The following is a 72,089-nucleotide window of genomic DNA, read 5'->3' on the forward strand; positions in this document are numbered from 1 at the left end:
ACCATATTTTCCGGTGTGTGTGTTTGTGTCACAAGGGCGGATCCGACTTTCTCCAATAGGGGACGATGCCCGAAATTATCTTCACCTTTATTTTCCCCAATCAGTCTTATAGAACATAAACGTGAAATAATCTCATATACCTTATAAAAAGTGTGAGCCCGAAGCGCGAGCGATTTTTGTTTTACTTTCATGTATTTTGTCCTGAAAATTTAATATTCTGGGCAATGTTATGTGTGATCCTGAACAAGATTCGTATGTAGCTAGATGGTTACTGCGAACGCCATAAGCGCCAGCAGAATTTTTTATTAACTGTTCTAGCATTGTAGAAAAGGGACCTGTTAAGGACTGCTTACAGTTACCCACAAAGACGGTATATATTTCAATAATGCGAACGTCAATCGCGAGCAAATCTTTTTGACATTCCGACCTAAAAATTTTCATTCTATGCACCTCTAGTATTAATAATATGGGATACGTATGTAAACAAATGATGCGAGCGCGAGAGGAAGAAACTTGAGATTTTAGACTTAAAAGCAATACACTCTATTCATATTTTGTAAATCATTAATAGGATAAAGTTAATAGGTATGCGATAGTTAAGCGTGAGCAGACAATTATTGATATTCTGATGTGAAACTGGATAATTTCAGTACATTTTGAATAAAGAACATGCGTGCTAGCGCGCATGTTTTAGGTTTAGACCTAGAATCTGGGCATTCTGAATACATTTGTTTAATGGAACATTACCTGATTACGGATTACACGTAGACAATATGAACTTGGCAAATCAAACAATGTGACCATGCAGCGTGAGCTAAAAATGCTGATATATAGACCATAAAACGGACATTTTACAAAGCACTTAAACATGTAAATGAAAAAAAAAATATGAAAGCTCAATGTTCGAGCCAAAATATGTTTTGTACATTGATGTCAAAACTTGCTCCATATCAGCCTATTGAGCAAGATATGTACATTATCTCATCGAACAGGCTATTCTGCCGCGAAGCGCAAGGAAAAATTTTATAGGGTAACATGAAAGATTTTTGTTTTGCAAGTCTTCCCCTAACATTATTTAATTCACTCGTCTTCCTCCTCTTATTTCCTCTTCTTCTTTTCTTCTGTCTTCTTCTTTTTTTTTGTTCTGTCAAATTTTCACATTTTTTCAGGGGGGCACCTGGGTGGGGGGGGGGGGGGCACCTGGGTGGGGGGGGCACACCAAATCTCAGGGGGGGGGGTACGTGCCCACAGCCCCCCCCCCCGTACTACGGTGCCCACTTAAAATGGCAGAGGTAAAGATCATGACATGCTAGATCAGCAAGGAAAAGATAGTGCCTTTCCAGTTAATCTCAGTGATAATTATTGACCTTGAATGGACTCCTATCGACAAAATGAGTATTATGATCTCATAAGATATTATTTTGATTTTTAAAAAATCTTTTAAGGTCAATACTTCGTTGATATCGTTGATATGATTAAACTCAAACACGTTCATGCCAAAATGATTTCAAGTAGTGAGTGATGAAAGGATTTATCTTGGCCAGTTCGTATAGTAGAACAACACTTCGTCACATACATACCAAACGAATTGTAATGTTAACACCAATGTGCGCTACCATTAACACACTGAAATAGACGAGTTCGGGAATTCTTTGAACCACTTGCATAACTTGGATAACAGAAAAATAAAAGTTCTGTGATAAAAGTAATTTTTCATATTTAAAAATCATAATGGATCCGAAAAGATATTGATATGATACGTATATAGTGTAATGTAAATGATATTACTAGTGTTCATATTTCCAGACTAATACCTCATTGCAGCTAGTCCAAGTGGATATCAGGTTCCTTAACTAGTTTCTATGGCAACGGTTACCGCATGAATTTTGAAATGTGTAGCGAATCAGGGATTTAAATTTATAGTTGTTTCTTAGGTACCATTCTATCGACCTGTTTTGAAGGGGAAATTCAACCTAATAAATGGTTTACTGTTAAAATAGCAGGAAAATATATTGATGAAGGTTTGCAGAAAACCCGTCAAAGATTAAGAAAGTTATTAGAAGCTTGAGTTTTTTTTTATCTGTGACGTGACATATATTCTAGTAAGTACCCCATATTCTATGCACCAAAATGTCTATTTTTCAATCTTTTTTAATCAGTGGTTCATGATTGCTAATAAAAAAAAACCTTTCAGGAGCGGATGTGAAATTATTTGTATGTCAATAAACTTAAGGTTCAATTAAAACCATTTTATTTTTTTAATGACATTTCTTCGATATTTTTATTACACCATATATGGGAAAACTGCTCGCAAATAAGATAGATAAGATAAGAATAATTTCATTTATACACGGTTAAAAAGCCCAAACAGTTTACAGACTGATTTCCATTGGGGCCGTGTGGAACATACAATTGACAAACTAAACATTTTAAGATCAGTGTTTAATGAACAATATATATGGAACAGAAGCATCAATGAAATATTACAAGGCAATCAATGAAACGTGAAGAGGAGGGGAGGAGAGTAAAAAAAGGAAGAAGAAGAAGGGAAAAGTGAGAGGGAGAAGAAAAAGACAACAGAGAAAACAACAGAAGAAGAAAAGAAGAAGAAAAAGAATAATAATGGTAGTAAGAAAAAGAAGAAAATTATATACCGTTCTCAAAAACATCAATAACTTACAACATGAAACATCTATCGGTAAATTGGAACAAAGCGGTGCATATATGGTAATAGTAAATGTGTACATGGTAAAGTAAAATGTCAAAATGAATACATGTTTCTATAATGGACAGCCGAGGACAAGAAAATGAATACAAGTCATGATTTATCAATGATAAAAGCTATACATATAGAAAATGAGTGGAAAATATATGATAAATATTAAACATGCACTGAAAATGATTATAAAGCATTAAAAACTTGGTTAATACTGATTCCATATCAAAGCAAAACATATGAAATGATTGAAAAATAATACTGGGGACAGAAAATAGAAATTGTCTGTTGATGTTTGATACGCTGCGCGAGCAGCGTATCCGGCATAGAGATCACTGGCGCTAGTGCACCGTGCATGAACGAATCGAGGAGCTCGCTCAAAGAGACATCGACGCATTTTCTACACCACAGACGAGTGGAGGCGAGAAAATAAGAGAACTAAATGAGATCAAACATACAAATTGGGACTATTTATCATACAAAAACTCAGATAGATTGTTACTGAATAGAAATCTTGAATTATAAACCTACCAATAGTTGTCAACAAGCCTTTGTTGATCCAGATTGGCATTGCCATTGGCATCATCTTCCTCCTCGTCAGCTCCGTCATTGGCTGCAGGCTCAAATTGATATGGATTAATTATTCCATCATTTCCATTTCTACCATCATCAGACTCGAAGCTAGATCTTTTGGAGAGAGAAGTAGACCACTCCGGTGCTGACTCTTCATCCGAAGGGGAGGAATTCGCCATTACTATTAGTAAAGGTCAATCTCAAGTTCTGTAGAGTTAGCTCAGCTCTTTCAAAGTGCACGCAAACATACAGTAAATAAAGCCGAACGCGAGCCGCTAGCGAAAGCCGACTTCTGTAAGTGACGTAATTATGATTGACAGCTCTATTCGAGCTCACGCTTGCTCAAAGGGCTCTTACAAGAGAACAGATATTTAGAGCAATGTCTGTGATAATAATGCTAATAAAGAATACCCTAAGGTAATGCTTTCTAGTAGAAATTATGTTTTTTTTTGGTCCTTTCTACCCCCCCCCCAAAAAAAAAAATGTTAAAAAGTTCCTCTGAAACAACGAATTTTCCAGTTTATCCCAGGGCAGGCCAAGGATAAAAAAGGAAGTTATAGACAGACTTAAAAAAATAGAGAGGATTTTTGTTTCTTGTGTGGGAAAAAAAGAGGAAGGTAGATCTATGTGGAAGTGATTGATTTAAGGCCTAAGTTAAAAAGCCCTAGGCCCTAAAGAAATGAAAAATTGCTTTTTTTCTGTTTCTGACTTTCTAAAAAAAAGTTGTGGCCGTTGTTGAATCCATTAGTGGATGGTTTTTCGCCATCAAAAGCGATAACTTAAAAATCATTTCAAATGTAAGCAAAAATAATCTTTTAAGGTCATTTTCAAATTCAATGTTTCATGCATACTAAGAACCCACGTAATTACTTACTTCATGGTGATTTTTAACAGCACTGCTCCAGCAGTGGCCTGCGCCTGCCGTGTTGTTGATACAACCTTGCATTACCGACACAAAAAGTCAAGTGTGGGACTGGGATTAAAATTGTGCGGCAGAAAATTTGTTGAAGGTGAAATTTCGAACGGCGATAATTATAGATTTTCACATTTATCAAAATATTTTTTTATCTGGCATAGGGTTAAAATGACTAAATTCATTAAAAACTTACACAATGGAGAAAGAATCCTCTGAAAAATGAATATTTTCTTCTTACTCTCTTCCCGAGTCAGGATTATTGCAAGCCATCAGTCACTCTGCTTCAATGGTTACTCTTATGCTGCAGACCCTGTTTGCAGCTGCAAATTAATAATTCCACCCCCGAAAAAATTAACAAGCAAAAAAAATTTTTTTATATTCACTTCCAATTTTTTTCTTATAATTTTGCCTCTCAAGAAGGGGGGGGGGGGGGGGCACGGGCTTACTGTGCACGATCCACCAGTGCTTTCTACCTTAATTTGTGACTCGAATTGAAAAAAAAGTGGAGAAGAAGGGGATTTTCCCCTAATCAGCCTCGTACATGACTATTCAAATAATTCGCTGGAAAGTCAAGCTGACTTTCCAGCGAATGTGCTTTTATGAAATGCAAAGTTGCTAGCATAGCAAGTTGCTAGTATAGCAGGTAAAATTTGCTATTCTACCAGAGTTGCTATGATAGCAACTCTTTATGAAAAAAGCCCCTGTTTTGAAATTGTTTCGTTTGTGCCGCTTGAATGTTTGTGGGCAATGAGTTCCACATACTGGCGCCTCTGTACCTAAACGTGCGCTTTGCAGATTCAGACTTTATTTGCATTATTTCAAAATTGAGATTCCCACTTCTTGTGTTATGTGATCTTTCTTTAAGGGAAAATCTATTGATTAGATATGAAGGGGCTAAGTTGTTGAGTATGTTAAACATCATTATTGCAACACTTTCATTCATTTTCTTTTCAAGTGTATCCCAATTTAGTTCATTTAGATTATCGTTTCCGGATGAATCCCAGGCGGTATTATTAAAAACGCGAGGTGCCCGATTTTGAATCTTTTGGAGGCTATCTTTTAAACATTTGCCGCAATTTCCCCATACTATATCACAATATGACAAATGAGATGAAATCAGGGCGTTATAGACTAGAATCATTGTATCCTTGTGAACCATACTTCGTAAATGACGTCCTCGTTAACGTAATAATTTTAGTAGCTTTTTAAATCTTGCCATTTCTACCTCTGCCATTTTTACCTCTGCCATTTTTACCTACGCCATTTTTAAATTACCTTTGCCATTTTTACCTCTGCCATTTTTAAATTACCTTTGCCATCTTTACCTTTGCCATTTTTACCTCTGTCATTTTTACCTCTGCCATTTTTACCTCTGCCATTTTTACACCGAGCCCTAGCTACGACACTGATTAACATATGAGACAAAAGTGTTGCAACCTTTTGGGGTTTATATCTATTTATAATTTGGAGAGTATTTTGCGGTTCCTCATAATTCATATGTACATTCTTAATTGTCATTTTTTACAATAATGATAATAGTTATCATAATTGAAAATAATGATGATAATATTAGTAATAATAATAATGATAACAATAATAATAATAATGTACCACTAATAATAATAATGATAAAATAATAACTGGATTTATATAGCGCCTTTTGAATGACGATACAAGGCGCTGCTATTATTACCCCGGCTTCAGCTCGAGCTACCATCACCGGCGCCGTGTGCGTGCAACGAATCAATCACCTCACTTGGGTCGACTACAGCACAGTGTGGATAAATTACTTGCTGAAGGAAAACACGCAACGGAAATGATTCGAACCCACGACCCTTTGTTTGAAAGGCGAGAGTTAGAACCACTATAACACCACGCGCCCATGATTAACACACTTCCAACACGCACTGGCCAAGTTATGTGGGTTATGCAATAGTAATTAAAATATAATTCAACAATACAGTCTAACTTTTCCATTATGGTAAAAGAATAAACGTATATTTTTTCATAAACAGACATTTTGTCTAGTTTTGAATGATGTGATCAATTTAATGTCACAAACTATGATAAGTCATTTACATTGAATCGTTGAGAACATAAGTATATTGGCAAACAGATATTCAATAAATCTTTGCATATAGAAATCATAAAATGGCATATATGCATAAGAGAAGGAGTATAATCATCTTTGATTGATAGTCCCCAGTTTATGAGAGGAGATCGATCTGAAAATAGGCATTTAAATTATGTTACCAAAAGTCTTGGAAAGTTTATCGATTGCTTGATCAAACCTTAATCGGGTAAAGGTGGAGTTCGAAAACAAAACATTTTTGGTGATTTTTTTACCTGACTGCTAAGAAAACATGAATGCTTGTAAGCAAGCAACCAGAGGACCGACGGCTTAAGGTCCTCTCCGAAGGACCTGATACTGAGGATTAATGCCTTACCAAAGGCCACTAGCGCACCAAGTGGGAATCGAACCCGGGACACCGGAATACGAATCCCCCGCTCTACCAACTGAGCTATCGCACCTCCTCATAGATCGACAATCCACGACGACTACGAAGATTAGACGATTATGACGAGGAATAAGTATGCCAATGATCGTCGACGACGAAGAACGATTATGGAACGATGACGAACGCGACTAACGTCATCGGCGAAGACACGTGTCGTTGAAGAACGAAGAACCAGAGTTGAGTTGAAGCTCTAACTAGGAAGAATTACGGTCGAGTCCGACGAACAGTAGCTTCGGCTGACTGAAGTGAGTCATTCCCCTCGAATGACATTGTGACTCATGACCTGGACATAGAGGGTATGTGCTACCCTGACCTACGTTGACTCTAAATTGACCCTGGGCTGACCCTAGGTTGACAGCCGTCTAAAATAGAAATAGGCCAAATACTTAACAGCAAAAGCCCTAACAATATTCTATTCACAAGATATCAGCTTATCGAAATTAGCTTTCATATTTATTATCAAAGTAAATAAATAACAAGCTTCTATTAACGTGAGCTTTCTGATAGTCAAGAAATTCATAACAGTTGAGAAATCTAATATAATTAACTTTCTCTCTGAATCATAGATCAATTATATAATTGACTTTCACAGACTTGAAAAATACATTTCCTGCACTGGAGGTATCACATGTAATATTCATATTTATAAATGGCACAGAATCGTATGACTTTAAATAACAAAATACAACTTTATTCATTTTAGTAAGGATGATTATATTCACTTTGAAGAATGGAGTAAGATGTCATTTGGTGACAAAATGAGCAGAATATATATATATATATATATATATATATATATATATATATATATATATATATATATATATATATATAAACAAACAAAGTTATAATAACACATTCGCATACATATACACACACGCACACACGCCCTACACGCTCTAACACAACTCTCATAACCTAATACCACGAACAACGACATATACCAGGACGCACATAATACTACCAACCATACTGGTTACCCGGATGGGGTGGGGGTGTAGTCAAATATTACCGAGTTTGCACGTGCATCGGCTTTTGGTTCAGAACCAAAAGCCGATGCAGAATCCACTTTTGGTTTATCTTGCACCGCGTTTTTCACGCTGTCACAGCTCGTGGTGCAGAATCGACTAGCCTTGCAAAAACCTGAAATGATCCGCGCACCAAAAAATTACGTCATAATAAAGACGACGCTAGATCCTTGCGCTTACAAGTACGTCATAATGGTAAGGTAAATGAAATGTGTGCTAATTGGCGATGCAGAATCCGCTTTCAGTTAACACGTAAAAAAGTCGATTCTGCATCGGCTTGCGGCGGTTCTGAACCTACTACTTTGGTGGTGCAGAATTGCCGATTCTGCACCGAAAGCCGATGCAAGTAATCGCGTTTACTCGCAACAAAAAATCCGATTCTGCATCGGCTCGCGTTACTGAACCGCGAGCCAGTAATGACAGTATTTACAGTAATATGCAGCGTGTAAGCACGGTAATTATTGCTGTACACATGCGTGACCAAAAACGCGTTTACGGACGTTCTACAGTTATGTTTGTGCGCATCATGATCTGCGCATATTTTACATTCCTCGCGCTTACACAACAATTGATGAACTGGTGATTAATCAGTAGGTATTGTGAGCTGATTTTTCTCCTTATCTGCACTAACTGAAGATCCAATGTGTTATTTTATGAAGCCAATAATATGGAATTATTCAATGGACCATTTTTTATTCCTCTACAATCTAAAAATAGTTTCTCTGTAGTGCTGCAAAGTATGATGAATATGACCCCGAGTTTGAATAAATGAAAAAGTGGTTCGGAATTTTTCTTCACATAAATACAAAGCTTTAGTGGCACGTTTTCGGGTGATTTAAGAAGCAAATTTGCTCTAATACGAGTGCTGATAGAAAACAAGCACATGAACCCATATTTTGTTTAATGTTTGCACCTCTTAGGTATACCCTGCTCTACAACTTTGCGAAGTTTGGTGAAATTGACATGGGTTTTTAATTGAGAGCAGCATTTCTTTTACTTCTCAAGTTTGAGGTTGAGTATCTTTCTCGCAATTTAAAGAACTGAGGATGTTGTTGGACTTCAATGAGCAGACAATTGACAGCAATATAAATAGATTATACATCTTACGGACACAATTATCAATCATATTGCAAAATTTAAAGAAATTGTCATGAATTTTTACTGAGTAAAGGAGCTATCAACTCACTGTTGTGATCTCGATAGGTCTAAAAATGGCAAATTCTTTTGGATGCGTTATTCTTAAGAAGTCAACCATTTTGGGTTAACTTTGAAGCTCTATAGCAAAATATCAAGTACTTGGACCCATGTTAATGTTTGCATATTTGGAATATTCAGGTGCTAAAGTATATATGTGCAAAGTATTATGAAATGACATGCATTTTCAATGTTTGGGAGCAAGTTTACGGAACCATTCGCATTTCAGACGGTATTAACATACTTTTGCTTGTTTTCGGCGTATTTTGGACTGTTTCAAGCCAACTCGCAATCCTCTGGACACTGATAATTTGAAAATCGAGCACATGGACCCCATAGTTTGAATATCCTAACTTTTTCAGAATATATTCCTCTACAAATGTAGAGAGTATGATGAAAAAAACATGGATTTTCAAAGTTTGGGAGCAGAACTACGGAACCATTCGAATTTTAGACGGTATTATTAGTCGTTTGCACGTTTTCGGCGCATTTTAGGTGGATTTCAATATTTTCAAACCAACTCGAACACTTTGGACACTGACAGTTTAAAGACGAGCACATGGACCCCATATTTTCAATAGCGTTATGCCTTTAGAATATATTCCTCTACAAATACAAAGAGTATGACGAAAATAACATGGATTGCGAATGTTTGGGAGCAAAATATGGAACCATTTGCATTTTAAATGGTATGAAGAGACTTTTGCATGTTTTCGGCACTTTTCTAGGCGATTTTCAAGCCAACTTGCAACAATTGGGACATCAATAGTTTAAAAATCAGGACATATGGACCCCATATCTTTAATATTTTTATTAAAAATAATATTTTATATCTAATGTCGTTAGGGTGCATTCTTCTACAAATTAGGAGAGTATGGTGAAAATGACATGGATTTTGAATGTTTGGAGCAAAACTACGGAACCATTTGCATTTTTAACGGTATTACTTTTGCACGTTTTGGGCGCATCTTCGGCGATTTTCATGCCAACTCGCATCACTTTGGACACTCATAGTAAAAAGAAACGAGCAAATGGACCCCATATTTTTAACTTCCCTGCACCTTCGATATGCATTCCTCTACAATTTAGCCGAATGTGATGAAAATGACATGGATTTAAAAAAAATGCAGCTTACAAAATACTTTTTTTTAATTTTTGAGTAGATTTACGTCTTTGAAGATTTGTTTTTCCGAGTTTTTGCACCATTCTTGCCAAATGAGAGCACTGCAGACTCCAAATAGATATAGTTTTACCAATTAAAAAAACTTTCTCTTTGGTATATATCTTGAAAATTTGATGAAGTTTTATCCACTGAGTAAAGATGATTTAACCCCATTTGGTGAATTCGTGAGGTCCACATGTAAGAGAGGCATAGTTTTCTTGATAGCGCAAGATTGCATACCATTTTTAAATACGGCGAATTTGAAGACCCGTAGAAAAAAAAAATTCTCAAACTAAGACGAAACATGTGTATAAGTGTCTGTATTTGTCCTCAAAAACCCTGAAACAGACCACAATATAGGATGAAAAACTCTAATTTAGATACAAGTAGCAATTGATTAGCTTGATTTTGAGAACCGTCTAGTAGATGGGTTCCAGCTTATGACCAGTTTTCTCCAATTCAAAAAAGTCCGTTGGCTATGTTGACTGCCTTCTGCTGTGTGTATCTCCTATTATTAGCTGCACTGTACATTCAGTGTATACCTTGTACACACTATACAATGTAGGTCATGCTGTGTTCATCTAGAGTTAATGTGTTGTGTTGCACAGATTCGCTCTATACACATAGTCATTGAAACCAACTCCCAATTATTTTCAAACTTTGGTTTACATCTCCAAGGTTTTAAAATTGATCCTGCAGATATAATACTTTGAAACTTTTGGGATGGTATTTTTACACTATAAGTCTAATGTTTAGCCCATTTTCAAGAACCAAAATGAGAATTTTTGAAATCAGAACAAAGTGAAACGATCACTTTAACTGTGGAAGGTCCTTAAAGGGGTGTTTTTTTAAGTTTTGCACGAGGACCGTGCGTACTCTTGCTAAGGGTATAAAAAACACAGATTCCCCCCCCCAAAAAAAAAAAAACTGGTGAGTTTTGAAAGACTGGTCAATGGTCAATCACAGGGTCAATCGTAATTAGGGTATTTTTTTTTCAAAAGCACTTTCTTTTTAAGACTAGCCAAATGTGTTTAGGGTACGTTTTTCCAAACTTTTTCCCCGGGGTCATAGTTTGGGGAGAACTTGTTTAGGGGCCAAAATGTGTAAATAAAGCCCACGAAAAACTTGTTCAGGGGGTTATTTTGCACACAGAGAAAAATTTGGCCACGTGTGTGTACAGTAATACATTTGAATGACTCTATATTTTCATGCAATGTGACTTTTGATATGCGACACCTTTTAGATGGGTCAGCAGCCAGCTTTTTCCATCAGGATGCAGACGAGATTTCTAAAATTTCTGAGTAGCATAAAATCTAGACTTCCGATAGGCTAAATAAGGTTTTCAAAACAACAGACGCGGGTAATTTGAAGAGATTACCACATGGTGAGCGTGACCTTGCAAAGGCCCAGTGTGGGGAATATTGTAATTTGCGTGGGTGTGTGGTTATGGGCAACCTCTTCACTCGAAATAAGGGTCTGAATTTGCAGCCTACTCATGCCTTATGTACTGAAGGCTCTCTTGCTGTATTGGAACAGCAAGTTTTGTATGTGGTAGTCTTTGCGTTGAGGCACACTTGTTGATCAAAGTTTCAATCAGGGTCTGTGCCTGCAGACTAGTGTGTGGTCTCTATGGCCAATCAGAGCACAGTATTTTTGTTTTTGAGCTGCTAAATGAACTTGGCCAATGCAGAGCTGGCTGCTGACACATCATATCTCTTGTTATAAGAATTGTATCATATTAAAGCTTAGATCCTCAGCTTCACCATGATATAAAAATCATTTGTGCCTAAACAGAAATTAAGTGTAAAACAACAGTTTTTCTTGCATTAAAACAATTATTTTGTTTCATGTTTTAGATCAAAAGTTTTCCCTATATTACAATATTTCCTTTAAAAAAATCCAAACACATGACCTAAAAGAGTTGTTTTTCCTTTTTATAAAGATACCTAAAACATGAAATTTAGCCAGTATTTAGAGCAGCAATGGCAGAACGTTCGTAATAGGTCCATGGGCAGAACAAATACAATGAAAAATAGGCGTTTTGGTCCGCACCAAGCTAATTAACAATGCAAAAACGCTCTTGTCATGAATATCACTTGGATGAATGAAGCTACTTTGGCTTGGCTTGCCGACTGACTGATTGTGAATAAACATCACTTATAGTCGAACTTGGCAGTCCAATGGATATTTTTTTAGTAGCACGATGCGGACAAAAGGTTAACATTCTTTCACACCGAACTGCCTTGTATACGGAATTATAATAAGAATATTGAAAACTAGATATTATTTTCGTATATTAAAATCAACCGGTGAGTGAACATGCCGGGTTCTTTAACCTTATCCAACCAGTTTGAAGACAGAGATATAATCAAACGATTTGGCGTGAAATATGAACGATCAGAAAGATTTAAAGGGTGGATGTTAGAACAACTAGACAAGTATCACTGTCACCGTATCTTAGAGGCCGCTTGCGGCGCAGGGTGAGTACAAGGAGTTTTATTCCAATCTTGTGTAATTTAATGATTGTCTGCTTTTAATTAATATTCAATCCGTTGATCGAAGCAATATATCTAATACCTGTAAAAAACTTGGTCACATACATACCCAGGTTAAGTAATTTGAGTATAAAGTAAAATGTTGATACGTGTTTTTGGTCTCTGCATAGTTCAAATTGTCACATGAATTTCTGTGAAAATTCGTGCGGGAACCGGGATATTAAGGGCATACCATGCACGGTTAAGTTTATGTCCATGTCATTTTTCATTAAAAGTTTGCACAGTCTTATTTTAGCATCTAAATATTCCAATTATACAAAAGTTACGTGGCATAAAAAATTTTCAATTTCAATTCAATTCATTTCAATTATTTTATTTTCCACTTTCCATTTCATATTTACAATTATGATACAATTGACATAGTAACATTATAATCACATTTGAAGTACATACAAAAAATAAATAACATCTTAAATTACAATAGACAATTATCAAATCGAGATATAAGTAATTGAAAGGGAGGGAGGGCAAAGCAGAGCTTGTAAAATTTAGACCCCCTTAATGCTGTAATTACGTGTTTATATTAACTGAATTGCTCTTTTTGTAAGAAAAATCAAAACAAACAAAAACATGACAATATTTACATTATGTAATATATACATTATAGTACAAATCATATGCATCATATTTTAAATATATATATATATATATGAATCATTCATTGTGTATAAAAAATATAAAAGGTTTCCTACGTAACACTGAATGAAGACTTAATTTGTAAATGATGAATTATATATTTAGTAATAATTCGGGAGAAATTATATAAGTCTTATTTTGAACATTTGTATAGAATTGCATTGTTTAATATCAATTGTAACGGAATTCCATAGTTTAGGACCCATAAAAATAATAAAAATAAACGTTTTCTTAGCAAATGATGTTCTGTTCAGTGGTAAATGAAAAGAATTTGCTTAGCAAGTGAAGTGACTATGAATCGAACTACTTTTGAAAAAAACAGATGCAAAGGTAGTTGTTTAGTATTTAGCTTGAACATAAACTGTCCAAGCTGAAAGTGTACAGTTCTTTAATTTTCAGAATTTAATTTTTCAAGAATGGATTATTTGTATATGCCCGTAAAACTGCATTATTTATTACATAAATAGGTCTTGTTTGCAATATGAATAGTCTATCGATCAGCCAATTTGTTGCATTACCCCAAGCGATAAGTCCATAATTTAAGTAAGGGGGGATTAATGTAGAATACAATGATAGCATAATAGTGTGTGGTAAGAATTGTTTTAATTTACCAAGGATGCCAGAAATTCGAACAATGATTTTGCGGACATTTTCAACATGCGGTTTCCAAGAAAGCTTGTCATCTATAATTTGTCCAAGGAATCGAGTTGATTGGTCCCTTTGGATGACAGTTCCATAAAAAAATTACATCAATAGGTAAAGCTTCAAATTTCGTACTAAACAGCATGTAACTAGTTTTATCAAGGTTTAGTTATAGTTTGTTTGCTTTCATCCAATTTGCAACGTTTCTAAGTTCTTTATTTAACATTTGCGTCAATTGTTTTGGATCATGATGTGAGAAAAATATATTTGAATCATCAGCAAAAAGAACGAATTGAAGTAACCTAGACGGCTTTTCAATGTCATTTATATAAATTATAAACAAAAGTGGACCAAGAATACTGCCCTGCGGAACTCCGCAAAGGACAGGCTTGTGTTCAGAGAAATTGTCATTAAAGAGAAATGCCAGTAGTTGCAGTAAACACTGATTTCATGAGAAAGTCTGTAAAACCAGGCTTAATTGTCAGAATATCATCGAGGATCTAGATCTGGTACAGTTACATAAACTGAACTTTGTGAAATCTTGAAATCTACGCTGAAAAACGTTCACACTGAAGATCACCAACACAGATAGGCACACGTGGGACAGTGTATTATTATTGCTGGAATAAAGACCCGACGGAAGTGACCGAATCCGCGCTTATATTGCTTATTTCTCAGCAATTACACAATTTCTCCCAGAATCCTTTGGCACATATTTTTTATTCATACAAACAGACACGTGGGTGGTCATTATATTAGATTCTGTAAAAAGTCATTTTGAGGTCGTTACCAAAACTGGAATTTATCTTTAAGTGAAACGAACTGGGAGCGCCCTTTAAGATAATTCCTAAATCATATCAATGGTTTTCCCCGAATGCCGCAATGACAAAAGTTTGAAAAGAAGGATGATCAACAGTATCAAATGCTTTAGAAAAATCTATGAACAAACCAATCGTATTAGAAGACTGGTCACTTTCTTTGGCAACACTTTGAACTAAAGAAAGTATTGCATGAGTAGTACTACTCTTTTCTCGGAAGCCATATTGAGTATTAGAAAGAATATTGTGCTTATAAAAGAAATTTATTGTACGAATGTGGACCAACTTCTCAAGGATTTTGGACAAAGTTGTTAGCATGGAAAAGGGTCTATAATTATTTGTTAGCTCTCTATCACCTGTTTTGAAAACCGGAATTGTTTTCGATTTTTCATTGATTCTGGAATATGTCCAGAAGATAAAGACATGTTGAATATATGAACGAGAGGATGAACAATATAATTCATAGTTTTTTGAAGAAGAGTGTTATCGATTCCATCAAATCCTGCACTCTCATTCAATTTCAGCCCATATATGATTTTGATTATTTCTTGTGGGTAGGTAGGCGAGAAAAATAAAGAACTTTCGTTTCTATCAGTCAGATAGTTATGAAAAGAGTAATCTGTTGATGGTTTATGGCAAGCGAGGTTAAAGCCTTCATTGGAAAAATAATTGTTAAAAAATATTTGCCATTTGAACTGTATTCTCAATTATAGCATTATCATACCTAAGCTTAGTAATCCTAGGATGCTTTGATCCATTGTGAAGGGTAGAATTGATTATCTTCCATGTTCGTCTTAGATCATTTTTACAGCGATGGTCATGATAATGTACCTTTTTTTCTGTGCGGATGACACTTGTAAGTCATTCTTATAACTGGTATACTGAATCCTTGTTTGATCAGTACATTTAGACACATGTTTATAGTACAACCTATTTTTTCGACTTATTGATCGCAGAATCGAATACGTAATCCAATGAAGTCTTGGCGACTTCTTATAATTTTTAGACTTATGTGTAGAAAAAGGAATATTTCGATTTACGTAAGACATGAATATGTCTATAAATTTATCATACGAATGATTCACATCTTCGTTATTAAATACATTATGCCGAGTTTCTTCCCCAAGGCTTAACTTCAAACGATAAATGTTTTCGTCACTAAGCACGCGCCTTTTTGTAAAATCACTGGTTGAAATTTATCAGTGTAATGCATAAATATCGGAAAAAGATCAGATATATTTGACAGAACGGTTCCAGTATTAAACTCTGAATGTATATTTGAAAAGAAGTTGTCAATGAGAGTTGTTGAAGTTCTGATTATTCTATTGGGTTTAGAAATGAGTGGCAGGAAGGAAGCAGAGAGGAATCTCCCCCAGGGAGCACGACGAGACCCTCCAAACCTCCACATCGCGCTAATCCCACAACCGACCACGACAAAACAAGCCCCAGACCGCCCCACCCATTCCACTCCCTCCGATAGGACCCTCTCCCTCCCCGTGTTTTGGCTTCCTGTAAGTGAGCGGCAGCCGACACTCCCACTGAGGCTCTTCCTTGGTTTTGTATATGACAAAGAAAGAGGCAATGGCGAGTTTGGAAAGCTCTCTGGCATCTGCTGAAAATTTTGGGAGAGATTGGCCTTTTGCAAAATGATCACAGTTCTTTTAACTTTGCAAAATTGCCATTCGAAACAAAGCCAATTTCAACTGGAAGAAAAACAACTTTGACCATTGGTGCGTATTTGTTACTTTTGTAGTTGTGTGCTTTTATCGATTTCACTTGAACCGGAACAGACAATTTGAAAAATAGCATTTGGTTTCGTTGCTTAGAAACAATACAGAGATCAGGAATTAGGTCGGTTTGTGTGAACTCGACGGGAATAGTTGATCTGCCGCGTGAACCAACGGGAGTGTCGGAGCCAAGATCACAATAAATTGCAGTATTATCATGACCAAATCCCCTCTCTATTCCGCTTGACACAATTGAGCAAAAATAATTAAGCAAATTGTTGTGACGCCAGGTGTATCTACCTTGGTCTATTGAAACCTGACAATGGTTTAAAACATGGTGAAGAGTTTCACGATTGTTACATTTCTAACATTTTCATTTGATCTTTTCCCTCATCTACTCAGGTTGACATTTGTATTGAGAGTGTCACAAGAGGCATTGAATAAGAATTTTGCAACTCGTTCTGGTAGATTGTAAGCAAAACTCTTCCAGTTTGTTTGTTTCCCTCCAAAACAATGAGTTCGAGTAGTTTTCCCTGAACTGCTAGGTATCTAACGTGGAAATGCCAATATATATATCTTTTAATCCCAAGAAATTGAATGTAAAAAGGGAAAAAAAGGGAATGAAAAGTGAAATAGCTAAAAACAGTTTTAAACAATCAGAGCGATGTAGCCATTGTACTACATAGATAAATAAAATGACATATGATGATAAACAAAATACATAGACAAATGTAGATCGGAAAAGAGAAAAAAAATATTGCGAAATAAATAGCAAAGGAATATTTTCTTATAAGATATATTTTTTCAGATCAAAATAATATTGAAATATTGATACTGTGGCGTGTGATACGTCGAAACAAAACCAAAGAATCAGACCGAGTCTAGACTATAGTGTTGATGAGACTGACTGGTTCAATCTGCAATTGAATAACAGAATAACAATACTTGCATAAGCTGAAATGACAACATGTCATGACACATATAAACAATGTATACAGATTTCCAAACAACAACCAAAAATTACCTTCACAAGTAAATACTGTAAACATGTATAGATTAATGCCCCCTAAATTTATCTTTTTTGTAAAACAATTTTCTTAATAAAAGAAATCAACTACTACATTAAATGCGTATCTGTTTACTTCTTTATGTTTACATGGCTTATTACAATGAAGACATCACGTGCCCGAAGGCGCCAAATTCAAGCTACATACACAACTACGTATACCGCCACGTACGCTTTCTATTACATAATGCATGCATGTACACGTATACGGCGTTTTCGTGAGAACAAATTGACTGAGCCTACATATTATGTAGGCTCAGTCAATTTGACTTTGACATAGTAATTCGTAATAACTTAAACCATGTTTCAGCATGACACTCAGCTTATCTGATAATATAACTAATTAACTTAAAAATAAACAAAATAAGACTTATGTCATTGGGCTCGTATCACAAAATTAGAAAAATTCAACAACTAAACTGACAAGCGACACGCTTTCCATGACTGTACAAAAAACAATGCGACCTCAATCGGTGAATTCAAATCTAAATAAAAATCGATGTACAAGATAAAACAAAACAGTATCAAAGCAAATTAGACATTTCTGAACACTTCATTCTGTACACGACATCCCGGCCCCCTTACACGAGAAGCCTTTCTGAACATTTAACAATTCCTTCTTTTACGAAATCAAAATTACATCTAACTCACTATGTTTATCATGAATTCCTACATTAACAACTTTCTTATTTGCAATTAACAACTACTTGCAACAACTTGTACCTTTGAAATATTCTTTTATCAAAAACCAAAATTCACAACTTCAGTTGATTAAATAGGCCTTAACCTATCTCAAACATATTATTTTTTATAATGAAGAGTACCTTTTAACCAACTGCATTCACTATAGCCAATAATTTTCAGCATTCCCAAGAGCAGATGAAAAGTGCCAAATCCAAAATAGCATAAAGTACACTGCAATGACTGCATACTGTATCAAACATTCTTCTTAACATTACCATGACAACAGCACCAAGTTCAGAGCCTCAACTTGCCTGAAGAAGCATCGTTTTGGGAAACATTTGACACAAAAAGGGAAACTGATCCCTAACTATAATATCCATAAACCAGGAATGACACTGAAAAATGTTTAATCAAAGCGACGTCTTCCTTCTGGCTTTAGAAAAAAGGACATCTGTAGCACTATGAGAAAATTACCACAATATGCTAAACATGATATCATAAAAAATCGCTGTTTTTCAACACGTTCATTTTTTTGTTCTATAATACAGTATATATAAACTCTGACTCGAACTTATCACTAAGAGTTTAACTCTTAACATTCCTTTCGACACAATACAAAACACAAACTGTCCTACGAATGCCTTGACAAGAGCATATAACATTCAACACATTTTTGAAGTTCTGCTTCATAATAAATTTGCATTTCTTTCATTCATAATATCAAATTGACAGCACTGAAGTTTTTGAATCATCATTTGAATAGCACATCATTGTATAATAACTCACGATTGTCTTTTCCCCTTTATATAAAACTAATCTGCATAAACTTTGCCTAGCATGACATATTGATTCATTGTCACGAACGAAAAATAATCTTGAATTTCTATAACAATCCTTTTTATGGTAATTTCTGCTTTCACCACATTCAACTTAAGCATGGTGACCTAGCACAAATACAAATGTACAGTATACATGTTTTCACTGCAGCTTAAATCCTGTTAAATCAGATTTACATTTCACACTGGAAATTATCAATTTTCTAAATTTACATAACCCCTATTTACATTGTCACATCCTTGAATGTCAACTGAGCGAATTTCTTGAAAATGACATGGTAAATTTAACTTCCACAATTTTACAAATGCACGAATATTCTAAGAAATTAGTGAACATTTTTTTTTACCGTCTTCTTACTCAGTATATGCGTTCAAGTCTATTTCTTGTAAATTATTTAGCTTCTTAGATCTTGTCTCAGTTCAGTTTTCAGTTATCAGATATCAGTACTGGTAAGACCACTGTTGACATGCTGATTGCGGCGTTAAAGTCACTAGTTAAATCCAGCTCACAAGATTATTAATCACGTTATAAACTTCCCGTGATGATATAAATCAGTTTGACACTTGATGTAATCACTGTCGACATCATGGTATTAATTTTTTATAGACATATAGTAGTGCTTTTTCACTAAACAGAATCCATATGATTTCCTATTTTGACGATTATTAATGACTTTAAATTGCTCATATCACGATAAGTTCAAAGATAACTGCACAAGATTATTTAAATTGATCTTATCCTCGCAAAGACAATCGTTGATCCATTATCAGAAATTGCATATATTTCACAAGTTTATCTTACATGATAAATAGACCCTGACTCCAAGTACATGTACTACATCAGCATATTCAAGGTTTATATCCATGTCATTATCCCTATAATTTGCACAGCGTTATTTCATCAACAAAAAGTTCGACAAACAGATAAATAACACGAAATAAACCTTTACTACTCAATCCATATCAATAAAAATTTAATTTTTACAATTTAATTTCAAATTAGGCTGTTTCATTACTGTAATCATAAACATAAAAAGTCTCTTCGTATGTAAGATAACAACGCATGTGAACACGAAGCGCGAGTAGAAAATTATCGACTTCATCGAGACGATAATATTTCAAATAAATCGACCTAATACGAGGACGAACCGCGAACCTTTTTTTATAGAGATCATACAGCTGAATATTTCAAACACTGTTATCAACCAATTAACATGATACATATTTTTTTATTTACTTATTTATTCATTTATTTATCTATCTATTCATTCATTTATTTGTTTATTTCCACTCATGGGTAGAACACCCTTTTCGGCTAAAAGCTGTTCTTTTAAGGGGCCCACAAAACACATACATATTAAAAACAATTAAAATACGTATAAATAGTATAAACAAAGCTACATTTAAGCAAAAACACCGCAGGAAGGGGAAGGGAAGGTAACGGGGATATATAATCAATCAGTGATCCAAAACAAAGATTAACCAAGATTTAGAGACTATGAGTGAGTAAGCGTTTAAATGCTTGGATACTCTTCGCAGACTGTACAGAGGTATCAAGTGAGTTCCATAGTTTTGAACTGCGATAAAAAAGTGATCTGTAATTTGTTTTTAGTTTATTAAGTTTTAGTTTACGCCGGATCTCGCATTGCATCTTGATTGATAGAAAGAGACAATTATTATTACTGAGAAAATTAGGGCATAGTTTATGTACGGATCTATACATAACACACAATGAAAGTCGCGAACAACGTACAGTACATTCACTTGATTCAGTGATTTCATCATTTGAAGCAAAAAAAAATGGTCTACAGTGCACAAAAATTGCAGTTTACCCAGATAACTTTAACAGGTATTCGTCCAAACAGAACTGTAGTAGTCAAAGATGCCCTGCACAGAACCAAGGGGGGGGGAGCACTTCCATTCACGAGTGGATACCATGCGCGACCATGGGGTCGCAAAAAGCACCCTAAACACGTAATTTCCATATTTTGAAAATGCACCCCTTAACAATTATTGGCGTGTGAAACCCTACCCTTAACAAATATTGGTAACGAAACGATACTCTTGCCAAATGTTCCCTGAAATGAACCCCTAAACAAGTACCGGAATATTTTATTGTCACGGGTCCTTCGGTCGTCGGTTTTACCTTATTTGGTTTAGTACGACCCCACCTTCTATACACCTCGCGCAAATCGGACTCTAACACGAAGTGTTGGGGCAAAAAGGACATCCTTTATAAAACATTTTAATTTTGTTTTATCCTCCCCGCAAATTCTATCCTAAACACGTAATTTTCCTCGCGAAATAGATACCCTTTTGAAATTATTTTTGTGTTTTTGATTCCCTTATTACGTTACGTAGGTAACGTACCCCATCGTAAAAAAGACATCCTTTCGCACATGGTATCCACTCGTCAATGTAAGTGCCCTCCCCCCCCTGGGCACAGAATAATAGTGCAGTGTTTTGGTAAATGTATGGTCGAAATTTTCCCAAAGATGGATTTCACAACTTTCTCTCTTACATGCTTAACATGATTTACCAGCTGCAAACTCTTGTAAAAAAAATCCCAGATATTTACAACGATTAACTTTATGAACATCTACACCATCATATAAAATTTCAGAGATATCAATCTGAGGTAGCATTTTCTCCATGCGTTGAGCTGACCCATGAACATGGCCTTGCATGTTTAAGGATTACTTTTAGTTTATTATCAGAAAACCAATTGGATATGAATATTAAATCATTATTCAAATTGCGCACAGCTGCTTCCTGTGGACCTTTGGTTGAGGTGAATAAGATTGTATCGTCAGTATTGAGCGCGATATAAAAACAGTTAACATGATTCGGCATACCATTGAAAAAGAGTGTGAACATTAATGGGCCCAATTATGAAGTCTGTAGGACACCACATGACATTTGACTCTTCTCGGATAGATACATGTAAGTAATAATAGAGATGTAAATTGGTATCTTTAATTATTCCAATGATTTATCAAAACCGTACATTTTTTTCAAATAAAATACAATGATCGACTGTATCGAACGCCTTTTATTTATAAGATCGTTACCAATCCAACGATACTACCCTTATCAAATTACATTGAACTTTTCATCTGTGGCTTTTAGGGAGGGGGGCACTTTCAGTAGAATATAAGAGAATTTACCTGGCCGACATGTATGTAGTATTTAATTATTTGTTAGATAATTATTGACAGGTGTATTAAACAACCTTTTCCACATTTTTGGAAAAAATAGGAATAACTAATATAGGTCGGTTATTCGCCATACAGGTTTTGTCTCCTGATATGTATAAAGGCGTGATACTAGCACATTTCCACTGGGAGGGCACATTGCCCACATGGATCGAGTGAAAGATTCAGAATATGCGTCAAAAATTTGACAATGGTTGAAGCAATTGGCCTTAAGAGTTTAGCCGATACATTGTGTGGACCAGAAGCGTAATTTAATTGGAATGATCTTAGCATATTTTCGACCTCAGTAGTTAGTACATCCCTAAAATTAAATACAGTTTCGATATATTCTGGCTCTCAATGAAACCAGGCTTGATGACTCCATTAAAGAGAATGAAGTATACATACCAAATTACAATATTGTTAGGAAGGATAGAAAGAGAAATGGAAGCGGGTTAGCATTTACATGCATGAAAATATTATATTTGAAAAGCTGAGTATATCTAGTTCAGCTGAAAATTTAGAAATTATTTGTGTGTGTGTGTATTTGAGTTTTGTCAGACGTATCAATCAGATATGATTATTTACGTCTGGGACCGACCTTTAACGTCACCATCCGAAAGACGTGACCAGGACTCGAACCTCGAACCTCTGCATCAATTTGTAACTTCCCCACAGCTTGGATTACAGGCGCACGCCACAAATATATGTATAAGAATACAAATATGTATTCTTATTCGCATCAAATATTTCAAACCTGTCATTTTTATAAATTGTTATAGGCCGCCAAATGAAAAAAAATGCACTTCACTCCTATAAAGTTTTATTAATTCATTTAGGTGGAGTCAACGTTCCAATGATACTAATGGGTGATGTATATCATAATGTCATGAAACATCAAGCTAATGGAGATATTCGCAAATAGTCTGATATTAAATATGAAATGTGTCAAGTTATTAGAACGCAATATACTAGAGTTACCCATGAATGTTCTTATTTGATCGATCATGTGTTGACAACTAGTCCAGAAAAGGTTATTCGGAGTCCTCCACAGTGGAATGAGCATGCTGAGTGACCATTCAGTGAGCTAGTTAATCTGGAAAGCTCACACCAATAATGGTCCATTAATTAGCTACGTAACCTTTGAAAAATCACATCAAGTAGATTTCGACAAAATGAAAGCCGAACTTCGAGAACAAGACTGGGCTGAAATCGAAGGAGTTAATGACCCTGACAAAGCCGTTGATAAATGGGAAGGCTTTTTCTGGACATAGTTGATAAATACATGCCGACGAAAAAGAAACGAGTTTGCCAAAAACACTCGCCTTGGTTGAATGAATCTATTTTCTGAGTGGCCATTCAGTGAGCTACTTAATCTGGAAAGCTCACACCAATAATGATCCATTCATTAGCTACGTAACCTTTAAAAAATCACATCAAGTAGATTTTGACAAAATGAAAGCCGAACTTCGAGAATAAGATTGGACTGAAATCGACGGAGTTAATGACCCAGACAAACCGTTGATAAATGGGAAAGGCTTTTTCTGGACATAGTTGATAAACACATGCCGACAAAAAAAGAAACGAGTTTGCCAAAAAACACTCGCCTTGGTTGAATGAATCTATTTTCAAGCTCGTGAAGGAACGTAATAAAATTAAAGTAAAAGTAAAAAAAGACAAAGTGTTCTTTTTTGGGGCATAGACAGTTAAAATATAGAGTGATACTTCTAATAAGACGAGCAAAAAAGAAATATTATATTGATAAATTAAGTTCCTGCAAGGGCAGAACGAAATCTTGGAATGTGCTGAAATCATTGCTACCTAATTCTAAATCAGTTACTAATTTTCCATTTTGTGAAGATAGATGTAAATAATTAGCTAATGATTTTAATGTACATTTTGTAAACGTTGGTATTGAACTAAACAGTGATATTTCTGGAAATCATGAGTGTATGACTTATGAAGAATTGAAAAAATTAGAATTGTGTAATACAGCAAATAGTAATCTTATCGTTCCCATTGTCACTGAATCAGAAGTTTAAAAGGAAATCAATCGTCTTAAGAGCTAGAAATCAATCGGAGTAGATTGGATTGATTCTTTCATATTAAAAGTCCTTGCACTAGAAATTGTTAAACCTGTCACCTATTTAATTAACAAATCGATTAATGAAGGGGTATTTACATCCAGATGGAAGATTGCAAGGCACTTACTAAAGTAACATATGAATGGCTCCATTTAACTGACAAGTGATTATATACAGGAGCTATGTTTGTTGATCTCCGTAAGGTAGTTAGTCGATCATTGAAGAAATTGTCTTCTATAAGTGTTCATAGTCATATACCCAAATGGTTTTACAATTATCTTCATAATCGAAATATATTTACATCCATAAACAATTGTTATTCCGACGAGTTAGCAGTAACTCACGGCGTCCCGCATGGCTCAATTTTGGCCCCCATTTTGTTCTTAATCTACACAAACGATCTGTGCGATGTGTTTCAATTTTGCCACTTGCATTTTTATGCAGATGATACAGTTATATATTATTCACCTAGAAAACCTAGTACAGTTCAATCAGTAAATAATTGAGGATTATTTATTCTTTCAGAATGGATGTCCGAAAACAAGCTATTTATAAATTATGATAAGACTTTATCAATGTTGATTGGAAATAACACAATTCTTAATAATCAAAGTAACTTGAACTTGAAAATAGGTCATTATGTTATAAATCACGTAAATCATATAAAATATTTAGGAATATTGACTCCAAACCAAAATAGGACCTCCACCTAAACGAAATAATCTAGAAAATAGGAAAAAAAGGTTAGCTTTTGGGCAGGTTAAGGCACTCACTAAACGAGTCCTCTCTTAATCAATAATTCTCCCTCATTTTGTTTACACTGATACCGAATGGCAATCATGTCCAAACATCTTTCTGGACCAACTTCAAAAACTCCAAAATAGGGCTGGGCGAATAATTCTAGGAATAAGTCCTTACGCTCACAGATCTATATTCCAAATTCACGAACTTTTAACTTGGGAAACCCTGAAAACTGGGCGTAAACAACACATGTGTATAATGTTGTATAAGATTTTCACGATTTAGCACCGAAATATTTACAAAATATTCTCGTTCACAGAGAAAGTCTTTATTCCTTAAGAAATGTTGGACATCTTCTTATCGTGGATTGAAAATGTATAATGAACTCTCACTTTATCTTCACAGACCCGACACACTCACTTTATTTAAAACTGACCTTCTTAAATGGTTAAAAACCTTCGATCTTTAAACGTTTGGTTGACGGGGGGGGGGTAGGGTATAAAGTATCCTTAAGACTAGGGAAGGTTTAGGACTGTTATTTTGTAATTGTAATTGTGTCTAATTATTAGTTATTATTTTGTTTACCACACGCTTTTGTGTAATACATATATATATGTATTACACAAATATATATATATATATATATATGTTCAATTAATAATATTTTAAATACATGTTTTCATAAATGCATTATTTATATTACCTTGACTTGACCTCTAGGAAGAACAGAGCCATCATATCAATGGCTCTTAATAGAGTGATCCAACCGTATATTTTAGGTGCGTGTTTATATATTTATATTTGATATCATATCTTGTGCAATGTATTTTATTGTGATTTTTATGCGGTAAAACCAAACCAAACCAATCGTACTGTCATAAGTATTTACTAATCCTATGATCACGCATGTATTTTGACAGTAAATCCCGATCGGTTGCAAATAATAAACAGTCGAACATTACATTTAGACTTGGCATCGTGCAATTGAATTTAAAACCACATTTAGATTTACAGCTCTATCAAAAGAAAAAACATCAATATTTTGAGTTTCATATTAATTGAATCCATGGGCTCAAAATCAAATAGGCCGAAATAGATTCAGTATAAGTCGTAGTTTTATTTTAGAGTGTAAATGATTTTTCGACTAACGATGATATTTATCTCAATAATTTTCAAGAACGAATGCCATGTTCTCTACTTTATACTGTTAGTGTGGATTCCTTATTGCTCTTGGAGAAAGGCTTTCATGTCACTAGTTCGGATGACTCCCAGCAAATGGTTAACTATGCAAGACAAGTTAAAGAGGAGAAGCAAATTGAAAACTGGGGTAAGTATAATGGTTGACATTCTTGTCAGGGATACGATAGTAATAACCCAGGAAGAAGCTGTGATATGTATCATGCTATCACAGCCTGATCCATTTGTAGATTTCAGTCCATGTCACTTAATAGAAGAGAGGATGGTCATAAACATAATGGTAATATATACCCATTTATAGAGTGAAGAAACTATTCACTAAACATTATGCTGCGCTTTTTATGTCTCCTAAAATGCGTGTTATTAAGTCGATCCATGTGCTTTGAGTTCGATTTAAAATAGTTTACGGGTGGTGCTAATCCTAACTTCCAGGGGTAAGCTATTCCAGAGCTTTGGAGGATACATAAGCAAATTTTCTATCACCTAGAGTTACTTTAGTTTTAAAGATGGGATCTGTAAAAATTGCGACCATGATTACTGTTGTTTTTTACATCTATGAATTTGTATTGTTACCGGGAACAAAGAAGTGCGTTGTATATACAATTAGCAAGATTGTTAATGCTATCTTCTAGAGATCATCAGCATGAGGCAGCATTTTCGAGTTTTTTTAACGTTGTCTCATACATGTAATGTATGTAAGAAATAGCTTTGAAGTTTAGCGGCTAGTCTTTTTTCAAAAAATCACCTGCTCACCTAAATGTACAATGTGAATTTAATTGGTGGTATCGAAAATCTGTTTATCTGACGGTCAATCGGATCGGGGTAGCCACTAACCCGTCTCTTTGGTCTAGCCACCGGTTAAGGCACCGGCGTTCAAAGCTGGGGCCCAGGTTTGATTCCCGGCAGAGACATTTTTTCGGCGTCAACAATTTTTCCAAAGGATAGATAGCTCTGGGGAACCTTGATTTAAGCTACGCCTACCATTGTTCCCTTCATCCATTTCTTTACACAATATTTTTAAAAAAGAGTTGCAAAAGCTGTTGTACATGTATATAGCTTCACACATTTATATATATATATTGTAATTTTGTATATATTTATATGCAATTAATTTTTCTTATTTATTTATATGTACATATATATATATATATGTACATATAAATAAATACAATTTGGGAGGAAGCTATTAAAACAAGAAGGCTGGAGACGTATTAAACCTGGTCTGGGTTTCATCACGTTTTATTACAAGCTCTCGGCCATTTGGTCTTTTGGCCTGTGAGGGTTTTACCAATTATGTACCTAATAAACAAATGCTAATGATTCCACACTGAAACCTAGTAGAAGAAATTAAGAAATGACCCCTTTCGTGAATACTCAAGACGTTTCAGGTAATCCCGGACGAAATATCCTCGACATTTCACCATAACTCAGGCGGTTTAGCTGCCTTTGCATTTAAACCACATGCACGATTGATAGAGGGTGCAGAGCAAGGGTAAAGTACAGACGAAATTAATCAAATAAAAAAAAAAATAATTGCAATTCTTCGCAACTGTAGCAATAATTTAAACGACATCTTACTTCATGGTAACATCAGGGCAATACCATTCGTCAATTGACACGGACAGGCTTTTCCCGTGTTACCCTTGTCGTGCTCGTTTGGATTTCACCGGTTTTGTCAAACTTTCTAATTGCTATTACTTATGAATAACTATGAATTAGTAGCATTCCACTGTATGATATTTCATTCCATTTTACAGAAATATTAAAGGCTAATTGGTTATCTCTGAGAGACGATCTCCACGGGCTTGGAACATTTGATGCGGTATTGTGTGTTTCAAGTTCCATCATCTGTCTCATTGATGAAACACCAGATCTGGCCCTCTATCGTCAGAGTTTCAAAAATTTCAAATCAATGTTGAAACCCGGAGGGATTCTCCTCATCGACCATAGGAACATGGATGCCGTCATAGACCAAGGCAAACCGGTCAACAAGAACGTTTATTTCAAGGTATTGTTTTGTACATTTTATTTCAAGGCATAGTTTGTATAATTCATCGCCTTTTAATATCTCATTTGTATCTCATTGTCATGTTCTGTGTTTATAGGGGGCCAGTTGGTACCTTATATTATTTAATCTTGAAAAGGTTTCCAGTTGTGTGATGAGAATAGTTGATAAAATCAACTACGAGTCAGAACAAGATTTTGGAAAATGCCGCTGGGTTATTAGTAGCATTCCACGTGGAGCGTTGTGGCCTAGTGGATAAGTCTTCTAGCTTTGAAACAGAAGGTCGTAGGTTCGAATCCAAGCCATGGCGTAATTTCCTTCAGCAAGAAATGAATCCACATTGTGCTGCACTCGACCCAGGTGAGGTAAATGGGTACCCGGCAGGATTACTTCCTTGAATTCATGAGCGCTGAGAGGCAGCTCGAGCTAAAGCCGGGGTAATAATAATAATAACAACGAGCCTCGGAATAGAATATTTCTAGATAGATGGCGCTATATAAATGCCTATTATTATTATTGGTGTTCCTGCTTTTGTAACTATTTGAAGTTACGTCTTGGTTTTGGGATTCAATACATAAAAACATAGATGTATTACCATATTCCAAAGATTTTCACGATTTGTATTTGTGGTTTTAGTAATGTGTTTAGGTGGGAGGAGGTTCTTTATATAAAAAAACCCTGCAAATAATGCTGTAAAAATAATTTTTTGAGATAGTGACCGTCTGCGAAGTTTGGACTCACCGCCATACTATAATTATACGTTGAATCACAGTCAATTTATACTTCATAGCCTAACGTTAAGTCTTCTCATCTCCGCCCGGGTAGTCAGAGACTGGATTCTATTCAAAATGTAGACTCACAATATTCATCAAGGCAAGTCTATCGAGATTAACTCAACCTTTGATTAAAAATGAGCATTAATAACTCGATTTAAAAAGAAATATCTACTGACAAGGATCAACAAATTTTAACAAATTTGTGCCAGCTGGATCTGCGGACATCACTGAATCTCAGCAAAGGTTTATATCAGACATCTTTAGCATTTTTACTAATTTTTTATCACTTAAAGTGGGTTTACATTTTAGTTTTTATTTAATACTTGTTTCTTCACACTTTTCCCAAGCTTGAAAATGATTAACAAAATGAAAATAAAGCTAAACCATTTCATGTAAATCACAGCTCAGTGTAAAGCAAATATTGTCACGTGTGTTTTGGAATGGGATGGGGAGCAATACACTCTTCGAAGTGTTTTGGGCATGGTTACGAGTCAAACTTAAAGGGTAAATATATCTTCGCATCAATTGTATTAGCTAGATTCCATGTGATCTTCATGATTATCTTCATGATGATTTTCAATTTCATGAAATTAACCCTATCTAGGCCGGGGGCTCCGACCCCCCCCCCCCCCCTTCAACAACTACCGCGATATTTCGCTGCGCAAAATCCTTTAACTGCACCGCTCGCTGATTCTTTAATTTCAAGTCTTGCACATCTTTTGAGACCAAATTTGCGACAACTGGGTACGCGGTTCCGAAATTACGCAATGTTATGCAAGTGCATGTCGACCAAAAATTGATCAAAAACATGATTTCATGTACAAAGTCAATGTAAATTGTGTTTTCAACCAAAAATCATAAATGTATGATTATTTTTAGTTCTGCTGGTCCAAATGTATTTATTTTTTGCTGTTTAGGATCTTAGAAGAGTCCCCAATAAATGTCATTGAAAAAACAATGAAAAACAAAGGGTCCAAAAAACAAGGAAATACATAGGAAATTGTAAAAAAAACAATAGAACGCATAATGAATTGATCTGATATCACAATTTGTTCATGTAAACTTGCTAACACCACAAATAGTTTGTATGCCAAAAATTAGAATGTTTTGAGCTTTATTTATGGAGTTAGAGGAAAAAGTATGATTCCGCATACTAATTACGCATAAATTAGCATAATTACTTAATAACGATTCGCATGCAAATATATTGCTAAACAAATTTGTCGATTATATCCTGGAAAACCTGCGTGCCAATTTTCGGCGCGATCGCGCGGTCGACAGCCGAGATCTCAAGGGGGGGGGGAGGGGCCTGGGAGCCCCACACCCTGCCAGATGATTTATAAATTTTGCGTAAATGAGCATGAATAATTTTCTACTCCAATTTCAAAAATTCTGTGTAGAAGTTTGGTGAACCTCATGAAGCTCTACTAGATGGAAGAAAAAAATCAAAATCGGTCAACAAATGAAGAAGAAGCATTTTACGTGAATTTATAAAGATATGCATAAATTGATTTTGCATAAATTAGCATAAAATTGTTCTAGTCACAATTTCAAAATTCTGTGAAGAAGTTTGGTGAACCTCATAAACCTCTACCAGATGGAAGCAAAAAAATCTAAATTGTTCAATTAATAAAGAAGAAGCATTTTTTTGTGAATTTTGAAAAATTATGAGTAGAATTTTTAAATCCCTTACCAGTGCTACATAAAGTAAACAGAATTGATATCGGACTTGAAATGGCGAAGAAGAAGCATTTTGAAATTGTGGACGGACGACAGACGAGGGACGCCACGCCACGGCATCAGCTCATCTTGCCCTTTGGGACGGATGAGCTAAACATTAAAAAGTGACTTTTCTGCAAAGAAGAAATGCTGCTTGTGTCAATGGAGCTCCCAATTTGCGAATTTTCCCACAAAAATGGACAAAGTACGAAATAGGGGTTGGGTGACTTCGGCAGTCCCCTGCCAGCACTTCGTTGTATGTAGATAACATACTATTTGTTCGTACCCTAGTGGTTTTCATGCAGAGAAATGTTTACAGAAAAAATGTAAAAAGTGATGTAAAATAGGAACTCCATAACTTTTGTGTAATTTTTACCTAACAGTAAATTTCACAAATATTATGTAAATCATTATGTAAACTACAAAACCCAATTTATTGTGTAAATATTACCTAATTAAAATGTTTTACAGAAATTATGTAAAAAGTGATGTTAAATAGGAACTCCATAACTTTTATGTAATTTTTACCTAACAGTAAATTTCACAAATATTATGTAAATCATTATGTAAACTACAAAACCCAATTTATTGTGTAAATATTACCTAATTAAAATGTTTTACATAAATTATGTAAAAAGTGATGTTAAATAGGAACTCCATAACTTTTATGTAATATTTACCTAAAAGCAAATTTCACAAATATTATGTAAATCATTATGTAAACTACAAAACCAAATTTATTGTGTAAATATTACCTAACTTGAATGTTTTACAGAAATTATGTAAAAAGTGATGTTAAATAGGAACTTCATAACTTTTATGTAATATTTAATTAAAAGCAAATTTCACAAATATTATGTAAATCATTATGTAAACTACAAAATCCAATGTATTGTGTAAATATTACTTAACTTGAATGTTTTACAGAAATTATGTTAAAAGTAATGTTAAATAGGAACTTCATAACTTTTATGTAATATTTACCTAAAAGTAAATTTCACAATTATTCAAATCATTATGTAAACTACAAAACCCAATTAATTCATTTTCTATTTTCAAAACCAACCTACATACCTGAGGCCTAAAATATTATAGTTTACATTGTAAATTACCATGCAAAAAATCATAACCATTGTGACATAAAATGATACAGGTGTAATAAGTATAGTTAAACTGCCTTTGAAAAAAAATCTAATTGTGTCAAGATATTTCCCAAATAATTTTAGCTAAATTAGTGTATTACTACCTTCCAAATGTAGACGGGAGGGGCAACATTTGACTATGTGAACATGCATAGAAAATTAAAATGCATAAATAAGTCAAATATTTGACAAAGAAACCATGTACATGATTTGGTGTTTATTTTAAGAAATAACATCCCTTGACAATAAAACATCAGATATAAAAGAAATTAAGTTCTTAAAATTAATTAACCAACTTGCATTGAACTTTTTTAAAGGTAAAATAATAAAGCTGCAATATGTTCATTACAACTTCTCTACAAAGAAATCTGGAATTTTCTGTGACATGCCATGACTTACATCTGAAATAAGCATAAATCAAATCTAATCACTATATGAGACATATTTATAAAGAAAATGGGCCTTTGCTCTCTCGGTGTCATATTTCAAGACATACCTCCCCATCACGGGGGGGGGGGGTAGAAGACCAAAAACTCTTTCTTGTAAGCTTTTGTTTACAATAGACACATGTGACCACCAGATAAAGACTTCTCAGATATTTGTGCCACCTATACGGTATTCTGTATTTCTATCAATTATGCAAAATTCTTGTAATGGCTTAGTACACAGTATCCAATGTAAATCTGGGGCTAGTACTTTCTCTTATAATCAATATCACATGATTCAATTGAAAAATTGAATATTTTCATTGAATGGTAAACTTTTACCTCCACATGTTTGTAAACAAATGTATGCCCTATCACATACAACCCCATTTTGTTTTTGTTTTTTATTTTAAATTGGTTGCATGTTCGAAGCAACTTTCAGAAAAAATTATCTTAAAATAAAGTATTGTATTCTAAAATGATTTCATTGTATTGGGGGTATTGCATATTTCAAAATTAAAATATATTCAGAAATGTCCCCTTTATTGAATACCCATACACACTGTTGATATCTTTTGAACCTCTGGTTTCCCTATGTCTTTATAAAATTATTGACAAAAGTGCTTTCACTCTTAACATTGGTATCAATTACATTTTAAGGCTATAGTCTCAATAGACAGAGATGGATTCTTGGCATATCTTACCATTGTAGCCTGAACTGATGGCAATTTTAATCTATATAGGGAGCAATGTGCATGAATTATGTTTATGCTACACATAAAATGCAATCGGGTGTTCTCCCATTTTAATCTAAAAGACTTGACATGACCTCTTGAGAGGGATATCAACATTAAGCATTCTTACAGTTTATAGGAAACACTTTGAAATATTAATAATTGAGTTCACAATTAATACTGGACAGTTTTTAACCTTTTTTTTGGGGGGGGGGGCAAAATGGGTGCGGAAAAATCTACCATTGTATCTTTCTGGCATCTTAATCAAATAAACAAGTCATTACAATAGAATATGACTATCAAATCTATAAAGGTTCCTCCATTGTAATTACTTCACACAGAGCTCTATAAAACTAGAAGGCCATGAACCATTTACTGGCATGTTACACCATATAACACTTATTCAGTTTACACATGGTGATGGTAATAACAGTTCTCAATTACAACTAAGATCAAAAGAATAAAAAAAAATGATATCAATGTAGTTTCCCCCTGTAATGTCTTCAAAGAAACATGCATTCTTGAACAACTTACATGTATGCTCTATAAATGACAATGATCAAAATTGAGTTATAAAAAGAAATAATGAATTTCTTAAGGCTAAACCTTTTAAAAAGCCTGTTGAAAAAAGGTGTACTAGTTCCTCTTGAATATAAACAATAAAACAAAAAATATACAAATAACAACTAAAGGTGTTTCCCTTTCTAAACAGTGATTGTTTAAAAGTCTTACAAAAGCCATGATTTCTTGGCAATAACACTCCAAGTTAACAGTAATTAAAATGCTTTGTAAATGAGCTAAAAAGCAGCTACAAGGTCTGATAGGCTTTCTTGAGAATCATATTCAGTGTCATTAACGATATCAGCATCTACATTCATTTCAACACGATTACAGTCATCATCACTTGATTCCCCATGACTGCTTACATTAGATAAGTCAGATATGTCAATATGAGGAACTCTATTAGCTTTTCACTGGTCATCAGCGTGAACTGTAGGGGGTTGCAAATGCCCTATGACATGTATGAGGTGCCTTTTGTATGATGATCCACGGCGCAAAATTTCCTTACATTCTACACAAACAAGTTTTGTGCAAGTAGATTTTAGTATACCATGGACTACTTTCAGGTGGCAAAATAGCCCAGAAATTCCTCCAGGAATTTTAGAAAGACATTTGCAGCAGATGAAAGATGACATGTTGATTATTTTTGGCAGCAGTTACTGGAGAAAAACAAAATGAATTATTAAATAATCAAAACACATCCCTGGAGATACATACACTTTAGGATGAGGCAAGAATTATTTGAAAGCAATTTTGTCAGTTGAAAAAATATAAATTCTACATAAGGATAAACTTAACTGTTAAAAGTGATAATGAACTATTGTTATTTCAGAAATTTAGTTTTCCCGTTTCCTGTTATTTATAAAAATCTTACTACATGTATCATTTGTATTTTTTTCAGTCATGAATCAAGTTTTCTTTTGTCTTTATTTAATTCTTATTCATATTTTAATCGGTTTTTCTTTTGGTTTTATTTATTTTCTTAATATCAACAAGGTCTCATCATATCTTTCTAGGTTGAAACAGATTTTACTCTAAAATTCAAATTCAATAGTTCAGGAATATCAGCAAAGTTGTAATCAAATGAAAAAAAAATACAAACATGTACCTGGTAGGCAATGTTTCAAAATTACCCATCATATTACATATTTTTATTTAATATTTTGAATATCAATGATGATTAAAGCCTGTGTATAGCTTTGGTAAAGGGTCAACAATGTGATTGATAATCAAATATAATTCGATATAAAAGTCTTACTGAAGCATAGAGACCGCTAGATATTTTTCCAACCACCCCTTCTGAGAAAATTTCAAATCTTCAAATTTTGGATATCAGCGCCTTCTCTCGGCGATGCTTGCTTTTAAATTTGAAAAAAAATTGTCTTTCAGCATTTATCTAATTTAAAGCTTAGATATCCTTAATAACAGACAAAGAATATATCCTGAAAGTTTCAACCCATTCCATGCTCTGAAATAGGTTTTAATTGAAAAACAAAAACATGCAGATATTTTATTTTTATTTGGGCACCCGATCAAATTAAATTTTCATGTAAATCGCAAAATTTATCCTGTAAAATACATTTTCATTTCATATCCTCCACCTCATAACTGTTATAGGGCATATCCATTCATATTAGCTAGCAATGAATTGGAATAGTGTTAGGTGCATTTTGGTGGATTTACCTAAACTATACACAGGCTTTACAACTAGAATACAAAATAGTCATACCTGTACAGAAAATTTTTTGATGAATTTTAGCCTAGGTCCCATCTTTGGAATAAGCTCTTTAATTTCCTCGCTCTCCAACAGCCAGAAACTATCATCATCAATTCCATTTACTGTTTGTGGAGAAACAAATATTTGAAAAGAAATTAATAATAAGCTTAAATGTAAAGTACTTCACATTTATGATAAACAAGTGGATCCCCTCTGGCAGTTTCGCCTTGATCACATAATTCATTATTGCAGCAGTGCTGACTTTGAAAACAACTACATGTAAAACAGAGAGGAAAAAAGTACACATGCATGTGATAATGATTATAGCATGTTGACTTTGACCTGAGATCACATTTGTCCATTTGCTGATACTTGATTTATGTGAAAAGGATATAGGGCCTACTTGCAAAATATTCTTCAAAAATTAAAAATGCTATATTTGATTAAGAATAAGATTTCAGTGATGTCACCCCAACATGGACAAAGTTTGACCCTTAATGATCTTTGACCTAGATCATGTGACCTAACACTCATACAAGATTATCAGCAATACTTAATAACCTTTTAAGCCTCATGAAATATGCCCTTATACTTTTAAAGTAATGAACATTAAAAAATGAGCATTTTCTAAGTATATTGACCCTGAATTACCTTTGACCTTAAACGTGTGACCTGGAAACTCATGCAGGATGATCAGTAATACTTGGTTACCACTATGTCCAAGTTCATGAATTAGGTCCATATATTGTTTAAGTTATAACATTTAAAAAAAATCAACATATTTTATGTTTATTGACCCCAAATGACCTAGGCCTAGATCTATAATCTAGATCTAGTAGAATCCTAGAATCAAACTGTATGAAGTGCATAAATGGTGATGGCTAATTTAGTTTTAGACATACCAATTTGTATTGACATTATTGGTTATCCGCCCAATTCCCCCCCCCCCCCTCGCCTGGGCATCAATGGCATGCGCCTATAGGCCTAGGCCCGAAAGCTGCCTGGCTCAGGAAAGGTTGGCCCTCGGTGCCGGCAGCGCAGGGCAGGTTGTCACGGGCGAACGGTACCGTTAACTTCAATGACGTCGTAGGCCTAGGCTACAATCTACGAACAACGGTAGATTGTGAGTCGGCAAATTGATTTTCAGCCATTCAAGTTTAACATTTATAAAGACCAAGGTAAAACGCTACAAAGAATAAAAACGAAACTCACCTTCGAAAGTTTCAATGAGGACTTCATGGTCCCATTCTTTTAATAAGATTTGCCAGGTCGCCATTCTGATTCTGGTCAGTCACTCTTAACTTCTTAACGCTGGGTCTGGGTACCGGAACGTGACGTGGCGCTGGCCCCCCCGCCGGCCGCCGGTAAACGGTAGCTAGCTCTCGTACGTATTGCACGTACGTGGCCACGCGCGCTGCGCTGTGTGGTCTCTGCACATGTACCGTCAGTACATGTGCTCAATCGCATGATGACCGTCGCCATTTTCAAACGGTAGAAAGAAATGTAAAAAGAAAATATGAAACATTAACACCGGGGTAAAACATCGCGTTACGTTTGTTTAGGGGGGGGGGGGGGGGGTGGGAAAGCTAACACCTTTTTCCCCTGTTGTTTTTATGATTTGATTAATAAGCACGCATAAATTTAGGGCCTATCCACCTTGATGCACCGTGAAGCATAATATAGCCTAAAATGTCAAGTGATTTACACATGGACTTACAACATTTTGCATTTGATGATTTGACAACTGAAGTTCGTTGTGCTTAACGAAATTTAGATTACAGAATGCAAATATGTAATCCTTACAGAAGAATTAGGCCTTTCATAATTTTTTACATAATAGCCAAAAAATACAAAAACTGAGAAGTGCATAAAGAAATATTACAAAAAATAAATGGGACCTTCTGTCAGTCTATGTTATGGCTCACTTAATAGTTTATTGAAGTGGCTACACTGGCTGCCCCCAAAATAAATGTTATTATTCATTGATATTAGGCCTACATAATTAAATTTTATATAATTATGTGCAACGCTTAACCAAAAACCTTGCAAAAGGAAGTTTAAATAATGAAATATTCAGTAAACATCAGAATTTTACATTTTGGCAAGGCATGAGGAATGTAATTCTTACCGTTATAACATAATGAAATTACATTGAAACAACTAAAACATTTACAAAAGGAAGCATACTGAAATATACTTTAAACTTCTATATTTTACAAGACATGTGAAATGTAATTTTTACAAATATTTCTTAAATATTACTTAATGAAATTGCATTGTAACATTTGTTACATATTTATTAAGCAAAACATTCACAAAAAGAAGTTTACATAATAAAATATTAAGTAAACATTATGATTTACATTTTACAAGACATGTGAAATGTAATTTTTACAATTTTTTCTAAATATTACCTAATGAAATTACATTGTGACACTTGTTACATATTTTTTAAGCAAAACATTTACAAAAGGAAGTTTACATAATGAAATATTAAGTAAACTTTAAAATTTTACATTTTACAAGACATGTGAAATGTAATTTTTACAAATATTTCTTAAATATTACCTAATGAAATTACATTGTGACATTTGTTACATATTTATTAAGCAAAACATTTTCAAAAGGAAGTTTACATCATGAAATATTAAGTAAACTTTAAAATTTTACATTTTACAAGACATGTGAAATGTAATTTTTACAAATATTTCTTAGATATTACCTAATGAAATTACATTGTGACAATTGTTACATATATTTTAAGCAAAACATTTACAAAAGGAAGTTTACATAATGAAATATTAAGTAAACTTTAAAATTTTACATTTTACAAGACATGTGAAATGTAATTTTTACAAATATTTCTTAAATATTACTTAATGAAATTGCATTGTAACACTTGTTACATATTTATTAAGCAAAACATTCGCAAAAGGAAGTTTACATAATGAAATATTAAGTAAACATTAAAATTTTATATTTTACAAGACATGTGAAATGTATTTTTTACAAATACTTGTTAAATTTTACCTAATGAAATTAATTTGCAACGATTTTTACATATATTAAGCAAAATTTTACAAAAGAAAGTTTACATAATGAAATATTAAGTAAACATTTCTCTGTGTGTGGTTTTGATACAATGAAAGTGCTTTGCTGTATTGAAGGACCATCTTTTTGCCTCAATATGGGGGCTCCAAATTTGCAAATTATATAATAAATAGTTAAAACACGGAAGAGAGGTGGGTGATTACGGCAACCCCCTGACGGGGGTAGGCTTCGATGTGTCAGCGATTCTAAATGTAGTAGAGCAAAGAAAGTCTACTCTTTTACCTGCAAGTGGTTAAAAACAGTTTTAAAAAATGTTTTACTACATAGTAAAAAAACCTTTTCCTCAATGTGGCTCCCAAATGGCGACTTTTCCAAGAAATTAGCAAAAAAAATTTTTAAAAAGGGGGCTGGGTGACTTTGGCATCCCCCTGAGGTGATATAAAACAACCTACTCTTTCAGCTCCATTTAATATCAAGAAAATAACAGCTGTTTTTTACCCAACCGAACCATCAATTTAGCAAATTGGGGGCTCCAAAATGCAAGATATTTCAATAGTCAAGCTACCGATAAGGGTTGGGTACCTTCGACAAGCTCTCGTGGGACTATGCTTTAAGGTGCCCGAACGTAATTGCTTTCAACATGCAGAATTATGCCTCCTCTAACTTTTCCAAGATGTTTCATTCACATTAAAGTTGTTTTAATATTAAAAAAAACCCCGTTGCCCTCATACAAATATACGTATGTCATTTTCACCTTCCCCTCGTTATACTCATCATATGCATTGTGCGTGCTAGCCACACCAACAAAGGCGATGCAACACCGACCGAGTCTAATGCATTTCTTTGAAAGGTATGCCAGGACCGAGGTTTAGTCGGTATCACTAGTATTACTAGGGTACGGAGGTGGCTTTAAGCGATTGTCCGACCGGACGAGTTGATCCATTGTAATGGGTCATTTACTTATTTCGTTTTCGAGTTTGATGATATTTTTTTTAGGAATAGGCTTATTTGGCTTTTCTCTTTTTTTCGATTCATCTTGATATTCCGAATAACTTAATTATAAAATACATGTATTTGTATAGTACATATCTATATATCTGATTTTGAATGAAAATGGTAGATTCTGACAAAATAGACGTTAGATATCATGATCATGGGTTAATAATGTCCCTTTTGTTTCCTTCCTCTTTCCCTTGTCTGTAGCACAATTCAATAGCTAATATGGAGTCCAAGCTTCTGACAAATGGAGGAAACCCGTTTGCAGCAAATATTACATATGATATGATCCAGGAACCAAGTGATCGACAGGATTCTCTTCCATCTAAGGGGATCGTTGAAAAGTAAGGGGTAACGACCACAGTGAGCGTCAAAATTTTGCGGTGTACAGACCTCTTATTAACGCCCTCTACTACGTTCGTTGGATAGAGGATTGGTTTGGCCTTTCTCCGAGCTTCTTTAAATAATGATGATATTTGCCAGATTGTGGATTGAATATTTATTTTTCATGTATAAGGTATATATCTATATTTATATATACATATATATATATATATATATGTATATATATATATATAAATATATATATATATATATATAATAAACACAAGTTCACAAGGCTGTCTGGAGGTTCATCAAATTTTATTTGCAAATAAAAAGCCTTGTGTTTATTATCCAAGCTCTTCCTGTGAAGGACATCGAGCACTCTATTCAAGGATAGAATTCCCGAAGTATATGTATATGTAGATATATATATATATATGTGAGGGTGCCGTGGCCGAGTGGTCTAAGGCGCCTGGCTATACGGGTTGACGTCTGGACGCGCGGAGACGTGAGACGTGGTCTGTAATGGCAGGTTAAATTTTCCCCTTTTTTCCCGGATCTATGTACTTTTTTGAGAATGCTCCAGTACCATCGGTGTTATTATGAGCAAGAAGAATTCCAACAGATCTGAAAGAGAACCGTATCTGTTAAGGAAGAGGAAAAATAACAGACAAAGTTTTTGCGTCGCTCAGCAAAGTAATACACAGGCCGCTATACGGATCTCTGAAGGTGCCACATCGGGCAACCAGACGGCTGAGGCCTTTACAACAAACCCGACTGTGTCTACGCAAACGGTTACTACACCTGCCTGCGCAGAAGATACGCTTTACCAGTTTACCTCTGAGAAAACAAAGATGGCACCCCCCACATTGGATTCCACACCGGTAAGTCACTCAGACTTTACAAAAACAACTGAAAGGATAATTGAGAAGTTAGATACTCTAAACTCAAATGTATCAGCCATACGAAGGGAAGTTTCAGAGATTCGTTCAGATATGGCTGATTTGCAAGCCGCAGTCAAAGAAACAAGGGAAAGACTGACAGTTATCGAAAATGATATTTTGCCAAAGATGCAAAAAAAGAACGAAATCGTTGAGAATGAATTAAAACAAATGATAATGGCTTTAGAGCTTCATGATCGGAAAATGAATCTGCTGATTTATGGAGTAGAGAAAAAGAAAGATGAACAAGTTGTTGAGGTTGTGAGAAAGATCATTCATGAGCTTGGGTTTTCGAAGGAAGAAGCGCTGAGTATGGTCATATCAAATGCACATCGATTGCCAAGACGCATCACACCCGGAAGTGATGAAAATAGGCGTGGTCATGATCCGATCATTGTACGCTTTACTACCATGTTGGATAGAGATGCCGTTCTAAGTGCGTATCAACGAGCCCAACGTCCGGTGACCTCGTCACAAGGTCAACATGCTATCCGTCACGCATTCCGCGTCGTAACCGACCTGCCTGCACCGATGAAGAGAAGGCGATTCTTGCTTGAGCAAAAAGCATATCAGATGAGAAAGAATGAGAATAAATCTACAAGAATCAGATTAAATGGTGTAAATCTGCATCTAGAGTGTAGAGAGAGAGGATCTTCATCAGCTCGGCGTGTTGTTCTTGGCTGACACACCGTATATGGCGTACAGATCTAAAACATCACAATAAAAATGCAAGAAAATGAAAAAAAGAATGGATGGTGAAAATAAGCAGCAAAATAGCTTACCTCAGATTTCATCAGGAATACTTCTTTTCATAATGATTAAATTGACCTCTCGAATGGATGAAGGCATGCCTCGAGATTTCGAATAATTAGGTTACCATCATGTTTCAAAAACCTTTCTGTTTGCGATCAACATATAATCGCATCTTTCGCTTGATATTACTTCTTCTCATCTTTTTGAATGCAGTCAATAGTTATTAAACGGAATGGATATATTAATAGCAAGGATTATGTGTTTCATCCCAGAGAAAAAAAATCTTTTAGATCTGGTTGAACCAACGTGAGATGAGGACACAGTCCCTTTTCAACGCAAGGAAAGCAATTGAAACAATGAAAGTTTAGATGATTATTTTTATTCTTAGTCATTTACTTTATGACGGTATAGTGGTGCAACAGATTTCATACTAACAGCATAAGTATAAAGCATATTTTCTATCATAACAATCATGAGTCACTCCGATGAATGCCTTCTGTACATCAAATTCCCGTCGATGATGAAGTTTGCCTTCTTAGTTGTACATCGAGAACTTATCATTTTGTGATGAAATGACTTTCTCCTTTTGAGACGAAGGGAGGTGATATCCAGATAATACTGTTAAAGCTACATTGTAGAACATGATGTATCACTGAATCATATTGTTATCACTGAAATATAAAGAAAACTTGTTTTCTAAAAGAATTGGAAATCAGTCATAATTAAAAATCCTCAGAGATGTCTGGAGTGGAAGGCATCTCGCCTTCTTATCGAAATGTGAAATAATAAACGATACAAATCATTCAAGATATTTTCAATATTTTTCTTTTAAAAAATAAGACAAAAAATATAAACAGAAAACAGTTAAGGTCCTAGTTTCATACTGTTTATTATGATATCGAGCATTATCTTATTAATTTTCTTGATGTTTGAAAAATCATGGCTATATAAGTATAAACGTTCCATATGAAATCTTTAGTAGGGAAGACTATGCAATGTCATAGTAGGTTAAACGATTTTTATTATTGCAAACATTATAAATACAAAAAAAAAATGTTGAAGTGACTTTTTATCATTGCCGATATGGACATGAAGTGATTATCAGGTTGTGCTAGTTTTTTTCTTCGTTGAAACGACAACACCACTCCCCTATACTCTCAATGAAAAGGGAATTTATAAAGAGTGAGCATGGAGCTAACATAGAGTATTAGCTCCATGGAGTGGGTATAGGTACAATACATGTATGTGAGACTGTCATGCACCCGACCCGGGCACACAGAGGAATAATATGATAACCAAGGAAAGGTCTATCCATTCCACTCTTTTCATGCTTTTCAGAAACACATATGATAGTAAAGATATAAAATTGACTTGATGTTATGGTCTACAAAACTTGTCTCTATGTGAATTGTGATAAAACGAGTATTTCCTTTTAATGCAATGGAATATTCAGTTTAGATTGAATGAAGGTTGTAAATATAATCATGGACCTATTACCTGTATGTGATGGGTCCATGATTTTATGAATGAATGTGTAGAAAATGAAGGGTCTTTATATCTTTTTGGATAACCAAATTGCTGAAAAGAATCTATGGAATCGTGCCTCAAAATGTTTTGTTTTAGAATTGAAAACTATATTATCAATCCTTCAACAAAACTGAACTGATGACAAAGCCTCTTGTATCACAAATGACATAAACAAAATAGTACAAATACACACAGGATGTTTTATACATCACTGTCTTTACAGCAGATTAAAAACATGAAAAAAGGAAATAAATTCCCTTTCTGTAACCTGACAATGACAAGTGATATTAAATGAGAACCTTCATGAAACCTTCATTGTTTTTCTGGTATTGTAACATATTAATTTCAAGGTTAGTGAGGCTATGTAGGTAGTGTATTAGGACTGTTGTATTTCCTTTTCATGTAATGGAATAATCAGTTTATATTGACGGAAAGTTGTGAATATAATCATGGACCCATTATCTTTGGATGATGGGTCTATGACTTAATGAATGAATGTGTAGAAAAGGAAGGGTCTTACACCCTTTTGGAGAACCGAATTGCTGAAAAGAATCTTTGGAATCGTGCCTCAAAATGTTTTGTTTTAGAACTGAAAAATATATTATCAATCCTTCAATAAAACTGAACTGATGACAAAGCCTCTTGTGTCATAAAATGACATAACAAAAATAATACAAATTCACCCAAAATGTTATATGTCTCACTGTCGTTATAACAGATTAAATCATGAAAAGGAAATAAATACCCTTGCTGTAACCCTGACTCAGAGTATTCATTGATACTACAATTTCGTTATGATTGTTTTATGAATCTTCTCTATGTATGATACTATCATGGTTTTGTTGGTTTTTAAACTTATTAATATTCATGTTAGTGAGGCCATGTAACCAAATAGACCACAATGACTGTGATTATAGAAAATATAATTAATGTGTGGAGGATAAAGGATGTGTTTTAAGATGTGTCTTCTAAGATTGAAGACAGTTTTTTTTTTAAAAACAAGCATTTATTTTCGTCTTTTTTATGGAAAAAACAAGCCAATTAAAAAAAAACAGGACTAATGTAATATATATCATTTATGCAGTAAACCATGAGCTTAATACCTGCCATCTCAGTTGACAAAGCTTACTGTGAATAAGGTATTAATGAAATAAGGAAAATACATGTTAATACATTCAATTAATTGTCATTTTGTTCCTTAATCATTTTTATTGGAATTGCTTAGCTGACCAGGAACTGATTATACACGTCAGCTTTACGATATGTTTGAGGTAGACGATAAATTAAGTGTATACAAACATTATTTTTCTTTCTTAAAAGCTCATTTGTACCGTAGGCAAAATAGTCTTAAGAACACTTGAGTTATTTCATAAATACGTGTAGCCTCCATACTTTGTTTGCATTCGAATCATTATTATTCCTATAAGGAAGGTGGTGTGCAGAAAACACCAAAAAGGCCGAAAGTTATCATTTTTGTATCTTTTAAAACTGACATTAATCTCATAAATTTACAAAATTTACAAAATATGAGAGAATATAATCCTACATCAGAGAAAGAGGGGTAAACACTAAATTTAACACTCGTACGATTCAATGTTACTGTATCCAATATCTTACCACTCATTTCAAACAACAAATACAATGTAAAATTTATTTCAATGGTGAGTCTGACTAAAACATTTAGGATATGAATACATTTACATTCGCACAATTTTCAGACTAAGGCTATAGTAATGACACATTCAAAATAACAGTCATAAGCTACTGTAGCCCTTCAGTCGGATTGGCTCATAATACATTTGTTACACGGAAATTTAGTGTTTATTGTGTCAGGTCTTTTAAAAAAAACTAGACGTAGGATTACTTAATAAAATTAATTAATGGCAAATCTGCATTAATAAGGAGCTCATGCCTTTATTTATGGAACTCATGTATAACCCTTTTTTTATATAGGCCTATATAGTCCGAAATGAACATAGATTATATTCCTTTTTGCTATCTTCGAGAATGAAAAAGAAATATAGGCCTTTATATTCTTTCCAATCTTAGGCCCTCTTATAGGATCGAGCCCATAGGTAGTAGTGATCTTATTTTGGGGCTTTTCTTTTTTTTTTACGGATTCATCTAATAAACTGATCCGGAAAAGGAGGTGGATTGGCTGCTCGCGTCACCCGGCTCCATGCGTCGTAGGGCGTCCACCTGTCTATGTGTTTTGTCATGTGTATATGTGTTCGTCATGTTTTTGTCGTATTGTGTTTGTATCGTTGTTGTTTGTGTACAAAAAAATAAATCTTCCACAGGTGTTTCCTCTTCATTATCATTATCTTACTATGCATATGACGCAGGGTAATGTCACTTTTATTTCCATGAACTGTCGCGGTCTAAGAGATAACCGCAAAAGGCAAGATGTTTTATTTTACTTGAAATCCAAGAAATATGATATTTGTTGTATTCAAGATACACATTTTGTTCCTGAAATAGAGAATGAAATTCGTAAGGAATGGGAAGGTAAATGCTTCTTTTCTTTCAATACTTCCAACTCCAGAGGGGTAGCTATTCTTTTTAAGAAAACCCTCCCTGTTGATATAAATAGATTAAAAGTAGATAACTTAGGCAACTATGTGGTTTTAGATATGTTACTGTATGAACATAATATTACTCTTGTATCGTTGTATGGCCCTAATTTAGACAACCCAGTATTTTTTTCAGAGATCCAACAAAACATAATAGACTTCGATAATCCACATACGGTAATTTGTGGAGACTGGAATTTAGTTCAAGATTTTACATTTGATACCTATAACTACTTGCATGTAAATAACCCACGAGCAAAAGAGCAAGTAGACTACATGAAAACTGATTTGGATTTATGCGACCCTTGGAGAGTTAGATTTCCAGATAAAAGATATTATACATGGCGACAATCCACCCCCTTTAAACAGAGTAGATTAGACTTCTTTTTGATTTCCTCTGAACTCCTTTCACTTGTTCAGAAAGTTGGCATTTTCTCCGGTTATCGCACAGATCATTCTTTAGTTTGTCTGAGTCTCAACTTGAATAAGATTAAAAGAGGTCCTGGTTTTTGGAAATTCAACAATTCACTATTGAAAAATGATGACTTTGTTTCTAATATTAAAAAAGTAATAAAAGATACGATTGTGTTTTATGCGAAAGACGAAGTAAATTTTGATGCAAATAATCGAATAGTAGGTGAGTGTGAATTCACTATAAACGATCAGTTATTTTTCGAAACTTTAATGATGATAATACGGGGAGAAACAATATCACATGCTTCCTTTGTAAAAAAACAAAATATAAACAGAGAAAAAGACTTAGAAAAGAAAATTGAAAAGCTGGAAAGAAAACTAGTGATTCACGATGATAAGATATCTATTTTGGATCAAATTGAAAAAGCTAAATCAGAACTAGAAACATTCCGATTAAAAACTAATGAAGGGGTTGCGATTCGATCTCGGATTAAGTGGATGGAGTATGGTGAAAAGCCTTCTAAATTCTTTTTAAATTTAGAAAAACAAAATTACATTAATAAAGAAATACGTCAGTTATCCACTGAAAATGGTGATAATTTAGAAATGCAAAGTGACATAATCAATGAAATATTTAACTTTTACTCTAATCTTTATGCGGAAAAAGAAACCAACGCTAGCAACTTGGAATTATTGTTAAATTTTCCTGGCATTCCAAAGTTGTCCCCTCAAATGTCGTCCTTATTGGAGGGTCCTTTAAATGTTGATGAGGTCTTTTCTGTTTTAAAGCTCATGAAAAATAGTAAATCGCCCGGTCAGGATGGTTTTACAGTAGAATTTTATCGTTATTTTTGGGAAGACATTAAACTTTTTTTAGTAAGATCATTGAATTATGCGTATTTTTCAGGACATATGTCTAATTCACAAAAAATGGGAATAATTACTTTAATCCCGAAAGGAAATAAACCCAGACACTTGTTACGAAATTGGCGACCTATCTCCCTATTAAATGTTGTCTATAAAATAGCATCCAGTTGTATAGCAAACAGACTCAAAGGTGTTCTGTCTTTTTTAATACATCAAAACCAAACAGGGTTTTTGAATGGTCGCTTCATAGGAGAAAACATCCGTTTATTGTATGACACATTACTTTACAGTGAATTACATGATATAGCTGGCATGCTTCTCGTTGTTGATTTTGAAAAAGCTTTCGATTCTGTATCACATAATTTTCTTTTCAATGTTCTGGATTTTTTTCGCTTTGGTCCTTCGATTAAAAGGTGGATAAAACTATTCTATACAGACGCAACCTCTTGTGTGTCAGTTAACGGGCATTGTACAAATAGATTTAATATAGGAAGAGGGTGTCGTCAAGGGGATCCTTTATCTCCCTATCTTTTTTTGTTAGTTAGTGAGGTTCTTGGTATTTTAATTCGACACTCAGACAAACTGGAGGGAATGCATATTAATGGGAAAACACTTAAAGTGTTACAATATGCAGATGATACCCTTTTGACACTCAATGGTTCAGAACAGGATTTAAAATGTGCCCTTGATACACTTGATGAATTTGAAAAAATATCCAACCTTAAAATTAACATAACTAAAACCCAGGTGATATGGATAGGGAAGAATAGAACTTTTAAAAAAGAGATTTTACACGAGTACAAACTCAACTGGATTTCGGAAGGGTATTTTAGGTACCTAGGCATAGACTTTTCTGTTGAACTATCAAAAATGGTTGATTACAATTATCAGGAAAAGTTTAAAGAAATAAAACGTCAGATGGCGGTATGGCGAAAAAGATCTTTGACTCCCTTGGGGCGGGTAACCATTGTTAAATCTATATTAATACCGAAATTAAATTACTTGTTTTTATCTTTTCCAGAACCAAAAATAGAAATTATGAATGATATTCACCGATGTTTTTACGAATTTATATGGGAAGGCAAACCTGATAAAATAAGTAGAAAACAAATGTGTCAATCGTATAGTGAGGGTGGTGTTAGGATGACTGATATTTTTATCCATTCCAAGTCATTAAAAATTTCATGGATAAGAAGGTTTATTTCTTGTTCTGAAAATTTTACTTTTCATATGTTTCAGTCATTTTTGCCTACAGCACATACATCTTTTCAATTATTCATGGGGGCTGAGCATTATAAATCACTTGCCATATCAATAAATAACCCATTTTGGGCACAGGTATTGTTTGCCTTTTCAGATCTTACCCGCCTTCTTGTTGATGACGTTGCATGTCAAGCCCTTTGGAATAATCCAAAAATTAAAATGAATGATAATGTAATATTTTTCAGGTCTTGGTGTGTTAATGGGGTGCGTTTTGTTAATGATATTTTAGGAACAGATGGAAAATTTCTCTCATATTTTGATTTTCAACGCAAATACAATATACAAGTAAATTTTCTTCAATATTATGGCCTATGCAACGCCATTAGATACAGTTTCAATAAACATGTAATACCAAAATCTATGGAACCTATCATTCCAGAAGCACTGCTTTTGATAATAAAATTTAAAAAAGGTTGTGCTCACATTTACAATATTTTTTTGAAGTATAAGTTGAAAGATTGCAAAAGTCTCATAAAATGGAAACAGATGTTTGACTTTGACAACACCATATGGAGGTTTTACTATCAGTTACCCTTTTATTCTACTGCAGATGTCAACATGAGGTGGTTTCAGTTCAAAATAATGAATAGAATTATTTATATGAAAGATGCTTTGTTGCGATTTAAATTAGTTACAGATAACTTATGCACTTTTTGTAATAATAATGAAGAAACTATTATGCATATTTTTTGTTTTTGTGCCCACACAAACGAAATATGGTCTTAACTCGAAATCTGGTTTTCTCGTAACAATTTGCACATCAAAATTTTAAATCAGAATAAATTATTCGGTTTTTACGGAAACAATAATGGAGCTCTTAATTGTATTTTGATAATAGTTAGAAAACAAATTTTTGCAGCAAAATGCAAACACTGTCTTCCAGTTTTCGACCATATTTTGTCTGAAATAAAATCTTATTATAGTATGGAAAAGTATATATATAAAACAAATCTGAAAGAGAAGAAATTCATAAAAAGGTGGTCATCTTTCATTTTATTACATTGAATCTCTCAGATAACATTCTAAAACACACGCACGCACGCAGGCACATATATGTATATATATGTGTGTGTCTGTGTGTGTGGGTATATATCTTGTATGAATTTTTTTTTCTATCATTTGCATTTTGATTTTTCGTTTTTTATACAAATAATATGACAATTTCATGGAATATTGTAATGTACATATTTAACCTGTGTGTCATATACTGTGTTAATCATTCAATTATGTATTGTTTGAAAATATGTATTATAATGATTTCAATAAAGGAACCCTGTGGAAGGGTTAAAAAGAAAAAAAAAAATATATGTATATATATATATATATATATATATATATATATATATATATATATATATATATATATATATATCCTTGGTATGGGATTGGTTGAGGATTCCAAAAAGTGCTCAATGCCGAGGCAGAGCAATTATATATTCATACCTTGGTCAGTTCAGTCCACTACCGTCGGTTTCACGCTTTCGGCGATCTTCAAGCAGACTGATGGTTTGACGACTTGGTTGTCTCTGCGTGCTGCGATTGGTCGTCACACCTGATTGGTTTTCTGGGGGGTCTTGGCCGTTGTCTGTGGCGGCACTTTGATATTATTTCTGATCTTTTGTTGAGGCACTTTTTGCTATTGGTGATAATGACGTATTTCTCTTCTAGGCAAAGATTGCAGAGCCCACTCTTTCTTAGGTTAGTGTTGGACTTCTTCTCTATCCCCCACGTTAAATCAAATTTGGTATTTGCTTCAACAAAAGATCAGAAATAATATCTAAATATATCGAGATATTTCGATGAGTTATCATAGACACATGACCGATCATTGTAAAGCTTAGAGTCTCCTTTTTCGTTTGTAATAATTTAGTTTATTTCTCATTTATGAATGACTGAGCAAACCATTTTGAAGAAAGGAAACAAAAAAGTTTCCAGAAGAAAATCACATTTTTTAGAAAATTTAATACCTGCTCTAACGGACAAGTAACAACAAAGCTCTGTTTGTTTGAAAAAAAAAGCTTGAATTCCAATAATTTTTTTATATAGTCTAGGAAAAATAACTGATTTTGTTGGCCAACCCCAAACAAATGCAATATATTTGTTTTACCGAAAGTCCCCAAAATGAAACCAAAATGCCAAAAAATCACAAAAGTGGAAATACGTCTAATTGGCATAAATCCAAAATGGTTGCCATTATAAATTTTTTTTAATGTTTATTGGTCAGGGGCCGCGGAAGTGGTGAGGGGAGGGGGTGAAGACCCCCCACTTTTTTTTACAAAACCGTGTACAAGAACGTAAAAATGACTATTTGATTGTCATTTTTTGAATGGCCAGTCCCCATTTTGAGCTCAGCCCCCCCCCCCCCGCTTAGAAAACCGTTCCGCGGCCCCTGTTGGTAGTAGTAGTAGTAATAGAAGCAGTTGTAGTAGCAGTTACAAAGCCTGGCCTGACCAAACCCATTTCAACAAATTATGATTATAGCATTTAACTCTCATGCACCAGTGTTACATCTTACCACAGGTTTTAATTCAAAATTATGATACAAGACAGATTTGCAGACCTCTGTATGATAAACTCATATTTTGAGGTATTAAGTAGACCTTTCCCCCTTTTCAGCAATTATTGAGATCAGTAATCTTAACCCAAATGATCTCTATCATCATAGTATGCTTGTTTGGTGAACCAGTGTTGCCAAGGATAAGTATTCTTTTCTTTTTTTTTAGATCATAGACCTTTGAAGGCCCTCAGATGGCAAGGGTCAAAACTTGAATACTCAAACGATACTCTTTTAACTATTCTGAGTATTCAAAATTTGATCGTTTGTATTTAAAATGTAATCGTTTGTGCCGTGGCCGAGTGGTCTGAGGCGCCTGGCTATACATGTAAACTCCGGGGTTCGATCCCCGGCCGCGGCACCTATGCCCATGAGCAAGGCATTCAATCTAACAATGCTCTTTTATCCTGCTTTCAAATAAATGGAAATGCTATATGCATTATTGGCAACTAAGTGTGCATTTGTTTAAAAAAAAATCTACACGTGTACAAATGAATGTCAGATGGTTGGTTAGAATTGCATGGCCTTCCCTTTGGCAGTCACCAGTTCTTTTTGGCTAGTACCTTATTCAATGAGATTAGGAAATTTGGGAGGTTTGACACGATTTTTGGAATGCCTCAATTACAATTTTTGCTGTCAGCATCAATGTATACTCCAACTTTTAGAGACTTTCAAGTTTTCTTATCTGAATTGTAAACTGAGGTAGTTGCTCTTTAAAAGGGGGGTGCAGCATACCATTATGTTGGTTGACACTGTACTTCTTTTCCAAAACTTACACTTAGTCATGATAATGCTGACTCTTCCATATTCGACGGAATGTAAAATATGTTTCGTAAATCTTAGGAATTTTTTCAACTGGTTACGCATCATAGAATGGATGGATGCTATATATTTTCAATTTTCTGACAGCTCCATGGTACCAGCTATTGATCTGCGTGTATCAGGTGGCCAGGCAATACTTGGTAGAACATACAGACTATTTTTGGCCTTGGATAGTTTCAGATAGTGCTACATCTATTGTTAAGTGATGGGTCTTGGTTCTTTGACGAGGGAATCCTTCCAAGACAGGACATGCATACTCTGTAGCAGAGTAGCAAATAACGGTTTCGCCCGAAGTATTGGTGCACTGATTCCCCAGGAGGAGTTTTTCAGTTCCGGAGAGAGTTATGGATCCTAAGTCCCCCCCCCCCCTCACTCTTCAATGTTTTACCTAATTGGCAGTGCCTGATCAAGGGTGACACCAATATTAATCCCATGGTCGCAGTGCTCGAAGTAAATATGTTGTTTTGAGTTTCCTCCAAGAATGTCAATCGCAAGGTTGAAACAAGCTAACCTTGGTCTTGGTAGGGTTTAAAGAACACTGTACTCTGGCAAGAATACTATCGTGAGAGGGTCTTTTTTTTAATTCTTCACCTGCTGGTGCCAGGTAAGAAAATGCTGGCGAGAATGGCAGAGGTAAAAATGGCAGAGGTAGAAATGACAGAGGAAAAAATGGCACTGGTAAAAATGGACGCTATAGTTGTACAAGGAAAAGAGTTGAGCCGTTCCCGTTGATATCATATTGAACTCGAGCTTGAACGGACTCTTTTGTGCGAAATAGGCTGAATATATTTAATTAGTGTTTTTATGTTATTTTTTTTCTTGATAAGTCTGTACTTTACCTAACACTTTATTTTCAACCAACCTTCAAGTAAGTGAGTGATGAATGCATTTAAAGTTAGCGATTTCGTAAGAAGAACATCACTTGCCATACATACTACATCAATGTGCGCTACGATGATCTTCTGAAATTGACAGGTTCGGGATTATATTTCCAATTAGAGTTCAATACATTAAATTAAATTCAAATGAAACATTTATTTTTTTCCATTTCATTACATTTTTAATAAACATAAATTCATACATAAATCAATTTGTTATGAAAAATATAAATATGTACATATTGGCTTTAAGGAAGGAGTATACCCTAAAGAGTTGTTGTAAATGGTGTGCAGAATACTCAACTTAACCCCCATTTAGAAGAGGGGGGGGGGGGCTGTTACACCCACAAATGTAATAATCGCCCACTAATGTAATAACGCCCACAAATGTAATAACACTTTACCCACAAATGTAATAACGCCCACAAATGTAATAACACTTTACCCACAAATGTAATAATTTTTGATCGCCCACAAATGTAATAACACTTTACCCACAAATGTAATAACGCCCACAAATGTAATAACACTTTACCCACAAATGTAATAATGCACTTTACCAACAAATGTTATAATGACTTTACCCACAAATGTAAGAAATTTGAAGTGATTTTTGGCGAATTCGTTCTAAACTAATATCCTATAGTAATGCGTTCATATAGCACAAAAGTTCAAAGTCTTTTTTCCAGACCCGGTTAATGAAATATTACAGTACAAGTCCAAGTCTTCTTCCAGACCCGGTTTTTCAAAATTATAATATACGTCCAAAGTCATTTTACCAGACCCGGTTGTTTCAAAATTATAATATACGTCCAAAGTCTTTTTTCCAGACCCGGTTAATTCAAAAATTATAATGCAAGTCCAAAGTGTTTTTTTTCAGACCCTGTCGTTTCAAAATTTATAATATACGTCGGTGAGGGGTAAAGACAACATTCTAAGCCCAAGCATTTTAAGTGGGTTTAATTTTGAAGATTGGTCTCAGCTGTCATTTTTTTCAATATTTCTTTATGTTTTAAATAACCGGGTCCAGACGAAAGACTAAGCATAGTACTCGCGTTATTCCACAAGAATAAGAATATGAGTCTTTTGTTTTTAGGATTGTTTAAATCATTTTTAAATCACCGGGTCTGGAATAAAGACAACGCTCTAAACATGTGCTTTTCTACATGGTCTTAATTTGGAGGATTGTTGGTTCTTAGATTCGTTGTTGGGGGTTGAGTTTTATTGATTTTTTATTCCTGAAATAATTGTGTCTGGAGGAAAGTCGATCTTCGACAATCGGTCATCATGTTGTTCCACAGTAATTAGATATTGGGTATTCGTTTTAGAATATTTGTAAAAACTATTTTATTTTTCAAATAGTAACCAAGTCTGGAGAAAGGATGTCTGCTTTACCCACGCGTTATTACAATGTTTTGTAGGGGTAGTAGTATTATTTTAAAAAAGACATATTTTTACTGGGTGAAACTTTGGAAATTTGGTCTTAGATTTGAAGTTTTTCAGTTACTTTTTTTAATAGCCGGGTCTGGAGGAAAGAGTACGTTTTAAAACTCGTGTTATTCCACGAGAATAAGAATATAAGGTCTTATGTTAGAAGATTTTTTTCGTAACTGTTTTAGGTCTGGAATAAAGACAACACTCTAAACCTCTTTTAAAACAGGTTCTTAGGTTGAAGGTTTGTTTGGTCTTAGACTTTGATTTTTTTTTAATTCTTACTATTAGCGTTTTTTTTTAAAGAAAATATGGTCGGGCTGAAAGACTACGCTATATCCAGCATTAATAAGATTATGGGGTCTTTATACTGTTTTTAAACTGTTATTCATAATGTTTAAATAACAGGTAACCGGGTCTGGAGAAAAGACTACACTTGATTCTCAATTTACTCTTAGTGCACATATTCACAATATACACCATATAAGTTGAAACAACAACAAAGACATTAATTCCACCAGTTTTAATTAACTGGGTCTGGAGAAAAGACTAAGCTCGATTCCCATTTTTTCCACAGGAATATCATTATCGTATCTTAGTTTGGACTTATATTATAAATTTTGAAATAACTGGGTCTGGAAAAAGACTTTGGACTTATTAAAATTCTTGAAACAACCGGGTCTGGAAAAAGACTTTGGATTTATATTATAATTTTTGAAACAACTGGGTCTGGAAAAGACTTTGGACTTATATCACAATTTTTGAAACAACCGGGTCTGGAAAAAAAGACTTTGGACTTTTATTATATTTTTTTAAACAACCGGGTCTGGAAAAAAGACTTTGGATTTATATTATAATTTTTGAAACAACCGGGTCTGGAAAAAAAGACTTTGGACTTGTACTTTGATGTTTTATTAACCCGGTCTGAAAAAAAGACTTTGCACTTTTGTGCTATATGAACGCATTACTATAGGATTTTAGTTTAGAACGGATTCGCCAAAAATCCCTTCAAATTTATTACATTTGTGGGTAAAGTCATTATTACATTTGTGGGCGATCAAAAATTATTACATTTGTGGGTAAAGTGTTATTACATTTGTGGGCGTTATTACATTTGTGGGTAAAGTGTTATTACATTTGTGGGCGTTATTACATTTGTGGGTGCAACAGGGGCATCAAGGCGTTTGCATTTAATTTTATGTTAGATACCGTGGTAAAGGTCCAAACCAATCTCTACCACACTCTCGATCGACCCAAAGTTGGTGTACCAGTCAAAACACAATTATTATTGATTTTGGTATGTTACATATATAGTGCCGAGCCCTGGAATGCATTTTTGTCATTCAAATATTAAAAAAAAGGAATAATACAGACGACCTGCAAATAAAGACACAATCATTTGTGATAATTTACAAAATATCATTTTTTTTTTTCGCGGGACTTAAATGTGGGAAGATTGCTTACATGCGATATGGGGTCCCTTTTTATTCAATATCTGCCTGAAGTGCATATTACGGTTAGGCATTTATTATCATTATTACTATTATTATTTTATTCGGCACTTAATCGAAAAGAAGACACATGTACTAAAAATCATAATTTTTAAGGTTGAATTATCTAATTATAGCACAACATTGCAAATATGCACGAATTTGCATAATTAATCAGCCGCATTCAGAAATAACGAATTTTCCCGAATGGCACACGTTATGTATGCATGATTTTCCAGTATCCATATCTGTGAAAGCGAATTTCGTAAAAGAATATTGTAGAAATGAGATTACGAATGATCTATTTGGCCGCCATTTTGTTTATGCAATTTAAGTGCTTAAACCATAAAAAAAAATCGTCTTGGGGACCGGTCTTATCAGATTCAGCACATTCGAGTTAAGGTGAAAAAGACCGGCCCTCAACTTTTACTCTAAAATGCTTCTAGAACTCAATTTTCCCCCATAATGGGTCTTGTCTAATGATTGTCCCATCGGTATCTCCGATGATTTACTCCAGGCAATGCAAGAGGGATTGTTACCCATATCACGCTATCTCCCCTTAGAAAAATTGTATCCTTTATGTTTTCAATCTTTTGGTTTAAGATCTAGTAGCACACCATACATAAACGAAGTCTAATAATTACTTGATTATGCTAATCATGCTAATTCAAAATTGCCCCAAGGTCGTCAAGATGGCAACCAAGCTAGATTTATTTCAAAACCAATCTAGAACACAGATCAACCAAAAGACCATGACCTTTACAACTTTTCCAAACCATGTACGTGGGCTTGTCTACTACTTATTGGGTTGTCTACTTCACTATATTGGTAAACCTTGCAAAGCTTTGTATCAAAATAACCAGCCAGACGGAAAGGAGTGTAATAATAAAAATCATGAAAGAAAAATATTTGTTATTTGATTTTTTTAAAGCTTTCACGGTATATGCACTTCAACCGAATTCGTAATTAGCATTGTTTAGCCGAAAGAGATAAAATGCATAACCGTGACATGCACTTCAGGCAGATAATGAATAAAAAGGACCCCATATCTTATGAAAACACCTTTTCCTCGTTTCAACCAAGCCCCCCAAAACAAATATATGATATTTTGTAATATAAACCAGATAAACAAATCGCTGATTGGATCAACCAAATGTTTTAACCGTGAATAGCATTAAATGCTTTCCTTCGGGGGGGGGGGGGGTTGCACTTCCATTGACGAGTGGATATCATGTGTGATCATGGGGTCTCGAAAAGCACCCTAAACATGCTAAACAACTTAAAAAATAAGTATTTTCCATGCTTCGAAAATACGCCCCTTAACTGGTATCAGCGTGTAAACCATTCCCAGAAGTTTGGTAAAACAAAACGGTGCAATTAACAAGTTTTTCCTTACTTTGACCCCCTAAACAAGTAGAGCAATAGTTTAACAGCCCATCATGGGCAGCAGAACGTGGACATTTGACTTACAATAATTACATCAGATAAGCAAGCAAACAGCTTATTAGCACGTTTCCCGGGACCGACCCATATCCCACAAGACCATAAACACAAAGTGTTGGTGTAAAATAGGACATACTTAATTAAAAAGCATTTTGGTCTTTTTATTGGACCGTTAACACATAGCTTTCCAGCGAAATATTTTGTTTTTGACACACTTATTTACGTGCCATACCTTGAAAAAGAGATCATCTTTACGTGTTTCTTTGGCCACGCGTGGCATTCACTTTTCAAAGGAATTGGACCACCTGGGGTCTTCCTGTGACACTTGACACACTAATATTTATCGTTACCAGTCACCCCAAACCAACAATGAGTCGCCAGGGAAGTTTCTCCGTAACAGGTAAAACAAAAATTAGGTCTGCAAAAATTAGAGGAAAAAAACTAATTGGAAAAAAGTGGTAACTCTTTTTCTTCATACTGTATTGTCATAATTTGAAGTTGTAAAATTAAACAAGAAAATATGGGGATAATAGTTTTCTTGAAGTAGTTGTCAGGGGAAGGTTACCCTTCGGTTTTTTTTTTTATAGTACATCGTGCTCTCGTATCATTTGACCTTTTGACCCTCTCGATGACATTTGATCTCACTATTTCCTAATCAGACCAGTCCTTGCACTATTCTTACGATGGCCGCCATATTGGGCTTATGCAAATTATGGAAATAGAACTACTGTTTCGAAGAAACATAACTTTTGTTCACCATTTTCTGCCAATTAGCTATCGAATTAAAGAGCAGATATTGATTTTTTTAGACATGTGATTTTCTTCTTATACGCCCGTACTAGCCGGGACGTATTATGGTATCACGCTTTGTGTCCGTCCGGCTCTCCGTCCTGTAAGCACGATATCTTTGGTTTGACTTGACGTAGGCTTATAATTTGGTGTGTATGATTCTCGCACAGATCCTAGGAATCCTAATGATTTTGTGGTCAAAAGGTCAAAGGTCAAGGTCACACTGACATGTTTTCATCTTACCCTTTCGAAGTCCTTGTAAATGCAATAACTGTAGTATTACCTAACCCATCCGTAATAGGTCCATGCCTAACCTAAGCTCATGTAATTTGGTGTGTATAGGTCCATGGTATAATAGCAGCATGGATTTCAGGAAGCCTATTAATTTTAAGGTCAACAGGTCAAAGGTTAAGGTCACACTGACATGCTTTCATCTTACTCTTCCTATTTTTTTGTAAACGCGATAAGTTTAGTATATATGATACTAGCATAGATTTTAGGAATTATATATATATTGATTTCAAGGTCAGAAGGTCAAAGGTGAAGTCGACACCTTCCAATTTTCTTGCTTGACCAATAAATCAATTTTCCGCATTACAGACGGGCGCATTATGTGCTCGCCTTAACGACAATCTTGTTGAAATTATGAAACTCCCGCCAAATGGATGCTCAACATTGTATGATGTACCAGCTGAAGGAAGATATTCTAAGCTTTAGAGTGGTTGGTTATTTGTCTATAGTACTCGTGATTAAGTTATTAAAGTTAAGTCATATTATTAAATCATCGCTTTGTTTCTTTTTGTGGGACGAATTATATATACATGTATAAATATATATATATATATATATATATATATATATATATATATATACAATGCGTATCAAAAAAAAGTTTACACTTAGAAAAAATCCTGTAAAATTATACATTTGTAATATCCTGAAAGTTTTTCAACATTTTAACATTGGTACAGATCCATTTAAGCAAATGACGATATAACTGTCGAAAAATATTTCCGCTTGAGTGAGCACCACTTACTTTTGAAAAGTTAGTGAAAAATGATTTGCGCAGAACTTTGAAATAGTTATGCGAATAAAATTAGACTTAAATCATGAAGAACATGTGGAATTTAGCTAGTAAAATTGATTTGAAGATATGTTTTACATTTCTAACTTGTTTCCTTGCCCAAAACACTTCGAAGAGCATGAAGAGTGCATTGCGCCCCACCCCACTCCCCCACACACCGAGGCCATCGTGACGATATTTGCTTTACACTGAGCTGCGATTTACATGAAATGGCTTAGGCTTGATTTTCATTTTGTTAATCATTGTCAAGCTTGGGAAAAGTGTGGAGAAACAAGTATTAAATGAAAAATGACATGTAAACCCACTTTAAATGATAAAAACTTAATGAAAATGGTGAAAATATTTGAGATAAACTTTTATTCAAATTCAGTTATGTCCTCAAATCCAGCTGGCACAAAAGGGGTAAAGGTTGTGCTTACTAAGTGTTGAAATTTCAATTTGGGTGGCAAAATTGTTACAAAATGCTTGAATGTACCCCTTTTATTTCAATTGACCAAAAGTCCGAGGAAAATTTACGAGAAATGTTTCGCAGGGAAGTTTGATTTCGCCCTTTCCCCTTGACACAGCGTGAAAACGAGCATTTCTGCGCAAACAGATTTCTGCGAGCTTTACAAAAATGGACAGTGCTCACTCAAGTGTAACATTCTGTCAAAACTTTTACTTTCATTGGATAAATGGGACCCAAACCCAAGATAATATGTGAAAAATTTACCCACATGTTGTATATTTTTTAATTTGCAGGGCTTTTTCAAAGTGTAAACTTTTTTTTGATACGCACTGTATATATATATATATATATATATATATATATATATATAATGGGTACCTGGCAGGAATTTATTCCTTGAAATGCCCCAGCGCTGTAAAAGGCTGCAGGGCTATAGCCAGGGTAATAATATCCAAGTCCTTTGGAAGCGCATAGAGACGTTATTTATAATGTGTTATGCGCTATACAAGAACTGTCTATTATTATTATTATTATTATATATATATATATATATATATATATTATACTGGATATACTGCATTACATATTTTTTTACTATTAGAAAAAAGATTTGGCCTGCCTGCATTTTCAATTGCAAGGCTGAAAGAAAATGTTAAATGATGATGAATTATAATCCGACTGACATATCCTAAGTATCATCACTTTGTGAAAATACATTTTATATATATATTTTTTTTTAAATTATACAGAGTGACGATCCCTTTGCAAGCAATCCGGACGCAGAAATTTACAAGTCTTCTGAAAGAGGTTTTTGGGGAAGACTGTGAATACAACATTTTTGCTGATTTCAAGTCATGTGGAGAGGTGGATATACCGGCATATTATCAATATGTCTTCCGCAAAACAACATAAATCAGTAACCAGTTTACCTTGTGTCAGTGGAGGATCCTGGATTTTCCAAAAGGGAGGGGGCAATTTTTTTTCGGAGGAAAATTTTGACACCCCCCCAAAAAAAAATATGGATATTTCGTACACGAAAAAAAGTTTTTATTTTTAAGGGGGGGGGGGCATTTCAGTTTCAATGGCATTCTTATATTACAAATTTTATGTTTTCTTCTCAAAACGGGTGGCACGTTCCCCCTGTGCCCCCCCCCACCCCTGGATCCGCGCCTGCCGTTTGTCTTTGACTCAGTCTCAAAACTATTTTTAAAATTATATAATTGGTTGCATTAAAATTGGGGACTGTAAAAATGACATTTTTACACTTATCCTTACATATTGGTAACGACACACCAGGAAGCTGCATCCACATACATCACATCATGCAATGTTTCGACAATGTTATAATACACATGAGGAATGGTGTATACGTGACGTAAAACGTTTTTCTTTTCGTGCAAAGCATGCTAAATCCACTGATAATTTTTAAGCTAACAATTATTGCAAAATCCACGATCAAACATTTTATAGAATATGTTTAATTATTTCAATTTCAAAACGTTTAACCCGTGATGTGTTTTTGTACATGTAATACGTAAGACAGTCTGGGAGTTAAAAGATATTGGGATGAAAAAAATATCTGCATATTACATGTAATCCTAATGTTTAATTTTCCTATTCTTGTATAATTCTTTTTAATTTTACTAGCTGTTTATTTGTATCTAGTACGTTCCTGAAGCGCCATGAGCACCATTGGTGGATATGTCCGCTATATTAGTAGTCACTATTATTATTATTATCATTGTTATTATCAATATTAATAATTCTGATAAAAATATGTAATAATGCGACTGTTAACGATAATACATTTGTTTCTTTGATTTATTCCACGATGTAAAACACTATTCACATTGACAAGAAAAATAGAATTACATGTGCAGATAAGATTATATACAAGCACGAAGTAGATGTTCTTCAATCCATGCATCATTAAGTTTTAACGTGCAATTGATTAAAATCACCCAAATGTTTTTTTATTGAAAAGTTACATAAAAACAATTTTCCCTCAAGCAGTTTGCTCATGATAGCTTTCCACTGCATTTTTGTCATTTGTTATCATTTATTTTTATTTAGATTAAGTCTATTATTTGTTATTACTATGTAACTATCACAATAAGTAATATTATTTTGTATGTTTCAATATGCATTACGGTAACTGTGATTAATGTGTTTATTATCAATAAAATACAGAAACACCTGCTAAAAATAATTTGAATATGTAAAATGTAAAAACTATTAATTTCCGATGTTTTTTTTCTGGTTTCTATCTGATGCTAATGGAGCATCGAGGCCTGCAGTTTTACTAAGAATTTCGAAATTTGACAGAGTATATTTGTTTGAATTTGAAGGTCAAGTTGACCCCAGAAAAATGTTAATTTGAATAAATAGAGTAAAATCAAACCCGCATAATGCTGATAATTCCATCAAAATCGGTCGTAAAGCAAAAAGGTTATGACATTTAAAGAAATATATATTTTTTCACAAAACGGTTATATGCACAAGTCAGTGACATGCGAATTAGATAGTCGATGATGTCCCTCACTCACTATTTCTTTTGTTGCTGTTTTTATTCTTTGAATTATACAATATTTTATTTTTTTACAGATTTGAAGATGATTACCAACTTGACTGAACAATTCTAATTCCACCTGTTCAGGGAGGAATTAATCGTTGTTTCACTTGACAATGATTAGAAAATTACAATATGTCATGTTTCATATAACAAAATGCAAAATAAATAGTGGGTGGATGACGTCTTCAGACTCATTTGCATACTGGCCAGGATGTGCATATAACTGTATTTTAAAATTTAGTAGAAGTTTTAAATATCTTAACTTTCTTATTTTACATCCAATTTGGGTGAAATTTTCAGTGTTATGCCTAAATGATTTTCCTCTTCTTATTAGAATAAACTTTATGTTGGGTTGGATTGCCCTTTAAATTTTCGATCAAACATCCCGTAAAAGGCTAAAAAAAAAAAATCAATCAATTTCAAATACAAGTATGTGAAAATTCACTCCCAAATCCAAATATTCTTTTTTTATCTCTTTGGAGGGTATTTATGGAGGGTATATCACTGTCAACTGAAATAATGAAACTATCGTATTCTTTGTCCGTATACTGGCCACATCGTTTAACTACTGAAGGCAGCCATCTATATCAAGCAGACGACTGAGTTTGTTTGGCGTGTGTGTGTATTTGAGTTTTGTCAGACGTGTATCAATCAGATATGATTATTTACGTCTGAGACCGACCTTTAACGTCACCATCCAAAAGACGCGACCAGGGCTCGAACCTCTGCATCAATTTGTAACTTCCCCACAGCTTGAATTACAGGCGCACGCCACAACGCCCAGTTGTTTGGCAAGCTGAGGTAAAGTATTATCGAAAGATGGCGCTGTCGCGATATCCAAAAGCTTGAACACTGCAAGAGGTGTCATGTGCGTAAAATATTCCCCATAGACTTGTGTTAAAATGGCACTTTTGAAAAATTCATTAAAAATAAATGTGTAATTAGAGGGTGGAAAGCCTACTACCATCCGATTGGGTATATATCTGACATTACATACTGACCAGGAAAGGCTACCGTAGCCAGCTAATTTAAAAAATTAATCGCCATTAATGAAGATTAATAAGAATGGATCAAATTCATCAACTGAAATAGCAAAATAGACCTAATTCTTCCGCCCGTAAAAAAAAGGCTCCAAGTCACTTATTTATCTTCCCAATTTGTCACCATCCCAAGAATCAGTGTAAGATTTCCAATCATAGTCATGCACTTTTGTCAATCAGCTATATCAAATTTAAAAAAAATGAATGGGTTGGGTCCAATCCGGGGGGGGGGGGGGGGCACTTCCTTTCACGAGTGGATACCATGCGCGCCCATGGGGTCTCAAAAAGCACCCTAAACACGTAATTTTCCTACATGTCCTAGCAAAATAGATACCATTTTTTCATTATTTTTGTGTTTTTGACACCCTTATCACGTTACGTACGTAACGTACCCTATCGTGAAAAAGACATCCTTTTTACGTGTTTTTTTTTCGGTCGCGCATGGTATCCACTTGTCAATGTAAGTGCCCCCCCCCCCCGGGGGTCGAATGAAAGTCTTATGCCTTCCTGTTAGGCTCATGCAACCAAGAGTTCCCCACGGTAGGCATTCGAGTCCTCTTAACCCCCCAAAGGATTGGAGGGCATGACCCCCCCCCCCCCCGGCCTAACTTAACGCTTCAAGCGATATTTCCGAAATGCCACAATATAGCGCCGCAAAAATCTATGACTTTTACATTAAAGTCCCCAGCAACTTTTGAGACAAAATTCAATGCATGCAGCCGAGTGCGTCAGTGGAAATGCAGAGCACGCGAGGTTTCTTTAGATAGGTGCCGCACTGCCTATTCTATTAGGCTAAAAAAAAAAAAAAAAAAAAAAAAAAACAGAATTATTCAAGTCCCAGTTGATAACTTATTTAATCTCCCATTAACAGCTTAACATTGGGTTTATTCATGAGAATTCAAATTCTATTCTCTTTTGTTTTCTATTGTTTTTTTTTCTTTGAAGCGCCATGCACTCTAAAAAATGTTAACACAATATTGGGTTAATTGGGAACATGCATGCTGGTTGGGTAAGAAGATACTCAATATTTGGTAAAGTTTACGCAATGTTGTGTTGAAATAGCCCAATATGGGGTGATAAAATACCCAGCAAACATGCATGTTCCCTTTTTACTCAATATTGGGTAGAATTTTACTCAGTGTTTTTACAGTGTGAGCACCAAAAGGAGGACCTGTGCGCTCTTTAAGTAGCAACCATTATTATTATTATTATAACTGTGCACGAGCCGCTGGCGGCGAGTGCCCAGTGTGCACCACCTGAAAAAAAACTGAACTTTCTAGGCATTTATTTTTACACACGACAGAGCAATTGCATTATTTGTTTTATAAAATACCAACGAAGAAACAAATTCTTAAAAAATTACGGTACAGTTTTGTTGGACTTCTCCCGGGACTTCTACCACATTGATCTGCTTAAGCATGCAATGTCAATTTTCGTTGTGCACCTTATGCACTGCAGTGCAATGCACAAAAACATGGGATATCACGTGACGCGTATTGGCCAATCGCGATGCTTGAAATAATACACCTATTTTATTGACGGGTTTAGCATCACGACGCTCATGACTTTATGGCACAATGTCGTGCCGAAACTGACATCAAAGGGTATTTTTTTTTGTTGCTCTGATTGGTCTGCTTAATAAATTTGGGTTGAATTTAGTTGTTAAATGGTATGTGATAATTTCCATTGAAAAAAAATAAAACAAAAGCAAAAACAGAGAAATTGACAAGAAATTCAAAAACAAAGAGATACATAACGAAAAAATGTTTTATGGTCTCTTCGAACTGGGTAACAATATCATTAGCACCAGTTCACGTCAACACATTCAGTAGTTTACTCAAAGAATTTTTTGGACCAAACTGCAAGTACTCCCTCTACGGTTACTTTATTCTTCAAGAGCAGGGTGATACAGAAAATACGGCATACTTTCAACACGTGGTATACGAACGGATAAGAGAATGACGTATAAGAAAAAATGCGTTTTCATTTCTTTTTTAAATTTCATTTATTGGTTTTAGCAACATTTTTTCAGAAGAAAATTCTGGACAAGAAAATACATATCTGAAATTTGACATCAAGATAATGAACAATAGTTTTGCGTAGAAATCATCAAATATATCTTACATAAAATGAAAAATGGCAAAAAGAAGCTGCTGTAAACTGCTTATCTAAAAAAAGAGCCAATGGAGTAAATAAGAGAGTCAAAAGGGGCCTAAGCTTTCGATCCTAGCAGAATCTTTGTCGGAGGCAAAATCATTTTTGCCTCCGAAAAAGATTCTGCTAGGATCAAAAGCTTAGGCCCCTTTTGACTCTCTTATAAAATGAAAAAAAGTGGTATTTTCTGTTACACAATAAATAAGATGGTTGCAAGGGTCGTCACAAAAGCAAAGCTCGAAAGGCAAGTTCTAATTTCTAATAGGGCCTAATCTCTCCTATCTGGGAATATGATACAAGTGTTGCGTGCACATGAGTCCCTTATGCACTCTATCCTCATTCGAGTTGAGGCTCTGTTCAATCCATTGCATGTAGCCGCAAGGGCGGCCGTATCTGGCGTAGTGCAATGAGGTGAACACAACATCAACGAGAGTGGATAGGTCGCATAATGGGCAAATGAAGACACGCACCATTTGGTTTATACTCTTCTACATGTAGATTGTAATATTTGACACAATAGAAGAAAGGACCAGATTGCGCATCGGTCAAAATTTATCTTTAAATATAAAAGTTGTGAGTGAGCAAAAATTTCTTCATTTTTAATGCAAAAATACAATTTTGAGATAGATTTTGACGTGATATCCAGATAATGATATATTTCACTCTTCTCTCTTTCCATTCTTTTTTGTGGTCTGTACGCCACTGTGAACTGGTTTCTATGCGGCAGTAGCGTGAAGAGTACAAAAAGCGAGGGGTGAAGTATGGCGTATGTGCTATAAAGCTGCTTAATTTAAGTCATCAGACTTTAATGATTTTTTTTTTAGCATTTTGATATGTGAATCTTACTCTATTTATTTACATATATTTTCAGCCCGGAGCATCCCTTTAATGAGGTTAATGAAATTTATATCAATCATAATTTTGGTGCAAAATCACCACAGTGATGACAACATTCTGATTTCTAATAAACAGTATGAATATTCCATTTCAAACACTATTAACAATAATTTCGAACTGCTTGAATACACATTTTAACAGCAATGGTAGCTCCCCGACCAAATATCTGTACTACACTCAGAACCGGTTCGTAAGAAAATGTGCAATTAGCTGGAAAGAACGAACTTTTTTTTGCGTCTCAATATTCGCAGCGCAAGTAAAAAAAACTTGAACATTTCAGTTTGTTGCTAGAAAACATTGATACAGATTATTTAATATTTGGTCTTACCTAGACGTTCTTGACAAACGAACCTTAACACTCCCTGTCTAATCATATCCTTATCTTTGATAAAATAGTGAAGAGACGAGGAGCTGGGGTCATAATGATAATAATAATAATGATAACAATAACAATGATAATAATAATAATAATAAATAGTGATAACGATAATAATGATAATAATAATTATTATAATAATAATAGTGATAATGATGGTAATAATAATGATAATAATAATAATAATAATAATGAAAATAATGGTAATGATAATAATAATAATAATATTGATAATAAAAGCTGAATGTATAAAGCGCTTTTTGCCGGAGGAAACAAAGGACTGCTGTTATCCTAGCCTATTGTCGAGGCCCTGTCGGATGCTTTCCGAGTGAACATTGCGAAGCAAGGGATATAGCGAAGAAGAGCGCCGCGAGACAGGGCCTCTTGACATCTGAGCCGAATTTCACCGACTTTCTTTTGTCTTTTATTGTTTTTACCAATATTCCGACCAGAAACTGGTCGGCGAAAATCATCCAATGACGGTGCGGCCTTCTATGACGTCATACTGAATATTCATGAGCTCATCTTGAATGGCGACCCGTGGATTCTTGGCGAAGAATGACGACGAAATATAAAAGAGCATTGAACATGCCTCTAAAATGCTGATTATTGACCGATTTAAGGATTTGCATTTTTGTAAATCTACCCACAGGATATGGAAAAAAATGTTATATTTCATGCGATTCCCCCGGGGGGGGGGGGGGGCACTTCCTTTGAGAAGTGGATACTATGCGCGACCATGGGTATCGAAAAGCTCCCTAAACACGAAATGTCCATCTTCTGAAAATGCACCCCTTTGATTGGCGTGTGAAACCCCACCCTTAACAAGTATTGGAAACAAAACGATACTCTTGGTAAATATTCCCTGAAATGAACCCCTAAATAAGTATAGGAATATGTCACGGGACCTTCGGTCGTCGGTTTAACCTTAACACATCATTTGGTTTATTACGACCCCCGGGGGGGGTACTCGACCAAAAAAGTGGTGGGGGTGTGCCGCGGGCGAGACAAAAAACGGGGGCCTTGGAGCGGGCTTATTGTAAAAAGGAGGGTCCTCGGAACGGGCTTCGGAACGACAAATGTTTGTGAAAACGGGGGTCCTGGCTTGGAACGGATCGCCAGCGTGTGAGTGCGTATGCATCCCTATGGAACGGTCATGCGTGCATGACGCAGCTAGCGCGGCCTCCGCCGGGTGAGCTCTGCGGCCGCTTTTCACCAAAATTGCAGCTCATTGTATAGCAGATCGATGCGATCGGAGCGGCGTAACGAAAAATATGCGAAGCTTTGGAGCGGATTTCTCTCTTCTTTTGTCTCGATAAGAAGAAAATGCTATGTCTTGGAGCGGCTTTCTTTGTTCTTTTTCTCAACAAGACAAAAATGCTATGTCTTGGAACGGAAATTTGAGTGTAAAAATGGGGGTCCCCTCCGCGGCACATTCCCACTATGCATTATATACTGAGTGCCCCTCCCCCCGGATTACGACCCCACCTTCCAAACCTCGCGTAAATCGGACTCTAAACACGTTGTGTCTGGACAAAAGGGGCATCCTTTATAAAACATTTTAATTTTATCATCCCCGCAATATTTGACCCCAAACACGTAACTTTCCTAGCGAAATAGATACCCTTGTTTCATTATTTTTGTGTTTTGATACCCTTATCACGTTACGTACGTAGAGTGCTTGAAAAAGACATCCCTTTTAGGTGTTTTTTTTTGGGTCGCGCATGGTATCCACTCGCCAATGTAAGTGCCCCCCCCCCCGTCCCCCGGGGCGAATCCACTATTTTTTTTTTAAACAAGTGCACACTTAGGTTACCAATAATGTATATAGCATTTCCATTTATTTAAAAGCAGGATAAAAGAGCAGTGTAGATTAAATGCCTTGCTCACGGGCATAGGTGTCGCGGCCGGGGATCGAACTCCGGACTTTCCATGTATAGCCAGGCGCCTTAGACCACTCGGCCACGGCACCTCCACTATGCTTCGATGAATTCGATCTCTTCTTCGATTATCGATCTCCGCTGTGCAGTGAGGGAATGCTGGTGCTTCCCCTTGACTCGAGTCTGACCAGTATCTCCCGGGAAGTTTCGGGGCGGTGATGGGTCTGTTACAGCCAGTACTAGTAGTAGTACTGTACCACTAACTTGTACCTCGGGCGAAGTTCGTGCAGGCTCCACTCCACTTCACAACCGCTACACTAGTGGAGCGTAGTTTAGCGGTAGTGAAGCCTGCACGAACTTCGCCCGAGGTACACCTTGTAGCATTTTGCTGGTTACATCCATAGTGGACTGAAAATAGTATTCCGAACCCCGGACGAACCCGCTTTGACATTTCATTGGTTTACTAGGTGACCGGTAATATCATGACTTATGTATATTCATGAGGAAGACGTTCCTTGTGAATATATAATTCAGCTCAGATGTCAAGAGGCCCTGGCTCGCACCAGGCCTAATTCGCATCGAAAAATTAGGAAATCCCTCGCTTCGCTCGGGAAGCAGCCGCCAGGGCCTCGACAAGAGGCTATTATTATCCCGGCTTTAGCTCGATCTTCCGTCACCGGCGCTCAGCGCATGCAAGGAAACAATCCTGCTGGGTACTCATTTACCTCACCTGGATCGAGTGCAACACATTGTGGATTTTTTTTTTGCTGAAGGAAAACACGCCATGGATAGGATTCGAACCCACGCCCTCTGTTTGAAAGGCGAGAGTCAAAGCCATTAGACCACTGCACACCCACTAGCACTAGGGTAGCGCTCTATGTTCCATTAGATCTACACTATTGAGAAAGGAATGAAACAATTGATTTTTTTTCTCGAAATCGTATTTCCTAACAAACAAATAAAATTAATTGTGGGCGCAATTTATCGACGACCGCCTTCTTCAGACCAAAGCACATTTTAACTTGATTTCCGATAGTTACTTTTAAATCCTCTGATTAAAAATGAACATGTTTTTTTTCATGGGCGACCCCCGCTTCCCAGGGCCATGGACAATCATTGGAAATAACAGAGAGAATACAGCCAGGATTAGTTTCACTGTTTGCATTAGAAAAAGAAAATATTGTCAATTAAAGTGCAAGTGAATGAGAAGATAACCTAGTAGGTCTGATAGGTATTTTATAGAGCGGTTCGTAAAGTTACGAACGAGTTTACGCACGACTGGAACCTGTTCTTGGGTCATAACTCAATTACATAGGGATATCAGATAGCACAAGAAAGGATCACCAGTCGTGCGTAAAGTCATTCGTATCTTACGAACAGCTTTATGAAACACCCACCTGGTAATTAAAGGGATGAATGAACACGAAATAAATCTTGACAAAGAGATCTGCTTAAGATCTGCTTAAGATCTCTTTTGTCAAGATTTCTTCGACGCTCTTCCATCGTCGATGACACATTCGTTTTCTTTTCTCACAAAAGTCCACATACCCTTTTTAACACAATGAACACCGAACTCGGGACCATTCTTGCGCGTTTACTCTAAGGGATTGAAGATCGCCATCATATTCAAGTACTGCTCCTACACCATGTACACGACGGATACAGGCTTTATAAAGGTTTGCATTTTTCTGTTGAAACACGATGGAACAGAGCACCCCTGATATTTTCCTTGGGTGCTGCGTGTGCTATTTTCCATCGAAATCTGGCAGGTATGATAAATAGCAAAAATGTAACCAAAATGCTCAAAATTTTATTTATTTATTTATTCATTTATTTATTTATTAATTTTATTATTATTATTATTTATTATTATTATTATTTTTTTTGGGGGGGCTTGTGAATTTTCTCGGAACGACAATGACACTCATTTTGTAGTGAAACACTTTTTTTCAGCTTGATAAATTTACTCTAGCACCGTCTCTGAAAATCGTTCCCAGGGAAATGGCTAACTTCAAACACTTCGCTAACAAAGTAGTATGATTCTTATCCAGACTTGACAAGGTCCTGTACACGGCCATGTTAAAATGTTTTCTTTATTTCAATGCATGGATACAATAGAATACTGGCAGTTTTATCAAATTAACGTATGAGACAAAAGTGTTGCAACCTTTTGGAGTAGATTGAAAGAGTCTGTTCCCATCGGGCCTTTTCAATCTATGATTTTGGGGGCATTTTGGGGTTCCTCATAATTCAGATGTACATTCTTTATTTTCATTTTTGATAATAATGATAGTTTTCATAATATCAATGATAATACTATTATGAATAATAAAAATAAATAATAGTGATAATATAATAGCTGGATTTATGGAGCCCGTTTGACTGACGATACAAAGCGCTGCTATTATTAACCAGCATACCCAGGGTATAGCTCGAAATACCATCACCGGCGCCCAGTTCATGCAACCTACATGACAAATCAATCCTGCCGGGTACCCATTCACCTCACCTGGGTCGACTACAGCACACTGTGGACAAATTTCTTGTTGAAGGAAACACGCCACGGACAGGATTCGAACCCACGACCCTCTGTTTGAAAAGCGAGAGTCAGAACCTCTCTACCACGACGCGCCCACAATATTAACACACTTCCAACACGCTCTGGCGTTCAAAATTCAACAACAAAAGCCCAGATTATGGTTAAATGATAAACGTATATATTTTCATAAACAAACATTTTGCCTATTTTTGAATGATGTTTTTTGATCAATAAAGTCATGTTCATGTCAAGAATGCATCGCGCGAGTATCAAATACATCACTCTTTAATACGGTTATTATTTCCCCCTTTGTTGTGTTTTTTCTTCTTTCTTTCTTTCTTTCTTTCTTCCTTCCTTCCTTTCTTTCCTTCTTTCTTTCTTCCTTCCTTCCTTCTTTCTTTCTTTTTTCCTTTCTTTTTTTCCTTTCTTTCTTTCTTTCTTTCTTTCTTTCCTTTTTCTTACTTTGTTTCTTTCTTTCTTGTATTTCGTATTTTCGAATTTTCTTACCCTTTTCCTCTCTATATTTTTTCTGGTAAGCATTATGTGCCTAATATATGTGAAATATGTAAATGGTAATGAATACTTATTCCAATTCACAAAGGATGACTGATTTTCCAGAAGCTCTGCTCATTAGTTGAGCGTGCTGATTTTACGACAGACTGTAATGTTAAATAACACATTTCTTATGACGTACTGTCCTACTTGTTTTAAAGTGGGACAAAAAAATCTATTTAGTTTAATTCGAAGAGGGGATTCCATTTTACGTTGTGTTCCACACTGTGAACATAGGAACACACACACTGAAGAGACAGTGCGTTTCTTTCCACACTCTAAAAGATATTGGGTAAGAATGCTCAATTAAGTTTTATTATGTTTTCAACCAACATTGAGCATTTCTTTGGGACATTTTTTTTTATCCAGTGTGATGAAAATCTGGCCCATTCTAAAGTAATTGCTGCTTATTTCTCAACCTAACTCGACAATATGCGTCCCGCATTGGGTAAAATACTGCGCGAAATTGGCTGGACACATAATTACCCTCATGTTGTAATTAAAAAAAAGTATTTTTGTACAGTGCAACATAAGGATCATACTTCAACGATGAGCTGGGGAAACTTTTCATGAAAGGTCTTGTCGAACGTTTAATCTGACAAGACCTGGACCACGTCTTGCAAACAGTTACAATTGATCCAATCAATCATAACTGCATAGAAATCCATCAATGGCATTTTTCTACAGGAATTTTGCGCAATATCCTTTGTAAGCAAAGAGAAGCACACTGAACTTTCAAGAAAACAATAAATGCATGACTATACATCATAGTTAAAAAAATGTTTTGAGCATACATAATATAAACATTGATGTTGCTGGCCGTCAATAGTTGTGATTGATTGGATCAATCATAATTCGTTGTAAGAAGGGACCTGATGTATCAAAAAGTTGCAAGGGCGCCGGAAGGGGGGGGGGGGCACGGGGAGGGGGTACTTGCCCCCCCCCCGAATAAAATTTTGGGGGGACAAAACGAGATTTTGTCCCCCCCCCCCCCCGAAAGTAGAAAAATGATAAATTATTTAAGGACAAAAGTAAATGATGAAGGCACTTTTCTGCCTAAAAAT

At 35.0% G+C, this 72,089-nt stretch overlaps 1 protein-coding gene and 1 long non-coding RNA gene across 2 annotated transcripts; one reads left to right on the forward strand and one right to left on the reverse strand.

Moving 5' to 3' along the window:
- Nucleotides 1-12,024: 12,024 nt before the first annotated feature.
- LOC121417151 (glycine N-methyltransferase-like) lies at nt 12,025-59,978 on the forward strand. Its single transcript, XM_041610742.1, has 5 exons — nt 12,025-12,588; nt 26,303-26,418; nt 28,046-28,296; nt 39,622-39,758; nt 59,765-59,978. The coding sequence occupies exons 1-5, from the start codon at nt 12,428-12,430 to the stop codon at nt 59,925-59,927; spliced, it is 828 nt and encodes a 275-aa protein (XP_041466676.1). The 5' UTR covers nt 12,025-12,427; the 3' UTR covers nt 59,928-59,978.
- Nucleotides 33,118-36,879, reverse strand: LOC121417152. The gene is made up of 3 exons (XR_005970319.1): nt 36,580-36,879; nt 35,380-35,489; nt 33,118-34,309 (listed from the first exon to the last, which is right to left on the reverse strand). It is a non-coding gene; the product is annotated as an uncharacterized LOC121417152 (long non-coding RNA).
- Nucleotides 59,979-72,089: the final 12,111 nt, after the last annotated feature.

The sequence above is a fragment of the Lytechinus variegatus genome, chromosome 6, assembly GCF_018143015.1.
Source record: "Lytechinus variegatus isolate NC3 chromosome 6, Lvar_3.0, whole genome shotgun sequence".
NCBI classification, from domain to species: domain Eukaryota; kingdom Metazoa; phylum Echinodermata; class Echinoidea; order Temnopleuroida; family Toxopneustidae; genus Lytechinus; species Lytechinus variegatus.

Excerpts from the sequence above, each read along its gene's own strand:
- LOC121417151 (XM_041610742.1), top strand. The coding sequence starts at position 12,428 with ATGCCGGGTTCTTTAACCTTATCCAACCAGTTTGAAGACAGAGATATA. Across the intron at positions 26,419-28,045 it reads GAAGCAAATTGAAAACTGGG|AAATATTAAAGGCTAATTGG; the intron begins GTAAGTATAATG and ends TCCATTTTACAG. Across the intron at positions 28,297-39,621 it reads ACAAGAACGTTTATTTCAAG|CACAATTCAATAGCTAATAT; the intron begins GTATTGTTTTGT and ends CCTTGTCTGTAG.